The sequence below is a fragment of the Bidens hawaiensis genome, unplaced genomic scaffold, assembly GCF_021521415.1.
Source record: "Bidens hawaiensis isolate Kalapana, Puna unplaced genomic scaffold, B.hawaiensis_p1.1 tig00050464_1, whole genome shotgun sequence".
Taxonomy (NCBI): Eukaryota; Viridiplantae; Streptophyta; class Magnoliopsida; order Asterales; family Asteraceae; genus Bidens; species Bidens hawaiensis.
The window spans coordinates 14,814-86,902 of record NW_027499023.1 but is presented as its reverse complement, the minus strand read 5'-3'; the positions used below and the strand labels follow the sequence as shown (position 1 = coordinate 86,902).

At 38.7% G+C, this 72,089-nt stretch overlaps 1 protein-coding gene and 2 pseudogenes across 1 annotated transcript; 1 reads left to right on the top strand and 2 right to left on the bottom strand.

The window, feature by feature from the left end:
- Window positions 1–7,893: 7,893 nt before the first annotated feature.
- Window positions 7,894–8,391, top strand: LOC143598494 (uncharacterized). The gene has a single exon (XM_077076700.1). It carries the CDS (start codon window positions 7,894–7,896, stop codon window positions 8,389–8,391), a length of 498 nt encoding a protein of 165 aa, XP_076932815.1.
- Window positions 8,392–12,682: 4,291 nt separating this feature from the next.
- On the bottom strand, window positions 12,683–39,399 carry LOC143598493 (F-box/FBD/LRR-repeat protein At1g13570-like; annotated as a pseudogene).
- Window positions 39,400–55,024: 15,625 nt separating this feature from the next.
- On the bottom strand, window positions 55,025–55,766 carry LOC143598492 (F-box/FBD/LRR-repeat protein At1g13570-like; annotated as a pseudogene).
- Between the last annotated feature and the right edge of the window lie 16,323 nt (window positions 55,767–72,089).

Genomic DNA, 72,089 nt, shown 5'->3' with positions numbered 1-72,089 from the left:
GGAATGGAGGTACAAATGGACCACAATTCCTAACTCGTGTTTAATGAGTTTATGGTGTTGAAAGAACATACATGTCTGATTTGGATGACATGACACGTATAAGGAAAAACATGGAAGATAGTTGTAAACTTTTCTATGCTATCTACCAAGTTCTATTGCTGCGACAAGGTCCGATACATGTGCTCGCTCTTCCAATGGATGTAAAAGGCACCTGTTTTGTAACACCCTAACTTAGGGCCTAGAAGTCTGACCAATAGTCGGTACTTGTTTTTTAAATATATCAGAGTTTAAGGTTGTAAAGCGGAAGTCTTGATTAAATATTAATATATTCAAAAAGAGGGGATTAAACACCCGTTAGTTGTTACAAAAGCGTTCGAAGAAGAAAAACCATGATTTACATTATTTTAATAATAAAACTGTGACTGAGCCATCAGATCGTCTAAGGGCTATCCATCATCTCCAATATCTAATCTTTATTAACTATAAAACAGTTTATAAAATACATCAGCAACGCATGCTGGTGAACACGTTGACACAAAATTTTTTAATGCTCAATTATCCCCTCAAGACATAACTTAGGTATCGGGCCAACGTGGCTTAAAAATAATCAAGTTCTGAAATCTTAATAACAATTACAAACTCCAGCTCAACTCGAAACCATTCAGCAAACAACGCAGTGTTATACATAAGATAATCTCCACTTGAACATTACTTAGGTCCGACCAATGATGTGCAAAACGCGGTCTATAAATAAAACTAACCTAACCTAGACACTATAGTTTTAAATTTATAAATCTAGACTCTCCTAATGCTAGACCACTAGACAGACAAGTGTACGTATCAACTGTAGTAAAGCCTAATGAAGTCTGGATGTCGAACCCACAGGACACTAGCGACACCTAAACTAGACTCAAACTAATAACCTAAATAAATAGAATTAATTGATTTTTGGGTTTTTTAATTATTAAATAAAATAAATAATACTTACTCTAAAACTGACACGAACAAATCGGTTTAGAACTCAAATAGGGGGAAATAGCTACCTAGGCAAGAAATCCTACTATTCAACTCATAAACTCTCGAAATTGGATTTATGATCGGTAACCGAATTCTAAAAATATGAAACTAAAGAAATAACTAAAGTATGCTAGATCTCCTCCCGGTCTCACCAACAATACCTAAGAACCCTAAATAACATGTAAGCTCAATGGTTTAATGGTTCGGATCTCCTCCCGGTCTCACCTTACCTAAATATGCTAAAGTACCCGTATACTATCAACTTCGTTACTTTATCAATAATCATGGTCCATTCTAGCATCCTACCAATTTTCATACAAATCCGTACACGAAAAGTAAATCTTTTTAACAAAAACGTACCTTTGAGGTTTATGCTCGAAATCACTCGAATAGACCAAAACCACATGAAACAAACTCGGAATTCAGTGATTCAAGCGGCCACGGAACCGTCTCGCCACGATCTAAAGACCCATCAAATCTCCTTCGTCGGAAAACACCTCTGCAGTTGCCGGAAAAGCTGAACAGTGGCCCGAAAAACTCCATTTTTAGCTGTTACGGTTTTGCTAATAAAAACCGGACTTTCCGACCTCTGATCGAAGATCTGATCAGTGGGAATCTTCATTTATGTGTCATGAACACTCAGTTAAAATTTAATACCGATCTGACGGTTAGATCTCCGGGAATCGTCGTGTATTTGTGGGTTATTTTCTAAAAAACGGGAATTGAAAAAGTGTGTGTTTTTTAAGGTGTAGGCTATGGTGTAGAAATGGATGTAAATGGAAAGGATTAGGGTTTAAGGGGTATTTATACTCCCTTAAGCCCATGGACCTTAGCTCTATCTTTTCTTTTTAGTTTATATTTAATTCCATCTTTAAAGCCTACTTAACCTTCCATCTTTATTATTTTATTATTTCTTCTACAACCTAAGTAAACTTTTCCATCCTAAATAAATAATATATTAAATATCATTTTTAGAAATTTCAGGATATTACACTAAATCTTGTGAAAAATGTGAGGAGTACAAAAAGTTAATGTATGACACCGACTCGTTGTTGAATGAGCTTAATCGAGTTGAAGAAGCTTATGATCAACTTCCATAACACGAAAATCAAAATATGAAAACAATAAATATATTCATTGTCGAGAATGCTGCACTCAAATAGGAATCATAAACTGTTAAGCGTGAGTGAGTTAATAAAATTGCATTTGTTCATGGTAGGACATCTGAGGAGCAAGAAAGAAATCCAATACCGAAATCAACTCAATAAGGATTTCTTTGTTCAAAAAGACAAACGTAAAAGAACTAAAAAATCTTCTAGGTACAAGAATAGTTTTAAGTTTGTTTACATTCCAAAATCAGATGTGGGCAACCAAGATGTTCAGAAAACAGAAAAACAAAATATTCAAACTTCAAATTCAAAATCCAAAAATACAAGCTCAAACGTCCAATCAAATATTTCAAAGGGTCCTCCGAAAAAAACATTCAGCAGAAAAGAAGATACCGTTAAAGATGTTTCGACGAAGCCAAATGTTGAGAAAGTTTATTTGAAAGATTGTGATGGGAAAAAGGTTTGAAAGAGTGAAATTTTATGTGAAAAGATCCACTTCAAAGTTATATCATTGGATTGTTAAGAAAAAGGACTCATCCAATTAAGTTGATGTTGAAAAATACATATCAGTTAAATCCGAAAGTTCAGAAACTTAAACAGTTATACATTTCGATTCTGAAAGCTTAAGGAGGAGTGTGTTAGACTATCAAAACGATAGGGGGAGATGACTTGAAGATCGACTTTGTTAGTCTAAGCAATATCTGAGGGGGAGTCTGTTGGAGCATAAACGTCTACTACTTAGACTCCAAGACCAAACAATATCAAGGGGGAGACTGTTAGAGCATTTTTGTCTATCGTTAGGTCTTGGATTAGTTAAACGAGATTTTAATGTTAGATATTGTTAGTGGAGTATAAGTTGAAGTTCAGCGTATAAGACTTATACGGGCGTATAAGCTTATACGCCACACCCAGCTTATACGGCCTATAGAGTTTTAGTATAAATAGGAACTTTCATGTCATATCTTGAAACAATCTTTAGAGAGTGATCTTGAGAGGAGAGAGAAAAGCACTTGTACTTATATTTCATATGAATATTAGTGGGTTTGTGTGTGAATTTCCATGTGATTATCCCTTTGATTAGTGTTACCGCCATTGATCATCGTATAGTAAACATAACATAATTACGATCCTTCTCATGAACTTTTAGATGAAATGAGTTTAGATAAGCCTTTGTTTCCTAGTTACTTTAGAAGTAGTTCGACTAAAAGGAAGTCTAAGGGTGTTGGCAAAAAATGTTCAACCATAAGAAAAGCTACATCTTTCGAGAACAAACTAGATGTTGTATTGGATGCCTTATCAACAAAACGCACACAAACTTTTCTACCAAATGAACCCTTCCCAATAATTGAAGATTGCATGAACATTGTCAGCACGTTTCCCGGTTTCGAAGAAGGTTCCAAAGAGTATTCACACACATTGCATGCTTTCATCAAATGCAAAATCTTAAAGCTTTTATGAATCCAACGACTCGCGAAGCAAAGATGGAGCTCCTTATGTTACTCTTGGAAGAATGATATGTCATTTCACATTATATCTTATCGTTTGATTCTATGTGTTGTATTTCTATTTTTTATATTTTTATGATCGTTTGACATTATATGTTATTTCTACATGTGTTATCGTTTGACATTAATGTGTTATTGTTTGACATTATGTGTTATTTCTTTTTTAAGTATATTGTATTATTGTTTTAATCTTAGATGGAGCCCCCTGTTCTCGTTTTTTTCAAGTATAATGAGTCCCCCTTTCTTTTAGTTTTATATTGGACATATGCAACTTTATTTTTGTTTTGCAAAGATGCCTACCGTATCACCATGAAGAAAATTGTTATTGTTTTGTTTCTTATTTTTGAGTCTTAAATCATTAATGTGTTATTTCTACTTTTTATATCGCATGGATAGCGACGAATCTAAATTGTATGATGACGATGGAGAATATTGGGTGTACGGGGATATAGAATTCAAAAGGTTAGGTGGAATAGATGTCAAAGAGTTTATAACAGGCCGTGACTTGCATAACAGACGAACGCCATGTCACACGTCGGATCGCATCGGGCACATTTTTATTAATGAAATATTAACTGGCCATCCTAGACGGTGTTATGAAATATTTACATTGGAGGTACCCGTTTTTAGACAGTTATGCACAGATCTTGTTAATAATTACGGTTTGGAGAAAACACGTAATATGTTTGTTGAGGAGTCGGTCAGAATCTTCTTGATGATTTTGACTCATGGGTGTATGAAATACTAAAGGGTATATTTTTAGCAATGCATGTTTTATGTTTTTAATACTTGTTTGAAACGACTAACAACTGCTTGTTTTATTTGTAGATAAATGATATGTTGTTGATGTCGGATACCCAAATACTAAAGGACATCTTGTTCCATACAAAGGTGCGAACATTCGTTGTCATATACCGGATTTTCAACATGGACAGACTATGCTTGCTCCTCGCTAATCAAAATAGACATTTAGTTATCACCACTCATCATTACGAAATATTATTGAACAGACATTTGGAGTGTGGAAAGCTAGGTGGGCATTATTGAGAGATATGCATGTGAATTACACATACGAGCACCAAGTGAGTATTGTGTTAGCATCGATGGTGATTCATAATTATATTAGAAAGGTCGGTGGGTTTGATGAAACATTTAACACGGCACAACTAGAATCTTACAATCCCACAGAAGGTAGTACTCAAGATGAAGTTAATGAAGAAGTTCCGACTGCAAATTGTACGGGTGATGGTGTTATGCATATGACATCGAGATGAGATACTATTGCGCAAGAATGATGGAATCACGGATAAGAATGTAGTATGGATTATTTTGTTATTATTGTGCATTTTGGTGTTTTTTTAACATAACGCAATATTATTATGGTCTAATCGAGAAATTATAAATAAGTTAATGGATTTATGTTATATATTTAATAAAAATAAATTTCAATATGTTAGAGAGGACAAAAGGTATTAATAGCATAAATAAAAAATCCTAAACATTGTTTAAAAACAACTTAAAAAATGTCATTTTTTTATCATTTTACATTAATAAGTTAATTCAAACATTTTTCTAAACAAGTCCTTTTAAACTTTTCTTATAAGTTAATCCAAACACTTTTCTTACAAACTCTTTCTCAATAAAGTCATATATTATAAGACACTTTTACAAAAAGTCATTTTGTACTTAGAAAAGCAAACCCAAGCACACCCTAAGAGTGTCATTCTTGATCCTGGAATCTTTTCATCATGAGAAACATCAGCATTCTCATCCATTCACTAAATCCAAAATTACATTAAAAAAACACTACATCTTCTCTCTTATTTTCAATTAAATAATATTCTTTTAGATTTTTATCATTACATTTTCCATATCCTTCACTCACAACCACTTTCAACAAATATTAAAAATTTATAAGGGGTGAACATAACTTTTCAAATTTACAGAAAAATCACTATACTTCTCTCTCATCCACCCACAACACCCTAAACTACTCTATACATAATAAAAACGCCATGGTGGATTGATGTGAATGCTCTAATGACTTTCTCATTTCATCACTAAAATTAAGAATTTTAATTCTTACTGGCCAATTTCTTTTGAATTAAAAGAGTAAACTGCGGTTTTCGTTCAGTGATTTGTTCAAATCTGCGATTTTAGTCCAATAGTTTCAAATTTGTGATTTCTGTCTCTATGGTTTCATTTCACTTCCAATTAAACCCAAATTCATTAAACTCGTTAAGTCTAATCGTTAAACACATCAGTGTGCCCCTCATGTAAGGGGCAGTTTTGTCATTTTTCTCCCCAAATAGACCCCGATCCTAATTCGCAAGTCCCCATCATGTGAGGGGTTGGGGTGCATTTGGGGAAAAAAAGACAAAATTGCCCCTCATGTGTATATGAGAAGCAAAAGAACAAAACTGATGGTTTTAATGACCATGCTTAACGGGGTTAATAAATTAGGGTTTAATTGTAACTGAAATATAACCACATGGACGAAAATCACAAATTTGAAACTATTGGACTAAAACCGCAGATTTAGACAAACCATAAGTACGAAAACCGCAGTTCACTTGGGTTAAAATGATCAAATAATACAAATAATACAGGAGTCTTAAATTGATCTTGTGTTCTTCAGGGTTTGAGCAATTTGTTTGACTCACTTATGAGACTAGTTTGAATTTTGTGATATCTTTCAAATTGAAAAAATAATCTAGGAGTGTTAGTATTATTTGTCAATTTTGTATTGAATTAATAAAAGGTCTAACCTATTAAAAGATAGCATTTGAATAATTCAATATATTTCTTAAACTTACATATTAGCAAGTTTAATGACTTCTGTCACATTTTGATGGAGGGTTGATATTATTATTATTATTATTATTATTATTATTATTATTATTATTATCATCATCATCTTAGATTCTTACTTATTTGAATTCTGAGTTTTCAAACATAAAAATGCTAAAGCTTAAAAAATAAAAATGCTATGAACTTTTAATTTTTGAATACTATCAAATTATTAATTTTTTTAAATAATGGTAAAATAATCATATCCCAAATTGTGTTTCCTTTAATTATTAGAAAATGGTGTTTGATAATTTAAAATTTGAATCGGTACAAAACACTCCATATATTTAAGTTATAGGAATACTGAAATATAAATGCAGTTTGAGTTATATTATTTCAATTTAAGTATCCTCTTTTGTCTTTACTTTTTTAACAGGTTAAACGTTTTTAGAAAATATTGGGTTTAGACTTGAGTAAAAGAAATGCATCTTCTTTAGACACTATATATGTAACATATAAAATGATTAATTCATCTAAACTTGTTCCACAAAGGATGGATCCACCCCTGGCTGTTGCAATATACAGTTAAGTTGTGAGCATATATGTACATTGAGCGTGTATGTACAAATACGACGTTAAGTCATTATAAGGGCGTATATGTACATATACGCTCATGTACTATACGTCGTGTAAGTGTGTATATATATATAGAGAGAGAGTTTGTTTGTTTAGATCATTTTGTAATATCGATTATGATAATAAAATTTCTCTCTTCTTGCCTTTTCTTTCTTCATATGTTTATCATTCTTTGAACGCTTACATGGTATCAGAGCATGATTTCTAGTCCTGTTATTTGTTTCTCGCCTATTTTATTCGCTTTTTCTCAGATTCTTTGATCTTTTGTGATCAATTTCTGTTTGTTTGGTCATTATTTGATCAAATTCTTCTGTTCTCATCCTAATTTATAGGATTTCATTGTCTATTCTTATCTTTTCATTATTTCCTTATCTTTCTAGCCGTTTTTTTCCAGATCTGTTTTAGCGTATAAGTCATTTTCTAGTGTATATGTGTGTTCTAGCTGTATATATCTATTCTCCGTATAATTCATTTTGACTTTTACTTTGTTCTTGTTTGATTGTTTCTTTCTCCATATAAGTCTTTCTAACTTACACGTCCGTATAAGTCTTTTGTGACTTATACGCCGTATATCTGTTTCTTTGCGTATATGTTTCTTTGTACTTATACGCTCTCACTTTCTTTGTCTTGTGATCTATGGATAACACGAACACTTTAGCTCCTCCAAACATGACCATTGATTCTTCTAACCCTTTCTATCTTCATCCATCAGATCATCCTGGTAGGATTATGGTCTCAAAACTTTTTGATGGAACCGGGTTTGGAGCTTGGAAGATATCTATGACCATTGCTCTCTTAGCAAAGAATAAGCTTTGCTTTATTTATATAATTTGGAGATGCCAAGTGAGGAGCAACAGATGATTGTTTGGAAAAGATGCAACGATATGGTTATCTCGTGGATTCTCAATATTATTACCCGAGATATAAGCGACAACGTGTTGTATGCTAAGACTGCCCAAGTTTTATGGAATGAGCTTAATGCTCATTATGGTCAAGCAAACGGGGCAAAATTTTATCAGTTGCAAAAGAATCTTTGTCAAATCACCCAACGAAACAATGACATTCCTACTTATTCTGCAAAGATGAAGTCTAAGTGGGATGAGTTAAATGTAATCAATACTCTACCTTTATGCACTTGCGGGGCAGCTCATGCGTTTGCTAAAAGAGACGAGGATCAAAGACTGATTCAATTTCTTATTGGTCTTAATCCATCTTATGATACAATCAGAAATAACATTCTTATGATGGAACCTTTTCCCTCCATCAACCGAGCCTATGGAATCTTAATACAAGATGAAAAGCAGAAAGAGATTCACACCACCACTATTGTTTGAGGAACTGGAGAAAATCGTCGATCATTGGTGTGTACACACTGCAAAAGTATTGGGCATTCGGTTAACAAGTGTTATAAGTTGATTGGTTTTCCCAAGGATTTTAAATTTAACAAAGGAATAAGATCTGCTAACCTTGCTGAAGAATAGGGAGATAATATACAACAGCAAGGGATTTTACAGCAGCAGTATCATGATTTGATGAGTCTGTTGCAACAAACTAAAGTTCAACCTGTTGCTAACAATGCTTCTACCATAAATCAGCAAACATTTAGAGGTATAATGTCTTGCAATTTTGCAAAATCAAATGGATCATTGACACTGGAGCCAATGATCATATGTGTTATGATCAAACTTTGTTTTCACACATATATTTTCTCAAAACTCATATTTTTATTAATCTTTCCAATAGGACTTCTGTCTCAGTTCATCAATCTGGAATTGTTCTTTTAACAGAGAAAATTTCTTCGTCAAAAGTTCTTTTTGTGCCACATTTTAAAAACAATCTTCTTTCTGTATCTCGTTTATGTTTGGATACTGATGGTGTTGTTCTTTTCTATAAACATACATGTGTTTTGCATGCCCCTTTTCTGAATACGCCTTAGGTTCTTGGTGATTTTCTAAATGGTCTTTATCTTTAGAGGCCACCAAGCAGTTATCTATCAATTTCCTTCATTCGAATAAATTTTGTAATCTTGTTGTTACTGTTGATAGTTGGCACAATCGCCATGGTCATCTTCCAAGTTACAAGTTAAAGAAGTTACCTTTCATGTCTAGTATATCTTTGACTAATATTGATCATTGTTCTATATGCCCAAAGGCAAGACAAAACAAATTGCCTTTTCCATCAAGTGTTTCTTCGACTATCAAAATTTTTTATTTAGTCCATATAGATGTTTGGGGTCCATATCATACATCCACTTACAATGGTTTTCGATATTTTTTTAACCATTGTGGATGACTATTGTAGAACCACTTGGACACATTTGCTTTCTACCAAATGTATTCGTTTTGATAATGCTTTTGAACTAGGATCTGGTAATACTCAGTGTGCTTACTTTTTAAGTAAAGGCATTATACATCAAACTACTTGTCGAGTTGTGCCATAACAAAATGGTGTTATTGAGAGGAAACATAAACATTTACTTGAGACTTTAAGGGCTCTTATGTTTCAGTCTAAGCTCCCAGTTGAATTTTGGGGTGACTTTGTTCTTACAGCAACGCATTTAATCAATCGCTTCCCTACTGAAATTTTGGACAATAAAACTCCTTATGAAGTTTTAACAGGGAAGCCTCCATCCTATGAGCACATGAAATATTTTGGTTGCCTTTCCTATACTTCAAATTTGTCTCATGGATGGGATATTTGCACCTCGTGCTGTGCCTTGTGTTTTTCTGGGATATCCTTTCGGTAAAAAGGCTTATCGTTTATTCGATCTTTATGCCAACAAGATTATCATCTCAAGAGATGGTGTTTTCTTTGAGGCTTTGTTTCCCTCGATTACCAAATCGAAAGACAATTTCTTAAATCCTTCTATTGACCTCAACAATCAAATTTTTGTGGAACCCACTCCCTCACATGTTCCTACTCCTTCCGCTGTTCCTACTCCTTCCGTTGTTCCTACTCCTTCCGCTGTTCCTACTTCTTCCACCATTCCTACTTCTTTGGAACCTATTCGAAGATCTTCAAGATCTTAGATTCCACCTTCTTATCTGAATAATTTTGTCTGCAATCATTCTGATTCTTCATGTTTTCACAGTCAATAATTCTTGTTCTCCTTCTACCTTATTTTCTTATTCTAATATTCTTTTGTCTAGCAAAACTTTCACTACGGTGATATCTGGGTTACGAGAGCCTATTTTTTACAAAGAGGCTGTTATTATTACTGAATGGCAGGGTGCCATGAAAACTGAATTGCAGGCTCTTGAGAAAACTAATACTTGGGCTTTGGTTGATCTTCCTCCCGGCAAAAAGGCCATAAAATGTAAATGAGTTTTTAAACTCAAACACAAAGCTGATGGCTCTGTTGAACGGTGTAAAGAACGGTTGGTTGTCACAGGTGATACTCATACTGAAGAATTGATTATAACTAGACATTTTCTCTTGTCGTCTAGATGACTACCATTCGTGGTCTGATTACAGTTGCTACTAAAAGAGATTGGCCTCGTTTTCAACTTGAGGTCCACAATGCTTTTCTTCATGGTGATTTGGATGAGGAGATTTATATGTCCCCACCACCTGGAATGCAGCTTCCACATAACCATGTTCTTAAACTTCAAAAGTTCTTGTGTGGTTTAAAATAAGCTTCTCTTCAGTGGTATGGGAAGTTATCTTCTGCCTTGAAATCTCGGGGTTAAGTTGGTTCCCAAAATGATCATTCTTTGTTCTCAAAGTATATGGGATCTTCAGTGGTATACGTTGCCGTATACGTTGATGATATTTTGGTCACTGATAACAATATGGAAGATATCAACAGCTTAAAGAGTTTTTTAGATACATCTTTTAAAATCAAGGATTTAGGATCTCTTAACTATTTTATGGGGATGGAAGTTCTTTACACTACAGAAGGTGTTATCATGTGTCAACGAAAGTTTGTTACGGATATGCTTTCAGTATTTGACACTTCAATTATTCCCGTAACCAACTCTCATTTACCTCATCACTTACAGCTCAAAATTCATGAAGGAATCCCTATTACAGATCCTTTACTTTACCGAAAGCTTGTTGGTAAACTCAATTATCTTATCCACACAAGACCATATATTGCTTTCGCAGTTTAGTTTTTGAGTCAATTCATGCAAGATCCATGGTTGCCTCATTGGAATGCTGCTATGCATACTCTTTCTTATGTCAAAGGCACCTTGTCTCAATGATGATTTTTCAAAAATAAATCCTCTTTTGAATTACAAGCCTTCTGCGATTCTGACTGGGCAACTTGTCCCAATACACTACGATTCGTAAGTAGGTTTTATATTTCACTTGGTGGATCTCCAATTTCTTGGAAATCCAAGAAACAGCCTAATGTTTCTTTAAGTTCTGCAGAGACTGAGTATCGATCGCTTCGTCGTGTCATTGCCGAACTTGCTTGGCTAACGCGACTCCTCACAGAATTTAATTTTTCGGATCATGTTCCTGTCACTCTCAAACGAAACATATCGAGATTGATTGTCATTTTGTTCGCGAAAAGCTCTAAGAAGGTCTCGTAACTTTGGTGCATACAAACTCGAAGGATCAGCTTGCTGATATTTTTATGAAAAGTCTCCCAGGACCTCAATTTCACAAGCTATTATGCAAGTTGTGGTTTTCTCAACCTCCAACTTGGGGGGGGGGGGGGCGTATATGTACATTGAGCGTGTATGTACATATACGCTTTGTAAGTGTGTGTATATATAGAGAGAGTTTGTTTGTTTTGATCATTTTGTAATTTTGATTCTGATATGAAATTCTCTCTTCTTGCGTTTTCTTTCTTCACATGTTTATCGTTATTTGAATGTTTACATAAGTCAAATTGACGTCAAAATAGGAAACTAGGGGAGATCACTTCATGGTCTTAGAACCGAACCTATGGAGTATGGATACTTGGACCCTACCCTTATTGTTTTAGTGCTTCGGTTTCGGTTATTGAATTCCATCCCATATCGGTTTTGGGGGCTCTACACTTATGATCGCCATCTTTAGATTTCATTTACAGTGTTAGCAAGCAACAACAAAGGCAAAACCGTGAGAACCGAACCAAACCAAACCAAACCCAAATTGTGAACGTTTCAGATTCTGCCATGGTGGCTAGTCGGTCTTGGTTTTGGGTTGGTGTTGGCAGTGTCCAAACCAATAGTCACCCCTAGTAAATTCTGAAAAAGGAATCAGGGGTGGTGTTCATGTTCTCCCGATCCCTTTCATCGCGATGGGCGATCCCACTCTTCACAAAAGCCACCCGATCGGTATAATCCATCGTCATCCCGGTCCCGATCCCACTCCAATTACCACTAGGGTGGCTGATGAATGGGAAAATACTACCGAGGAACTGGCCTTCGACACAATAAGATCAATACTTGACAAGTTTATTTGACCCATCTAGCGCCTAAAAGATAGACAATAGTAATACCACCCACCTTTATTAACCATAACTCGTACCTCAATATTACCTTATCTTAAAAAAGGATATACGAAGATCATATCTATTGTTGCACCATGCAATAATATTTCTAAAGTAAACAGAAAAACAAGCAGTAATACAAGATTATCATCATAAACCTCAACATTAGTTCTTAATAAACTTGAGTGATCTAGTTGTAATCATAAGTGTTTCAAGCTATTCTCAATAATGATTTTCACCAGTGATGCAGGTGGGGTACGTAAGAGACTTCTTAACATCTCCAACTGCTCATTCATGTTAACTCTATAGGTTCCCAATTTCACCTTCTTCAGATTGCGTGACCTAGCTAAGATAAACTTCACAAACTCAAACTCAGACTTAAAGTTACCGAATTCTTCAGTCTTCACTTCATTTAGATGCTCCAACCAAACATCTGAATATCCTTCCAACGCATCGGAATATCCTTCCAACTCATCATAATAATCTTCACAACTCTTAGTATTAATCTACAGCAAGAGTTTTGTGTTAGGGAACTTTGGCATAAGAATCAAAACAATAAGATACAATTGATACAATTATACTATTTACCTCTAGCTTAATTTTCTCCAAGTTTGGGGAGCATTTGATTAAATCAAAAAGAAAAGGCAATACATGGCCGTCAACAAAACACACATCTTTGATAGTACAGTATTTGAGGTGATTTACTGAGATTCGAAGCTCTTTTGGAACCGAGTCTTGAACTAACAACTTCAAACCGTAGATAATAAAAAAACAACGATTAACAAATAAAAGTTTTAATCTTTTTTCTTTTAATTATATACATTGTGGATAAATATTACCTGAATAAAACAATCCAATGTGGTTAGATGTTCAATCATAGGTAAACACTTGAATAGCTCCACAATGTTGGGACTCTTATCACCGAGAATATCATCAATTATATGCTGCATTGACTTAAGGTAGTGAGATACGATTTTGAAATGCCCATGCGAATATACAAGTATGAACTTACCAGGTACAAGCTCTTAAGTGAAGGACATTTGGATAAAAGATGTAGAACAAATTTTGTTGAGCTCGATAAGCATTTTATGGATAAGCTTGTAAGGCTACCAAATCCATTGAATACATGCTTATGGTTGATAGCACAAATTTTAAGATATAACTCCGTTAAGTGAAAGACAGATGAGGGTAAATCATACAAATGATAACCATAAAAGGTAAGTGTTAACTTTTTGATAATATGGTTCCTTGACAAATTAAGCATTATTTGATCAATTTCAAAACAGGTGTCATGTACATCCATCTCAAGGGTGAACTCATGTATTGGACCCTGGCGTAGTTAGTAGCGGAGTCAGGAACCTTTTCCTATGAGTTAAGGATTTTTCGGTGCTCGATATTTTTCTGGCGTCAAAATTTTTCAGGCCCAACTTGGTCGGAGCGGGTCGTTCATTTAGTAAGATAAATAAAATGTAATATCAGTATTATAACAAAAGTACATCGTCAACATTCAATAAAATACAAAGTCATTTTTAATAAAAAAGAAAGAGTCGGCCGATCATTGTCTATTTGAAGTCCAACAGGTGAGGGTTGAGGCCATGAAGCGTTTGTTGAAGCCTTTAGTCAAACTGGCAAAGACGATGAGATGATGCGAGTGTTGTACTCATCTGTTAGATAGATACATAAAATGATCCGTCTTTTTGTATTTTTTATGTTTTATTTTTAAGAATCTTAATTGGGTTGGGCTTATGACTCGTTCTATGAATAAGTTTTGGCTTTTTTTTATAATTCTGTATATATGTTATTGGCCCGTTTATAATAATAGTAATTTTTATAGTTTTTTTAAAAGTTTTTTATATTTTATAAAAGAAATATTCATTACTATAATCTTTTTTAACTAAATTTATAACAATCAATGGGTTTGATTATATGATTTTGAAAAGATATTGGGTTCGCTCGCCGAAAAAGAATTGGTTCGCTTGTTAATTCGATAATATAAGTTATATATAAAACCAAAAAAAGGGCCGAACACGATTGACTATATGTGGCTCTGCCACTGGGCGTGGTAAAAAACTTTGTTTATAGCACAAAGATATTCACGCCTAATCTCCTTGTTCCTTGCACGTTCTAAGTCATGCATTTTCCCCCAACCAGAAGAAGACAGTATCTTCTCTTTAGTTAACCTTTTGAACACATAAAACCCGTCAAACACGAGCTTAGGAATGGTGGTTCATTTGTATCTCCAATCGCTTGAGAGGATACTTGTCATGGCTGCCTCTTCAGTTGGAAAAAAGACATTGGATGCTTTCTATTTGAAGAAACGTGGATCTACTCACTGGTAGCAGATCTACTTTCCTCGGGTTTTGATTGTACTATTTCACCGATGGTTCTTCTGGATCTGTGTTCTTCCACCTACAAAATGAACAACGCCGTTAACTTACCCCTCAGAAAGGGACAGAGGGGTCCTCTTCGGGGTAACCCTCCGGCGTGAGAATAAGTATGTGTAGGAGAAGATAATAATGTCAGAGTAAGGGAATCTGGAGAGTATTGCTTAATAGCTGAATACTGTATGATTGTGTGACTGTGTGTTTGTATGTAACTGACTGTGAGTGAATGTAATTCAATATGATTGAATGTGATATCACTGCCTGTAACTGTCAATGATTGAGTATGAATGTCCATCAAAGTGGAGTTGATGCTGTATTTATAGTGCTAGGGTTTCCACTGATTGGGCTCAGCCTCGTTGGCCTCCTCCAATCGCACTACGCCACGTGTCCTCTGGGACACCTGGCGCTTTCTCGTTGGTTGTAATCACGTGGTTGCACATGTGTCATGCTGAGTTGTCGACCTTTCATTTGGCAGCTGTCAACATCAGCATATTCTTATTCCTTAAAAAGATACCTTCTGGAAGGTTGTCTGACGTGCACAATCAAGGTTGCCCTAATCCTGATAAGGACGAGGTCGATTATGTGCATGTGTGATATGCGCCAATCCTGAGGATGCGCGAGGTCTTCTCTTTATTCTCACGCGCAGATGTTTCATGCGCAGATGTGATATGCACAAGCATGTGATATGCGCCGTGCGCATATGTGATGCGCGAGCATATGTGGTGCCTGGGCGTATGATGCATGAGCATGTTTTGTATGCTCCATGCGCATAGGTTTTGGCTTTGTGCCTTTATAATGTCTTTATCTTGTGGGTTGACCCGCCTTGCTCGGTGTTGAGGCGGGTACATACCTCTTCAAGCCCCCCCAGTCTAATGTGTGTCTTATCTCGCGCTAGCGCGGTAAGATAGATATTAGACTTACTGATTTGGTCTTTTTAATGGGGTTTTGTCGTTTTCTTGGTTGTTTCCATCGTTGCGCGAAGTTCTATCCATTTGGTTGAAACGAAGGGTCCAAACACGTGGTTGGTTGGTGGTGACGTGCGCCGGAAACGTGTCAGACGTTTCGTGTGCTCGAGGTGCTACAGTTGCCTTTCATGTCCCCTCGCACAGCTGTCTGGAACACGTGTCGCGCTCTCATTGGTTTGCACCTGCGAGTGGGGGCGCGTCTCTGCTCCGTGGCAGTTCCGTTACGTTTTTATGTCCCCTCAACAGTGTTAGGGACACGTGCCGCGCCCTCGTTGGCTTACACCTGCGAGTGGGGGCGCGTGAAATCCGATCAGTTGCCACTTTTCTCTCTCCTGGGCCTATAAAAGCAGGCCCTTAGAAAAAATTTTTATCTTCATCTTCATTGTTGTGTACTCCAAAGCTTCTATCTTTCCGATTTTCTAGTTATTGCTTACAAATACCCTGTTATCTGTTGCTGTTGTTATTGTATGTCTGATAGCTCAGACTCCTCTAACCCCTCAATCACCTCTATTGCCTCTCGAAGACGTCGTGTGAAATCTGTGGTGATGTCGACATTGAAGCAAAAGGGCAAGGGGAAGAGGGTTGTTGAGACCACATCGGAGGAAGTAGGGAGGACCAAGTCCACGAGAAGGTGGAATGAAATCCCCTGCAAACTGAGGCAGGCCGATCTCGACAGCCTCATCTCGTCACAGGGTTTTCTCCCTGTGTTTGGCTGCATGTTGCCTGTGGCCGGGCAAACGGCGGCGGACCCGCCTCCCTGGTATATTTCACTGTACACCCATTTTTTCACCCACTGCAACCTTCGTCTTCCGATGACAAGGTTTGTAGGCGCGGTGTTACGGTTTTTCGGGATACATATATCCCAAGTCCATCCATTTGGACTTGTGCGCATGACTCATTTCGAGTTCATGTGCAAATCACAGCGCGAGGAGCCCACCCCTCGTCGCTTTCAATTTTTTTACAAGCCCAAGATCCAAGATTCTTGGATCTCCTTTATTCCTCGCAGTCAGAAGGTTAAGTGCAGCACCGTGTCATTCAAGAGCCTTCATGACTGGTCTGAGAGGTTCTTCTACATCAGGGCTGGTGTAATCCCCATCCGCATGACGATGCGCGCGATCGATTCTGCGCCCGCGGATGCGGATGTTATTAAGAACCCAACCGGCGCCTGGGTTAAGAAACTGACCGCCGAACCATCCCCCGCCAAGAAAATTCGCGAGGAGGCGCTGGTGGGGGTCGGCATGAGTAAGCTGTGGGCCGACAGCGCGGCGGAGCCTGTCATCCAAGTGGACGGCTTGCGTAAGTTATCGCATTGCTTTATTTCCGCGCTAATAAAATTTGCCTTTGCTGATATTATTTGTCTTGTTTTTGCGCAGTAACCAAGGAGTATTTCCACGCCGCCTACGACGATCAAGTGGAGGGTGGCTCCGTCCCGCTGGGCGCTGGGGAGGTGGGCTTCCCAGATCGCTTCGATGACATGTTCATCCCTGTGGATCTGGAATTTGACTTTGATAGCGACGCGCCTGGTAAGCCTTCGCACTTATGCTTATTCCTTTAGAATACCAAAGTTTATTAACAGTTCTGTTGCTTGTATTTGCAGATGCGCTCGAAAACTACGAGCTGGAGCTCGCGGAAGAGGAGGAGGAGGAAGAGGAGGCGCCCCTACTAAAGCGCAAAGCTAAGGGGAAATCTGGCGCAGGGGCCAGTAAGAAACGGAAGAAAGATGACACCCCTGTCGCTCATCCCCATGCTCAAACGAAGGGACCTGAGGAAACCCAGGTGTTTACCACCAAGGTTTCTTTAGCTTCCCTGCCTGTGAAAGTGGGCAGACCTCCTGTCCACTTGAGGCATGGTGGAGTGACCTCCTCCCTTCGCGCGACTGAAGAGAGAAGCAGTGTCGCGCCTGCGAAAGGTATACTTTGCTTACCCATAATAGTTATTTGAGGGCGATTCTGATTGAATTATTGTTAAATCTTTTCGCATTTGAATGTTTGCAGGACCGGTGACGGTAGCAGATCAGCCTCAGGCGCAACAAGGTGCTGAGGCTGCGCCGGGGGCTGCTTCGAAGTCCCCTGTTCTACCCTCAGAAAAGGGTAGAATGAACTTTATGGCGATGTTCGCCGCGCGAACAGAATTGCACGAAGGTATGTTTTGGCCATTGTCTTCTGAATTTTTTGTTTTGATCAAATCATAAACCCTTTTTTGTTGTTGATTTGTTCATAGGAGTTGTAGCTGGCGTAGAAGCTGCTGGTGACACTCCTGGCGCCGTTGCCGGCGCCGCTGGTTCTGCTCCTGCTCCTGCTAGTGCTGAGTCTCCCCTTATTGGGATTACAAAGGAGCGGGAAGCCGTATTGCGCGCCGAACTGGCGGCGTCGAGACCTCCCTCGCCTCCTCCTACGCGCAGCCCTCTCCGCGAGACTGGTTTGGAGCCCTCCAGGTCGCAGGAGAAGAGGCCGATTGAAGAAGATGAGGAGGATGAGGGAGCTCAAGCTGAAGACTCCTTCGGAGTCCGTGCCAGCCCTGCGATGCCACAAGCCTTCGCAGCGCAGACTTCTGGTGAGGCTGGCGCTGAGTTTTTTGCTTCATCCCCGCAGGTATGTTTAAATTTGTTGCTCCGCTGCACGTACTTCCATATAAGTATGTTTTTATGACTTAGAACATGTCTTGTGTTTTGCAGGAAGGTGACCACGTTTACCGCCCGAGATGGAATATTAACGAAGACAGTTCCTTCCAATCCATGGGTGTATGCGAGGACTTCTGGGCTCATGCCGTGCCTCCTACTGAAAGGAGGTATCAGGAGGGGCGCACCCGCGCTGACTTGCTCAACGATCACATTTTCGCTGGGTCGGCTTTCTTTGCTGCCTCCCAAGAGCTTCATCGTGATTATATTAAAGTACGCGATGCTCTTGTGGGAGCCCAGCAAGAGGCTAAGGTGGCTGCCTGGAACCTTTCTGATGCTCGCGCACGAGCTGAGAAACTCCAGGCGGAGCTCAGCGAAAACCGAGCAAGTTCCAACACCGCCTTTATTAAGCGCGGGCATGAGCTCCAAGCTGCGCGGGAGAAGCAGCAGGTGGCGGAGGCCGAAGTTGCCAAGTACGCGCGGAGAGTGCGTGACTTGGAACTGGAGGCGGAGGCGCGTGACCAAGCTATCGTCCAGAATATCACTGAGAAATCATCACTGGAGAGTGAGGTTGCGCGCCTGAAGAAGTATTTGGCGGCCGCGCAGGCCGATAGAGATGAGGCCTTGGCGACGGCAGCGTCTAGCCAGGAAGCACTTGATGCTGCGCAGGCGAAGAAAGAAAAAATTTTGGCGGCAGCAGCGTCTGATAGAGAGGAGCTAAAAAAGACCAAGGAAACTGTAGAGTTATTAAACTCCCAGGTTCCTGCCCTCGAGACGTCTGTTGCTGGCCTCGCGCAGGATCGCCAATGGCTGGTGTCACAGGGCATGACTCGTTGCGCTTTGGCGATGAAATATTCTGGCGAGTTTCAGGCCCTTGTGATGGACTGCAATGCTGCCGCGCGCTTGGTGGGTCGAGCTGAAGGGTTTACGGATGGGTATGAATATGGCATGTTGAAGAAGAACCCATCCGAGTACCCTTACAAGAGCGACGCGGCCTGCGCGGACATGGCCGCGGTGGGGGAGAAGTATATGAGTACTCCCATCCCCATCCTTGTGCAGGTACCTTGACCTTAATGAGTTTTTCTTGATTAATTTTCCAAGTGTTTTGTACTCAATACTTTTCTATTGATTTGCAGATTGCTGCGCTTGCTGACCAGCCCGACCTCGGCGCGCTAAAGAAGTTGCTCGATGAATGCGAGGGGGCTGGTGGCGATGATGGTGGCGCGGGGGATGTTGCCCCTGCCAGCGGCTCTGGCGCGGCGAAAGAATATGCTCCTGAGACCGTCGTGATAGAAGACTCCATTGAGGAGGAAGAACTTGACTATGGTCAGTTTGGAGATGAGGAGCGGGCCGCGCCAGATGCTGCGGGAGATGATGAGGGTGATGAAGTGGCTGACGTCGACGTGGAGACTTGAGAAGCCCTTCATCTTTCTAAATTTTTTTTTTGTTTTTTGTTATACTTGTAATTTGTAACTCATCATACTTGTAAATTTCAATGCTATGGAATGAAATTTGTTTTCCCTTTTTCACATCTTGCGCATTTCTATCCATCTCTTCATGTTTGCTTGTATAGATATAAGATATGCTTGCACGTTAAAATAAGAACAAGGTTGTAAGGAAATTATTTACTTAACCATAGTCCTATTTTGTAAGTGGTTTCGCAGTATCTTGTTTATGCTGACACGCGCGATGACTTTTCACTATTCCTTTTTTGCGCGTCGTTGTCGCGCCTTTTTTATATGGAATTGTGAGTTTTAGTCATTACATGTCAGCATGTGTTACTCATATATCCACTATGATTCCGCGCGCGACCTCGACCTGAGACCTTAACAACTATGATTTGGCATGTACTTTGCCTTAGTTGTGTTTAGGGATTTTTATGATCAGGCTGCGCGGGATGTAAGATGGATGTTTGTGAGTGTTTTGAGCTAAGGCTCCTTGTTTTGGGCTAAGGCCCTGACGTTTTTAGAGTTAAGACTCGTTAACGTGTTTGAGCTAAGGCTCGTAGGTTTGGGCTAAGGCCCTGACGTTTTAGAGTTAAGACTCGTTAACGCGTTTGAGCTAAGGCTCGCGCATGTATGTTTTACTCCGTTTTATTTTGTTTTGAAGTCAATATAGTGTTGTCATATTGCTCCAAATTAATAAAGGAAGTGTGAAACATGTATGCAAAGGTAATAGAACAAATATTGAAAGATAGCGCGAATCATCATTCATGATGGCTTAAAAGCCTTGATTACATATTTGAATTTTTACATGAAGCATTTTCTAAGCTGTGCCGCGTTCCACGCGCGCGGTATCTTTTTTCCATTCAAATCTTTTAAAGTGTACGCGCCTTTCCCCAATTCTTCTGAGATTTGATAAGGTCTTTCCCAATTGGGGGACATTTTTCCTGGGGCTATTGCGCGGCTAGCTTCATTGTTTCGAAGGACAAAATCATTTTTCTTGAAGTGGCATTCTTTAACGCGCTGATTATAATATTTTTCCAGCTTTTTCTTGTATTTGGCTTCATTGATGATAGCCGCTTCTCTGCGCCCTTCAAGCAAGTTGAGGTCCAATCTTCTTTCGCGCTCGTTATCAGTCTTGCTCATCATGAGTACCCTATGGGATGGGCATCCAATTTCTGCTGGGATCATAGCCTCTGTCCCATAGGTTAGGCTGAACGGGGATTCGCCATTGCTAGTTTTGCTTAATGTCCTGTGCGCCCACAGGACATTAGGTAACTCTTCGACCCAAGAATGTGATTCTCCCTCCAACCTTTTCTTCAGCCCATTTAACAAACTTTGATTCGCGCGCTCCACTTGGCCATTCCCCTGAGGGTGGTAGACCGAAGTGAAGATTTGGTTGATGTGCAATTCTTTGAGCTAGCTGGATATCTTCCTGTCAGTGAATTGTTTGCCATTGTCGCTCACAATTTCCATAGGAAGGCCAAAACGGCAAATGATGTGGCTCCAGATAAATTGCTTCATCGCCTCAGCTGTGATTTTTGCTAGTGGCTTGGCCTCAACCCATTTTGTGAAATAGTCTACCGCCACTACCAAAAATTTCACTCGCCCTTGCGCTTGCGGCAGGGGCCCCACAATATCAATGGCCCATTTGTGGAAAGGCCATGCGGAGGTCACTGGAATCAAGTTGTTCTTTGGCCGCGTGGTGTTTGGCGCGTAGCTCTGACATGCCTTGCATTTTTGGATTTCTTTTAGCGCATCCAAGTACATGCCTGGCCAATAGTAGCCTGAGCTCATTGCCTTGGCAACCACCATGCGCGGGCCAGCGTGTATTCCGCAGATTCCTTCGTGAATCTCCCTGATCACATAGCTTGCTTCATCAGCATCCAGGCATTTCATGAGCGGTCCAAGATAAGAGCGTCGATATAATGTACCATCAAGTAGTTCATAGTTCTGCGCCTTGTGTCTTATCTTTCTCGCCTGTGCGCGATCGTCCGGTAACTTCCCCTCCTTCAGGAATTCCATTATTGGAGTTATCCAGGATGATGGGGTTGTATGAATTACAAGGACAGATTGCGTTTGCACTGACGGGTTGCTCATCACTTCCACCCTGACATCTTTGCCAAAGTGATCAAAATTAGTTGATGCCATCTTACTCAGCGCGTCAGCGGACTTGTTTTCGCTGCGCGGGATGTGTATGATTTTGAAGAAGTCAAACTGCTCAACGAGCTTTTTTACCTGCTCTAGATATAGAGGCATGGTGTTCTCCTTGGCATCATAAAAGCCATTGACCTGTGCAGCTACCAAGTAAGAATCAACATGGGCCTCTAGCCTTTTAACTCCAAACTTGCGCGCAATGCGCAGACCAGCCAGCAGGGCTTCATACTCAGCCTCATTGGTGGTACTCTTGAAGTCCAACTTAATAGCATAAGTATATTCATGATTATCAGGGTCCACCAGTTTGAGGCCTGCGCCGGACCCTTCGCTGTTGGAGGCTCCATCAGTGAATAGCCTCCAAACATCTTCTTTATCATTTGCTCGCGGAGGGTCTACCTCGCGCTGAGCTTCTTCAATCTTTCCCTCTGGGATTTCCGTGATGAAATCCGCTAAAACTTGACCCTTTATTGCTGGACGGGGCTTATAGGTGATCGTGTGTTCACCTAATTCCAGCGCCCACTTTGTCAGCCTTCCGGAGAGCGCGGGGCGTCGCAAGACTTGCTGGATGTTGTAACCTGTCAGAACTTCAATAGGATGACCATTGAAGTATCTATGAAGCTTGCGCGACGCGTGTGTTAGTGACAAAACTAACTTTTCCATGATGGAATAGCGCGTCTCAGGGTCTGTCAGCACCCGACTCACATAGTATATTGGCGTTTGGATCCCCTTGCGATCCACCAATAATACTGCGCCGATGGCGCGGTCTCCAGCTGACAAGTACAATGTAAGGGTTTCGCCAGGAAGTGGAGCTGTGAGCGCGGGCAGCTTTATGAGACATTCTTTTATCTCACTGAAAGCTTGCTCAGCCTCAGGCGTCCACTTGAATTGGCTCTTCTTCAAGCAGTTCCTCAAAGTGTTAACGAATGGAGTAGATTTGCTGGCGTGGTTCGCTAGGAACCTGTTGATTGACACCAATCTACCATTCAGCTTCTGAACCTCTTTCATGGTGGATGGTGAAGGCATGTCAATGATGGCTTCCACCTTTTCAGGTTTCACCTTGAAACCATCCTTAGTGACCATTACACCAAGAAATTTCCCCTCTTCCGCGCCGAAAGTACATTTGCTCGGGTTGAGCTTCATGTTGACTTCCGTTAAGCGCTGAAGAGTTTCCTCGATGTCTTTGAGCATTTGTCTCTCCTCCCTGCTCTTGATCACCAAATCATCAACGTAGACTTCTAGATTTCTTCCGAGTTATTCACTGAAAACCGAATCCATAAGTCTCTGATAAGTGGCGCCCGCATTCTTTAAACCAAAGGGCATTTTTGTGTAACAAAAAACACCCTTGTCGGTTCTGAAGGCAGTCTTGTCTTCGTCTTGTGGTGCCATTTGAATCTGGTGATAGCCTTTGTAGGCATCCAGGAAACATTTGAGCTTGAATGGCGCCACGGAGTCCACCTTTGCGTCGATGTTTGGGAGGGGGTAACAGTCTTTCGGACATGCTTTGTTGAGGTCCTTGAAGTCAATACACATCCTCCATGACCCGTTGCTTTTCTTTACCATCACAGGATTGGCTACCCACGTCTGGTATCGGATCGGGCGGATGATGTTTGCGCGCAACAGGTCCTCAACTTGCTCATTCATGGCCTTCGCCTTTTCATCCCCCATGATTCTCTTTTTCTGAGCAATTGGCTCCACCGACTTGAACGTGTTAAGAGAATGTTGCGCCAAGTCTCGCGGGACCCCAGTCATATCGGAGTGTTGCCACGCGAAGACCGACGTGTATTTTGTGAGCAACCTTTTCATTCTCAATCTCGTTTCGTCTGAAATGGTAGCGCCAATTGTGACCGTTTGCTCTGGGAATTTTGGGTTTAAAATCCACTTCTCTGGTGCATTGTCCGCCATTGGAAGTTTCATTCTCCCTTCCCGCGGCGTACTTGTCACTGCGCACAAATGATCGCGGTAAACAAATGTTACGCCTGTTGGTGTAGGGAACCCCAATGCGCCGTGCGCTGGCGACGGTATAGCATTAAATTGGGCAATCGTTCCCCTACCCAGGATCATATTGTGGCATGACGTGGTGGGCAAGACCAAGAAGTTGACAACTTCGGCTCGCTTGTGCTCATCATCCCCCATAGTTAGTTCAAACTGAATTTGACCTAGGGGATGGATGATTTCATTTGAAACACCACAGATTGGTGCGTTCACCATCTCGAGCCGCGCTTGGTCTGCCGGGTCTAACTTTCTGAAACATTGCTCATACATAATGTCAGATTCGCTTCCAGTGTCCACCAGGACCTTTGACACTTCGTAATGAGCAATGTGTGTGGTGATGACGAGAGGGCTGCTGATTGAAGGGCCTCCCCTGATTCGTGGGAAGATAACTTGCTGCTCGCGCCAATCTCCGCTGATTTGCGCGCTTCTCTTTTTTGACGTCTGCCCTTGTCGTCCCCCCTCAGCCACACAGATTCTTTTGTATTTCTTGCTGGCAGAGGCTCCTTCCGGTTGCTCATCTTCTATTCTTGGGTTTTTCACCAAGTGAGCCAGCCTGCCTGATTTTACATCCTTCTCGATCGCATCCTTTAAATGATGGCATGCGTCGGTGTTGTGGCCCGGGGACCTGTGAAATTCACAATATTTGCCACTGTTTTGCGGTCCCTTGTAGTGTAGTTGCTTGGGGGGCTTGAATTGGACATTCTCAGTACTTAACACCTGTGCAGGTGTTTTAGTGAGGGGAGTCCATATTCTTGGCAGAGGTCTGCTAGGATCTCTGCCGCCCTCCCTCTTGTCACCCTCCCCGCGATTACGAACATCTTTTTGGGGCTGGGGTGAGCTTGGTTGCGTTTGCTTTTCTGCGGAAGAAAAACTTGTTGGTTGCAACCTGGACCATACAGAGTTCTGTTTGGTCCTCTTCTCTTTGCTGCGCGGTGATTCAGCCTGATGCGCTCTTTCTCTTGCCCTATCTTGGGCAATCTGTTTTTCATTTCTCGCGAAGACTCGCGATGCTTCCATTAGTTTTGCCCAAGTGGTGGGCATACCATCTCTGCTTACGAGAGCTCGGCGTAGTTGATCACTGCGCGCGCCTTGTATAAAAGCCACGCGCAGGAGTTGCTCAGTTATACCCCCGATTGCCAGAGACTCCTGATTGAAACGAGTGATGTAGTCCTCAATCGTTTCATCATTCCTGCGCACGCAGTGCATGATGTCATCAGGATCGCGCGTGTGTCTGCGCTGCTGTACGAAGTGGGCTTGGAACTTTTCCAATAGTTCCTCGAACCCATCAATTTGCCCAGTCGGCAAGCTCTCGAACCAGACACGCGCCGCGCCCGTAAGGCAGCGGGCAAACATGTGACACCATGTTGGCATCGTCCAGCTCTCTAGGTTTCCCGTGTTATAGAAACCTTGCAAAAAGTCATCTGGATCTGTTGTGCCATCATATTTGCCCAGACCACTTGGCATCTTGGTCTTGTGCTGGATGGGGGCCTTAGCGATGCGCTCAGTAAATTTTGAGTGCTTCACTAGGATGGCCGGCCTGTACGGCGTGGTTACGTCCACTTGCCCCTCACTGGCGGGCTGTACGGCATGTGTAGATCCAGATCTGCTCTGGCTCCAGGCGCCATGTTCACAGGCGCGCGGAGTTGTGAGCCTCCTGCATGAGTATCTCGCGTCTTCCTCATACTATGCACTTCTTCATCACTGAACTCAGTTTGTGCAGTGTGAACAGAATGTCCGTCTTCCGGCGCGCGCGGCCTTTTTGTAGTCTGCTTATCAAACGCTTGCCTTTGTGTTTGGTCGGCTGGCTTTTTCTGTTTGACCATTTCATTGTACTTTTCCATTAGACGCCGCTGCTCGTTTATGAGCCATTCATTCGGATCATTTGTTTCTCCTTCTGGACCCATTGGTCCTTTCAGTTTCGCGCCGGCAAGATTTTGTAACGTGAGATCGTCTGGAGGAGTTTCAGTCTGGCCGTGAGGGGTTGTGATGAAGGGACGGTTACTGGTGGTGCGCGTAGAATCACACGGCACGCTCAGAAACTGATGTCCCTCATTGACACCCTCACGTTCAATATCCTCCAGAGCTTGATCAGCGTTACGAACGCCAGAAACCATGGTGATTGATTTTTTTTTATGTAGATCTGATGAGATCTGATTGCCGTTTGTAACAGTGGATGGCGCCAATGAAGAAACGTGGATCTACTCACTGGTAGCAGATCTACTTTCCTCGAGTTTTGATTGTACTATTTCACCGATGGTTCTTCTGGATCTGTGTTCTTCCACCTACAAAATGAACAACGCCGTTAACTTACCCCTCAGAAAGGGACAGAGGGGTCCTCTTTGGGGTAACCCTCCGGCGTGAGAATAAGTATGTGTAGGAGAAGATAATAATGTCAGAGTAAGGGAATCTGGAGAGTATTGCTTAATAGCTGAATACTGTATGATTGTGTGACTGTGTGTTTGTATGTAACTGACTGTGAGTGAATGTAATTCAATATGATTGAATGTGATATCACTGCCTGTAACTGTCAATGATTGAGTATGAATGTCCATCAAAGTGGAGTTGATGCTGTATTTATAGTGCTAGGGTTTCCACTGATTGGGCTCAGCCTCGTTGGCCTCCTCCAATCGCACTGCGCCACGTGTCCTCTGGGACACCTGGCGCTTTCTCGTTGGTTGTAATCACGTGGTAGCACATGTGTCATGCTGAGTTGTCGACCTTTCATTTGGCAGCTGTCAACATCAGCATATTCTTATTCCTTAAAAAGATACATTCTGGAAGGTTGTCTGACGTGCACAATCAAGGTTGCCCTAATCCTGATAAGGAAGAGGTCGATTATGTGCATGTGTGATATGCGCCAATCCTGAGGATGCGCGAGGTCTTCTCTTTATTCTCACGCGCAGATGTTTCATGCGCAGATGTGATATGCACGAGCATGTGATATGCGCCGCGCGCTGATGCGCCGCGCGCATATGTGATGCGCGAGCATATGTGGTGCCTGGGCGTATGATGCCTGAGCATGTTTTGTATGCGCCATGCGCATAGGTTTTGGCTTTCTGCCTTTATAATGTCTTTATCTTGTGGGTTGACCCGCCTTGCTCGGTGTTGAGGCGGGTACATACCTCTTCACTATTATAGCTTGAGAAAGTGTGGTCAAAGACAGTCGTTGAACTTCAGACATACTTTGTTTACTACTCACAGAGAGAATATAGACCAAATAAACTAGGTAACACACCGCCGCGTTGCGACGACGCATCGACGCAAATTCGGTTTGCATCGGTTAGGTTCGCAACAGTAATGATAATAAACCCAAAAAAAGTTAAAGCACATACGTGTATTGGCAGTATTCACATAACTTAAGATAAGAAAACATTATAAAGCAACTTGAAGTCAGCCGGTAAAACCTGCACGGTATGACTGCGAGTTGACACGAATTCGATATGTATCGGGTTAATGCATTGGAACTAAACCAAAAAATAAATAAATTTGTTAACATTCACACACAACAAATTAACTTAAAAAAAAAAAAGAAAACAAAACCTACGCGTTGAGGCAACAAATCAACGTGAATTCGGCCGGTATCTCGTTACGGCGCCTAAGCTAAATAAGAAAATAATTCGTTAGCACCCAAACACAACAAACTAACATGTTTAAAACAAATAAAAAGCCTATGCCTTTACAACGATAAACCAATACGAATTTGGTCGGTATTGTGTTATGACACTGAATAATGATCAAAAATTAATAAGCTACCAAAAAAATAATATAGAAGATATGAATCTGGTTGTAGGAGTTAGGACCAATATGCTGATGTATACAAATAAATGGAAAGAAAATAAAATGGCACCAACCATGGAAGAGTCTCATACCTGCGAGAGAGAAATCAAAATAAAAAAAGCGCTTAATACATATACCACACCTGACCTAGCCATCAGAGCAACATACATAAATTGTTGGCAGTTGGAAATAATTGTATTTAAAGGCTAGGTGAATTTCAAAGAGAAAAACTTATTGCACCGACAATCCACTATTTATCTATTATATATAATAGAAAAACACACAATCAAAAACCCTCAATTATGCCAACACAAACCCCTTTTAGAAAACACAATCTCTGCATCTGGTAAAAAAAGAAAGGCATGATTAAGCATTTTCAACGATTTCAGCCTTTTAGCGTGAATATTATAAACGGTCATTTAGTTTCAAAACAGTTTTAACTTCTAAGAATCATCCTAGTCCCTTACACAAAGACCTATGGTTTAAATAGCAAATAATGTCTCCACCTTAGACACAAAGTTATCCCTTTTCACTTTTCATTAAAAACATAGCAAACAACAAAAACTTCCATTGTGTTTATGGTTAACACAACCAACACATCACCAACTACCCACCAAAATTGTTAAAACACTGAAGACAAGCATAGCAATAGACCTAATAAGGTAAAACACTCAAACTCGGTTCCCTAAAAATTCAACAAAGGAACAACAAAGACCCTAAAATTAAAACTCTGCCCCAAAACAACATCAAGCAAACCCGGGCGGCTAGGCCCACCTAAATATTGACATAAAAAACCAGCATCACTTAAACATCTAAAGACTCCAACTCTGGTTTCTAACTGGCATCTACAACATCACTTAAACAATCCACCGAAGCCATAAGGAAGAAGAAGTTATTGTTTGGACACAAAACTATATTAATATATATAAACATCAGCTAAAACATAAAAACACTATTTGCGTCACCAACTTTCTCAATTATACTAATTAATAATTAATAACAAGTGACCATTAATATAAAAATAGTTCATGCATTGGTGTGGCTATGATTCTTAATTGGGTGTCTGGATGCGTGCGTTATATGATGAACACCATATCAGTTTATAGTGTTTATTAGAGTGATTTACCTCTGCTTATGATTAACTTATAAACATTCATATAATCAGCATAGTAAAATTTTCTACATAAACTTATTTCACCTACCCTTGTTTTTATTTAATCTATGACTCCTTTAAATGATTATACCATGAAAATGATAAACCATCTCTTTTAAGGGTGCGGAATTTTTTTAAAGGACTTTGAATTGGAATTTGAATTGGAATGGAATGTTTGATAATTTCATTATGCATTCAGTTGGTAAACTTGTTGATGAATTGAAATTTCTCTATTTTAATCGTCTCAATAATTAGCTAGAAGATACTAGTCAAGATAAACACATATACAGATTATGATTTAAAGCAAGTGAAGCTATCAACTAATCAGATTTGGGTTTAGGAAATGAGAAAAAGAAAAAAACAGAGATCAGACATTTCAAGCGGTGGATGAGCACGACGGTGGAGGAGACTGACTGTGGTGGAGCACGGCGGCAGAGCTGAACGCCGATGGACTTGACGGTGGTGGAGGTTAAGTGGGAGGATGAAGCGTGAAGTGAAGTTGACGTTAGGGTTTTAATTTTAAATGAGTTGTTTTATGAGATTCTTAAATAGGTGAGATTTTGAAATCCCATGAATCATGTGATTTGATGGGATTTACTTTCTAATTCCAATTCCATCCAATTTCATTTAATCCCGCAAAACGAACACGACCTAAGTTCCCATTTATAACCCAGATAGAGACATGTTTGGCATTCACAGATGGGTAACAAAAATCTCTTCGCGTTCGTTTCACATAATGGAATTGGAATTGGCATTGTATTTGGAATTTGAAAGAATCAGATTTGGAATTTGAACATTGGAAGGAATTGGAATCGGAAGGAATTGAAATCCAATTCCATTCTTGATGTGTTCGTTTGACCAATGAATTGGAATCTATCACCACAAATGAATTAAAATCGTTCATTTAACGAGAATAACGGTGAATACATTTTAGTTTTTTTAGATTTTTTGTCTTTATTTATATTTTGCGTTATAATTTTTTTATTATTTTATTTGAATTATTTTTTATGGGTTTTCTATTAAGATCAAAAATCCCTCATGGCGTGTTCGTTTCACAGAATTCGTGGGAATTCAAAGGAATTGGAATTAAAATCCCATGACATGGCGTGTTCGTTTCGTTGAAATTGGAATCTTAATTCCATTTTGTTGTGTTCGGTTCAAAGAATTGGAATTGGAATTCATTTCCTTCAAATTTCTTTAAATTAAGGAATTCCAAATCCCTCCAAAATGTGAAGGAATTCAAGGAAATTCATTGGAATATTTTCTTGAGGTTTTTATTTGTTTTATTTTATTATTTTTTTAATGAGGACATCGAATAAAACATTTTGGCTTTTTTACCTTTTTACTTTTTTTATTTTTAATTTATATTTTGAGTTATGAATTTTTTGTTATGATTTTTGAATATTTTTGAGAGGTTTTTAATCTTAATAGAAAACCAATAAAAAATAATAAGAAAATTATAACGCAAAATATATATATATAAAAAACAAAAAATCTAAAATGTTTTTGCCATTAAACGTTAAAAAACAACGATTCCTATTCATTTTTGGTGATAGATTACAATTCATTTGTTAAACGAACACATTAAGAATGTAATTGGATTTTTAATTCCTTCTTATTCAGAATTCCTATTGGAATGTTCAGAAACCGCTGAATCCCACATTAGTCATTTATTTAACTAACCCGTAGTTTAATAGTTTAAATTTAATTTAATCACATGTATTTCATCTACATTCGGACATGGGCTTGTTTATCAAATTTCTGAACCGGAACGACTTTTTCGTTTACGAGCACGCAAATGGACTGCAAAAACCGCTGAAACAATCAAAGACGAGTCAGTAAACGCCACCGCATTAGGAGAAAATCAAACCAAAGAAATGATGGAAGCACAAAACAATGAACCAAACATGAGCCAATATGCCAAGCCAACTCTCGAAGACTATGGCAATGGAATGGCTCCACCCGATATCACTGAACGTTTCAAAATAAAATCAAGCACTATTCATATGGTGGAAATTTCTCATATATCTCAATTCTTAAGAATCTGTAGAACCTTTATGAATCTACAGAACCTTCAAAATTCAAAACTGTTCAGAAGATCAGATCAAATTCAAACTCTTTCCTTTCTCTCTAAGGGGACAAGCCTTAGAATGGATAGAATCTCTTTCTTCTGGCTCCATAACCAATTGGGACCAGATGGTTGAACAGTGTCTCCTCAAATATTTTCTGCCTAATAAAACTGCCAAATATCGAGCCAGCATTACTGGATTCCGGACCGATGACGATGAGTTGTTACACGCAGCATGGGAGAGATACAAAAGTCTTCTGAAAAGATGACAACATCATGGACTAAGCATATGGTTACAAGTACAAACTTTCTTTGACGCACAATCCAGTAAAAAAAAGGCCATCGACCAAATCGCCAGTGGAGACTTAGGATCCAAATCACCTAACGAAACATTTGAAATCATGGAGAAGGCAACAAAGAAAAGTTTCACTTATAACCCACCAAGATCTACACCAAAACATAAAGTAATGAACCATGTCGATTCCAACACTTTTGTCACCGCACGGCTTGAAGCCCTCTTTAAAAATTTTGAACAACTTCTAGCCGAACTATCAAAAACCAAGATCACCTGTGACACCTGTGGAGGAACTCATAAGACAAGTGACTGCGAACAAGTCATTATGGTCATGGAAAAAGTTGACTTCATCGCCCGACAAAACAATGCTTTCAGCAACAACTACAATCCAGGTTGGAGAAATCACCCGAATTTCAGCTGGAAGGACGGAGGTAACACTCAAACCCTACCCGAATTTCAGCGAACAAGTCATTATGGCCGATGAATAAATCATTCCAAACAAAACCTCAATTCCAAGAACAAAGTTCCAATAGCCATCAGAATCCGAGCTACTAAAAAATTGAAGAAATGTTGATCCAAATCATGACCAAAAGAAATGAATCAGTAAAGAAGGCCGACTCAAGAGCCGTTGATATCAGCGGAGTATTGTTAAAGCATGAAACTGACCTAAAAAGTTAACAAGCATCATTTAAGAATCTAGAAACTCAGATCGAACAAATTGCCCAACAATTGTCTGAAAGACCACCTGGCGCTCTTCCAAGCAAAACAGTAACAAACCCAAATGCGATAGCCAATGCTGTTACATTGAGAAGTGGCACGACCATTGTTGCCTCACCTACTTTAGAACCAGTTATGGAGAAGGAAGTCTGTGATAAGACGCAGGAGGTACTTACTCCAACAGGCACCGTAAATCTAAGGAAATAGTCCGAACTTATGTTCCACCTATTCCATACCCTGTACAGATAAAAAAGGAGAGTTTGGAAGCTCATTACGGGAAGTTTTTAGAACTTTTCAAAAAACTCCACATCAACATGCCTTTCGTCGAAGCCATTGATCAAATGCCGAAATATGAAAAGTTTCTCAAAGAAGTGCTGGCCAACAAAAGGAAGCTGGAGGAAATCTCGCATGTTATCTTGAGTAAAGAATGTTCAGTTGTCCTCCAAAGCAAGCTGCCACCGAAAATGACCGATCCCGGGAGCTTTACTATCCATATTCTCATAGGAAACTTGTCTGTTAGCATTGCCCTAGCCGACCTAGGAGCTAGTATTAACTTAATGACTTATACGATTTTTCAAAAGTAGGGATAAGAGAACCAAAGCCCACCCGCATGAGCATTTAGTTAGCATTCAGTTGTTGAAAACATGCTTGTCAAAATTGACAAATTTGTTTTCCCAATAGATTTTATAATTCTAGACATGGAGGAAGACAAAAGTGTACCTCTGATTTTAGGAAGACCCTTTTAGCCACTACAAAGGCTATCATCGATGTTTAGACCGGAAAACTCGCTCTCAGGGTCAATGACGAGGCTATCACTTTTGACATAAGAAAATCTATGCAACATCCGCAACATCACGATGACACATTATTCTATGTTGGCATCATCGATTCTATCGTGAGTTGCTATGTGCGAAAATCGTCCATCAATAACACACTAGAAACACAAGTCTTAACCGAAACTGTCACCAAACCCGTTTTAGAAAACGAAAATCTCAACTATCAAGAAGTATAAGAAGTAGTATGTGAGATCACCGAATGTAATGAAGAATCAAAACCATCAATCGAAGAACCACCAACCTTAGAGTTAAAAGAACTTCCAAACCATCTAGAATACGCCTTTCTAGAGAAAGACTCTCAACTCCCAGTAATTATTTCATCTCACCTTTCAAAAGAAGAGAAAACCAACTTCTTAAGGTTCTTAAAAACCATAAGAAAGCAATAGCATGGAAAATCATGGATATCAAGGGCATCAGTCCTTCCTTTTGTACTCATAAAATCCATATGGAGGAAGAATACAAACCCGTGGTCCAACATCAAAGACTTCTCAATCCCAACATGCAAGATGTGGCGAAGAAGGAAGTAATCAAACTCCTTGATTCCAGATTAATCTACCCAATCTAAGATTCACCTTTGGTTAGTCCAGTTCAAGTAGTTCCAAAGAAAAGAGGAATGACAGTTATAATGAACGAGAAGGACAAGCTAATACCAATGAGGACCATCACAAGCTGGCGAGTCTGCATTGCCTACCGGAAGCTTAATGACGCCACAAGAAAAGATCATTTCCACTTCCTTTTATCGATCAAATGCTTGAGCTTTTATCTGGAAAAATGTTCTACTATTTTCTTGATGGATTCTCCGGATATTTTTAGATTCTCATTGCTCCTGAAGATCATGAGAAAACCACCTTTACATGTCCGTATGGCACCTTTGCCTACCAAAGAATGCCATTTGGACTATGTAATGGTCCAACCACCTTCCAACGTTGCATGGTGGCCATATTTCATGAAATGATAGAACACTCTGTGTAAGTTTTTATTGATGACTTCTCAGTCTTCGGAGACTCCTTCGATCATTGTATGAAAAACCTAGACAAAATGTTATCTAGGTGTGAGGAAGTAAACTTAGTACTCAACTTGGAAAAATGCCACTTTTGGTCAAGGAATTAAGTCATTGTTCTTAGTCACAAGATATCCCAAGTAGGAATAGAAGTTGATAGAGCTAAAATATAAACCATATCCAAACTTTTGCCACCAATTTCATTTAATGCCATTAGAAGTTTTCTAGGTCACGCAAGATTCTATCGCCGCTTCATAAAAGACTTTTCGAAAATTGCTAGACCTATTATAAAACTTCTGGAGAAAGATGCATCATTCGTCTTTTCTGAAGAATGTGTTGAATCATTCAACATATTAAAAGACAAACTTATCAACGCACCAATCATGACTACACCCGATTGGACCTTTCGTTTCGAAATCATGTGAAATGCAAGTGACTTTGCAGTTGGAGCCGTACTCGGACAACCGCAAAAAAACATTTTCACCCAATTTACTATGCTAGTAAAACTCTTAATGATGCACAAGAAAATTACACCACAACCGAAAAAGAGTTATAGTTTTTGCCTTTGAAAAATTTAGATCCTACCTAGTTCTTTCCATAACCATAGTTTACACCGACCATGCCGCCATACGATACCTCTTCAACAAGCAAGATGCAAAACCTAGACTTATCTAATGGATTCTACTACTCTAAGAATTCGACATAGAAGTCAAGGACAAGAAATGAGCAGAAAATGTAGCCGCAGACCATATTTCACGCTTAGAATGCCCAGCTTCAAAAGAACATCACGAGGAAATTATCGATGATAATTTTCCACATGAAGTTCTCATGCATATCCAAGCATTCATGAAAGAGGAGGACGAAAGTCCTTGGTTTGCCGATTTCACGAACTATTTAGGTTGCAAAATCCTAAGAAAAGGGCTAACTCATCAAAAAAGGAAGAAATTCTTCTCCGACCTTAAGTTATACTTCTGGGAAGACCCTTACTTGTTCAGGATAGGTGCGGATCAGGTTGTTCATAGGTGTGTGTTAGGAAAGGAAGCCTTAGATATTCTCAAACACTGTTATGAATGACCAAATGGTGGACACCACAGTACCGCAACCACATTCAGGAAAGTGTTTGACACAGTATTCTATTGGCCCACTATATATAAATATACACATGCTTTGATCCAAGCATGCGATGCTTTTCAAAGAGCCGGAAACATCTCAGCCAAAATTGAGATGGCTGAAAAGGGCATTCAAATTTGTGATGTCTTTGATGTATGGGGAATAAAATTCATGGGACCATTTCCTAAATCATTCGAAAATAATTACATCCTTGTAGCAGTCGACTACGTGTCTAAATGGGTAGAAGCTCAGGCTCTTCCCATTAACGATGCTCGAGTAGTTGTACGATTTTTGAAAATGTTATTTTCACGATTCGGTACTGCAAAAGCCCTAATCAGTGAAAGAGGTACTCACTTCTGCAATTCCTTGATGGACAAAGTCTTTGCACGATATGGAGTTCACCACCATTTATCAACACCATATCACCCTCAGACTAGTGGGTAAGCAGAAGTCTCGAATCGGGGAATAAAGAGGATCCTCTAAAGAACTATTCGAATAAATCACAAAAATTGGGGTGAAAAATTAGATGAGGCTTTGTGGGACCTTAGGACATCCTACAAAACCCCCATAGGAACAACACCCTTCAAACTTTTTTATGGTAAAGCATGTCATATACTCGTAGAACTAAAGCACAAAGCTTACTGGGCTCTTAAAGCAGTAAAATTTTATCTAATTTTCGCCAGTAAAAATCAGGAAGATCAAATTCATGAGCTCGAAGAACTAAGAGCACTGGCCTATGAAAAATCCTGGTCTTACAACGAAAAGACTAAACGTTTGCACGACGCCCATTTAAAAGGAAACAAGAAATTTCAAGTTGGCGATCGTGTACTGTTATATAACACACGTTTACGTCTTTTCCCAGAAAAATTGAAGTCTCGTTGGACATGTCCGTAAATATTTGAATCATTTTTCGACTATGAGACAGTCAAGATTTCAAATTCTGACGGCCACATGTTTAAAGTTAATGGGCATCGATTAAAACCAAACATCGATGGACCATTCGAAGATGTCTCGGAGGTCGTAATTCTCCACCAAAACCAATGAACATACTGAAAGTAGGGTCTAGCCAAGACCCTTATTAAACTAGGCCTTGTATATATGTTCTTTTGTTTAACAAAAAAAGTTAGTTGTCTCAAAACAAAGGGGCATGCCTCAGTAGGCACGGTCCCGTGCCACAAAGTGCGGGTCGGAATCTTCGCTGCAAAAATCTCAGTCAGTCTGGTTTGTAACAGAATTGTTAGACCAAAAGCACAGGGCCATGTTTCCTTCTACACGTGGTCGTGCCTGACATCTATTTGGCTATAAATTACACCTCTTTTCAATGCATTTCTTGCACCGCACCAAACCAAACACAAATTCTCACCCCTGAGAAATCAAAATGCCAACTGAGATGAACAATGAAATTCGCGTTCCTCGCCAACGGAGAAACGAAACCCGACACATTTCAAAAACCGAGCTACTCATCAAACTTCAAGAGCTCGTAAAGGAAATCACGTAAATGAATCTCCTTGCAGAGATGCATCTCATTCAACTCACCGAGTCGGTGGAAAGCATAAAAATGGAACTATGGGACATCAATGAACAACTTCAGTTTCAAGTCCTTGGTTTCACTTACTTTTCTCCACCCGTGCCGTTCGATGGAGAAGATCCGTTCGATGGAATTTAGAGTCATTCATCATTATACTTTTCATGTGTAATCAAGTGCAATAGGCACAAAGTTTAGTACTTTTGGGTTTAACATGATTTAATTTCATTTTCTAGGAAAACTGGGCTTACCCCGAAACTGTGTTTAGGACCTTTTTATTAATGAAAAGTAATTTTAGGACATTCAAAATGTTCAATTAACATCTTAAACATTATCCCGAAATTCTTGTTCTCGCGTTTTGCTGAAAAATCAAAGAAAACATCTCAGTGACAGAAAGCACGGGCCATGCTTCATATTACATGGGGCCGTGGTCACCCTAGAATTTTCAGCATGATATGCGCTGACTCCGTACAATTCTCTAAATCAGAAATATTTATTCTCTCAAAAACATGGGGCTGTGCCTCTTGAGATACGGGGCCGTTCTCGACGCTTCAGTCTCTATATAATGCATGCCATCCTCACTATTCCATTCATACCAAACTAAAATTTACTGAAATGGAAAACAAAAGAATGGAGTGGAAACCAGTGAGGAAATTCAAAAATGGTGATTATTCCTCACACCTTGAGCAAGAAATCATAAGGCTTCAAAGCATAATTAGAGACCAAGTCGAAAGTAACATCCAAACAGAAGCTCGCTTAATCTAGTTGACAAACAAGGTTGAACTGCTAAGGTTTGAGAATTTCCACGTTGTTGATAGCCACAACAAAGACGTGGACTACAAGCTCAATTTCCTTAACCGAGAAATCGGAAATCTCGACAAAAACCTTTCCGAGCTCTTGGAAGCCAAGAGAGCCCCACCACACATTCAGGATTTGTTCGGGAATGGTGGTTGTTAGTATAATAAGCCTTGCCTTGTCTTGGTTCATGTTGTTCATGCTAGTTTTGTGTTTCTCGGTTCATGTTGTTTAAATTTTCTTTATAATGTTTAAGAGTTAATGAAATTTATTAGGACTTTTTATTTTATTTTACCCTTAATCCTCAAAGAAATCAGTTAAAAACAAACCAGCTAGTTAAATAAACAATTAAAAAAAAAGAACCTGACTGTTACATGCAGCACGGGGTCGTCTCCCGACCTACAGAACAGTTACGGAATTTTTAATAAAACTAACAACAACCTCATAAATTAACCCTAAAATACACTCCGCCTACATCCGAAAACCGACAACCTTTAACCATTCATTCAATTCTTTGCTTCAAATCTTCGATTTCCAACAAGAGGTATGTTAATTTGGTGATTCTATAATTCAAATTAATCATGTTAGGTCTATAATGAACCCCAAATGTGAATTTCATAACCAATTCTTTATGAATCGGGTCAAAACCCAGAAAATAGAAGGACTAATTTTTTAAATATAGGGTTTTGATTTGATAAATAGATTTGTTGGGGAAATCGTTTGGGTTCGGGTCTTGGATGATCCATTCCATAAAAATCAAACCTGGATGATGTTTCTTAAAGAACCGGGTTGAATCTCAAGTTCGAATCTTGACATTTTTACAATTTGGATTAAAAACACGGGCTGTGTTTTTGAAAAACACGCCCCGTGGTCAACCATAGGTCAAACAAAATTCAAAATCAGTCAAAATGGCCAAAGCTGCCAAAACCAGAGCAGCATGGGGCCGTGCCTCATGAGGCACGGGCCGTGCTCAGGCTTCTGATCCACCATTTTAGTAAAATGTTGAAATTAATTGACTCATCTTGTTCAAAAATTGCACTTGGCTGAATACGGGGACGATGACCATGTTTTCTTAGTTTTTCATGAGAACACGGAACGAGATGAGCGCGCCCGGCAAAGAATGGGCTACCAAAACAACCGACTTCCAGAGTCGAACTTTAATGCTGCAAAGAAACTCTGAAGGAAGTAAACCAATGGAGAAGGTACAATGGACTTGTTAAGGGACTTTGGACACGTGTTCTCAATCAGAAGGGCAAGGCAGTGACTGAACTGACTAAAGAATTCTTGGATTCATTCTCTATAAAAACAAAAGACTTGTATATGTTGGACGAATAGGCTGTTGAGTTCAAATTTGGGGGAGTATGGTACAAAACTTCGGTCACACAGCTCGGGATTGATTTGGGCATTTATACGAGCGATGAGACCTATACTCCCATATGGTATGATTCTATGACAACTTTTGCAGACGAGGATGCTGATGAATCGAGCAAGCCGGGAATCCCCAGGATACAAGCATGGGAGTAGTTAATTTTGGGAGGTGAAAGATACCATCCAAGCAGCACAAAGAGCACCGCCTTACGCGAGCCACTTATGAGATACATTCACCACTTGCTGTGCCACACAATCACTCAGCGTGGCCAGAGTGAGGGGGTCATGGGGTTAAGGGATTTGTGGGCCCTTTATTACATCAAGGACGAGGTACCTTGCAATACCACGTACCTGTTCTGTCAACTGTTTAGAACCAATGCAAATGCAAGGAGCCCAAATACCCCGATCTTTGGTGGTGCATGGAGTTAGAAAAATTTACAAAGCTTATGGTGCAGACAGAGAATGAACACGAAGTCCGAACCAAATTGCACTTGATCTCAACTTCTGTATCAGTATACAGATGGTCCAGCAAATAGTCAGAAACCCAGATCAGGGGAGGTTTCAGGATGCCTTCAACCAAGTTTAGGATCTTGAGGACCCCGCTGATATGACCATTTAGGATATACCTGAGAGGAGGGCATGATCACCTCCGTGACAGACCCTCCGCCGTACTTACTCTCAGCTGGGCGGCCCATCATCATCAAGGGCGACCCCATCTCGTCATACCATAGCCAGTACTCTTTCTAGGGGCTATACGGGCTCATTGACCAGTTCCAGACTCACACCACCGCTTCTTTTGACACGTTATCAGGGAAGATTGCTGATTCTAACACACAGGGAGCCGCATAATACGTAGAGATGAGACGGGAGATTCATTAGTTGAGTGAGCGCATGGACCGACAGTGGGGAACCTTGGACCCGGATCACCCGGGTAACTGACGAGCAGCGACGATGGTCGGTCTAGTAAGGATATGGGTATGGGCGGTAGTACTTATCTGACATTATTATTATGTTTGTTTGAAACAATTTCCATTTGGTTGTTGTTGGCATGTTCGCTACTTATTATAGTCGTGGGTGCCAAGACATTTGACTAGGAACTTATTTAGCCCTTGTGGGGAGGGTATGGATGATTTCATACCCAATTTTCAGTAGTATTATGCTTTGGTTGTTTGTTGGTTGTGTGCAGTCTTTATTATTCAGGTACACTACAGGAAAACGAATGAAAAACAGGGGCGCTCTGGCGAAATTTCGTTAGCCCGTATGGAAGTTCCTTTATATTTTACCCACCATACTTCATATAAATCTTATCATGAATCGTTTTTTGAATCTTTTCACATTGAGGACAATGTGAGATTCAAGTGTGGGGAGGGGAATTACTTGCTCAGTTAATTATAAGATTCTCTATTAAACAAAAATTTTTATAGCAAACAAAGACTATTTTTGTGACAAAACCAAAAGAAAATCTAAGAATATGTTTTGCAAATAACCAACTAAAAATCTACTATAACCAAAAAAGTAGAAAAATAAAAAGAAGTTTTGTAATATTGAGAATAAATTTATGCAAAATATGGCATTCATACCAGATTCCTCCGTTACTGTGAGATAAACCTCATGCCAAATAAATATTTTTTTCGGAAGCTTTAAGTAAGCCAGATGTTTCGTGTGAATTAGAAAATGTCGCAATTATGCATTTCAAGACCGTACGAAACATTGTATAAAGAAGAAGGTATTATTGCAACCATTCCCTCAAGCTATTCTTCAAATCACAAAACCCAAAAATCTTATCCAAAAATCTTACCACTTTATCCCTCTCACAGGTAAAATACAACACTGGTCTTTTACCGGTAGACCCTAAAGAACTGGAAATGCATTCTTTCGATTTCAATTTCCTTTGCTGCATACATTTTTCAAAACCTAGGTTGCCTCCAGAACTTAGGGAGATAATCTTTCTCTTTAGCAATGAGGTGAGGAAAAAGTGGCGCAAAGAAGAACAAATGCCACCATTTTGTGGAGTTTCCAAAAGTGCAACGAAAAGAAGAGTAAAAAGATACGAACGATGTTAGGATGCAGAAACTGGTCCCACGAAGGAAGATGTAGAAAAATTCAAACTTAGTCTCAACATGAATATACCGAACTAATGAGGGTGGGGGCTATTTGGGTCAAAGCCGAACGATCCATTAGAGTTGGGAGTTATGTTCAGAGCAGGATTGAGGAAGAATTGATCCACATCCTCGACAAAACTAGTCTTGACGATCTGACCTTAAAAGAGTCACTAGGTTTGTTTAAAAAAAAACACAGCAATCGGGAGAAAAGGAGCTAACCATTGAAGACATCTTAAGACTCCCAACGAACAGAAGAAGTTGTATTTACCATCCTCATCCTCATTTAACCTAAACCCTTGAACCGCCAAAAAATACCAAACCCCTACTCAACCAAAATCAACCCGTATTGCATTTTGATCTGTGCAACCCTTCACAAAGGTGGAGATTTGAACCTGTTACAAGCTTATTCATCACATGTCACATTTTGGCTAATAGCGTTCACATAAATGCATCACATGTATGATCAGATATTGAGTGTGAGTGAACATCGTGAGAACGTGACGTTTTGCATAAACAGAAGCTCATAAAAGCAAATCGCCTTTTTATATATCACTACATACATTCCTATGATTTAAGGTAGGTTTTATTGTTCCCATTTTCTTGAAACTCTTTTGGGGATGTTTAAGCTATTGTCCTGACTTGCTATTCTTAGAGAATATTTATAAATAGCTTGCTTGCTTGAGGCAAGCAAGGTTCAAGTGTGGGGATTTTTGATGTATATAAAAATATACATCTCTAAAAGCTGCAACTTTCATGAAATAATATAAAAATATACATCTTTTTAGCATCAAATAATCTCTAAAAACTGCAACTTCCATTAAATAATATAGCTCAAATAGCTACTTATCATATTAAAATGTATTTTTAGGTAAACCCAAGCCTTAAATGAAGAAACAAGGGAAAAGCCGATAAAAAATAAAAGAAAACCCAAGAAAACACTCTAACACGCCCCCATGCCCCCCTAGACATGTCCCCATGTTTTCCTATGCAAGAAAAGACAAAAATATACAAGAAAATACAACATACTGGACACGTGGACATGGGGCCGTTCCTTAGAAGCCATGGGGCAGTGGTCACCTATCGGAAAAGACAAAAGAAATATAACAAAGAACCAAAACCACGGGGCCGTGCCTCCGGAAGCACGCCCCCGTGCTTAGTCAGCATGTATGATCTTAAAGCGCATTTAATGCGACTGGACATAGGGGCGTGCCTCATGGACACATGGTCGTGCGTGAGTGCCCAGACAACCTATAAATATAGGATCATGTTGTACTCATTTGGTGTGCTTGAAGAAAACTTCTATACGAGTTTCTATTATAAAAACACCCACATTCCACTCATACTGAAGATCTTGTGGAGAGTTTGAAGGCTTGGAGGCTATCATCATCAACATCCATCATCATCATCATCCATCACCATTAAAGAAGGAAGATTCATCCAACATTTGGTTACATTATTCTAGTTTGATCATGTGTTTGTTATCTTTATTTCTTTTGATGTTCATAACCATGCTCATTATGAGCTAAACTCCATTTACCATCTAAAATTTGTGAAGAAGATTCGATTTACTTGATGATTATGTTATACATGTGATTTAGTTTGGTAAAGTACATTGTTATTTTGCAATTATCCTTTTATGAAGAAATGTTTTATCACTTTAACTCAATACATCAAGGTTGATGATTAATAATCATTCATAATTCACTCATGTTCTTGGAGACTAGAAATGGTAAAAAGAATACCTTGATAACTTATTCAAGATAAAACATGGATCCTTATATTGTACTTAGAAATGATGAGATATAAGTTATGATCTATTTCTCTACTTGATAATTCTAAAATAACATTGTTAACACGATTGCTTAGGTTTTCATGCTAGTTAAATAAATCATATGTTAATGTAATGTGTAATATAACCTAATTAAATCAACCAAGGGGAGGTTGTGTGAGTTAACTACAGTCACCCGAAGTTGTTAGAATTGGTATTTGAGAAATCGAAGTCAATCCTAATCTTTCTACTTTACCAAACTACTTGTCTACTTAAATTGGAATTCTCTTGGTAGTATGAGATTAAGCAAGGATGGACATGAAAATACGCATGCTACTTTCTTTTATGTCATAGAATATGTTCACTTAGAAATGAGGGAGTATTCTATTATATATTATTGAGGCAAGTTTATCACATGTTTATTTAATAATCATCAAGGAAGGATGGAGTGGATTCTTGATCATAGATGGTAACCTTTATATAATTGAATTACTCATTTAGAATTTCTCTTCTTGTCACCTATATATTATATATATATAAGTATTTCTATTTTGTAAAACGTTTGAAAATCAACCCCAAAATGATTAAACCCTCCGATTAAAGTAAAACGAAGATTCATTATTAGAAACATTTGTGTCCACGGATCAATACTTAGATCTTACCAATACTATTCTACGTATACGATAGGTACACAGCCTATTTTGTGTGTGTTTTGTCTTAGTAGAAATCACTTTTATAAATTTAAAAGACGATGTTGTGCTAAAGCTAAATCCCATCCATTATACCTCAACATACACCCAGTAGTCCAAGGTTTATGATACAAAACCGATATTTGGCTCATTGTGTGATCTTTGTAGGTTACTTTTAATTAGAGTATATAATTATTAGTCAAATACCTAAAATTCGATTGATGATTTTTGAGTATCCATATATAGAAAAATTTAACCTATGGATAAAGATTCACCAAACCAATAATATGCATAAACGGGCTTCAACGGACGGCCTGGTCAAGAAGCCCCAAAGAAGGTCGAATCAAACAACTTAGATTTATCAACAATGCCAGTTATAGTAGCTGCTCTGAAAAGCATGTTGTATGAGAACCAAAGAGACAAGACAAGCATGTTGTCTACAAGTTGTAAGTCGTAGTTGTAAAACGTTTATTTGGTTCCCTTGAAATATCTAACGCAGTGGCTCACTAAATTAGCAAGTTTTGGCCCATGACAAGCTAGAGGTTCCATAGCTCGTCATTGCACCGGGCTAAGGGGCGGTTGAGCAACTTAAGCGAATCACCGTTTTTTTTGCCCTTTTGCCTCTTCCTTGATACAGGTGCTCCTTTTGTTCTTAAATCCACAGGTAACGCTCTTTTAGATGGTAGTTATAAGTCAAATTAATTTGATTTATTCAAGTTCTTAACCAATTGTTTTTGCTTTGAATTTTCAATTGTGTTTGTTGTTTGATCCATTAATCAAACATAATGCACGACTATAAAAGAGCCAAAAAAAATCCAACTTGAAATGAAATTGAAATTGAAATTGAAATCGAAAGCCGAAATATACATTCAAAAAGAATTCGAAGTATCCATGTGATATGGAGTGTGCTAAAAGAGGCATGTCAAGAAATAGGTAGCTTGAAAAGGCTAAAATAGCGTGGCACCCAAATTTGTTATATATGAATTATGAATCGAAAGCTAAAGTATACCTTTAGAATTTTTATAAATGAATTTTGAATTGAAATCTAATTGGCACCTAATTAAGTCACATAAGAAAATGGCTAATGTCCTATTTGTTTTGCTTTATTACATTTAAGAAAGTAAAAAAGATTTATTTAATTAAAATCTTTTGTACCTGTAATAATTATTTTGTTACTTATAACTTTGCACCTTTTTAATGTTTACTTCAAAGTGTACAAGGTTTTAATGATGGAGATACTTTTATATATTGGGTTTTAAGTATACTTTGGCGAGTAAGGAATGGAAAAAATGATCAATTGAGCCAAAATTCACTGTTTTTTTGTAAATTTACTTTGGATTGAGTTGGATTCTCAAATTTATATGGATTTGACTCATGTGGTCAAAATTGCAGTCTTTGAGGATTTTGCAGCTATCACTGATATCAATGGATGGCTTTGTATTTCATTTGCCAATGTAAGGTTCTAATTAACCTGTTTTTAATTGTTTAATGTATAATGTGTATCTCGTTGGTTTAGATTTGTGTCCACTGTCATGGTTACTGGCATTTAGAATGTGAAGTAAACATAAAGTATCAATTTTTATCATCTTTTTCACCTTTTAAACTCAAGATTTAAACATTATATTTTGTTGTAACTTTGAACATAGATGAGAAGTTTCAGTATGAGATTATAATGATAATGGGCTAGGTGGAGGACTGTGTTAAACAATTCCCAGGTTCAAGAACGAAGCCACAACTTACACAAATAAATTATGTACATTTTTTATACATATGTGTTCTTTATCTATTTTTTTAAGAATAAAAAATCTTGTATGCATAGTACTATAAACTTGAACTTATTATAGTTTATTTTGGGTATTTTTTTTTGTTGACAAAAAGTGTGATACTATAATATAAACAAGTGGAAGGAAAATAGTATTTTGACTAAATGTGATGCTTCTGTTAAGATTGACTCCTAAATGGGTCAACTTTGACTTCTTGATATACTAGGAATCTCAAACGATTGGTTACTCATAAGGGGTAGTTTGAGCATAATTGAAATTATGAAAAACAGAACTATTTTTTGTCAAGTTTGGCTTTTTGAATGATTTGATTCCATGATGGTCAAAATTAATTTGGGGCAATGGCTGCTTGACTTTCTGAGGGTCAATTATGACTTTTCGAGGAACTGGGATGGTCAAACATTAACGTTGATGAGGCCAATTCGGTTAATTTTTGAAAATCTGCAATATGGAAATAATTTGGTTACCTAACTTAATTATTTTTCTCCATTTTAAACGGACAATTTTATATACGATCTCAATATTTTATTGTTAACATGAACCTGCACACTAAACTCAATATTTGGTTTCTAACAATGGTAAATTAACAATTGAGATTGCTACATTGTTCTTTACACCCACCACCCCATCTTCCGTATTCTTTTTTTCCTTTTCAATTACTTTTTTATATTTATATCTGCCGCAATACGCGGGCCTCTTGCTAGTTTTTATTTATTAGTATATGTAGATATGTAGATGTAGATGTAGATTAGGGGAAATTATAAATCTTACAACATTTAGAGACTAAAATTTAATTAATCCCTAAAATCCGCAAATGTGTAAGAATGAAAATAATTAAAATCAAAACAAAGAATCTTATTAGAAGTGAAAACAGAGCGCATAAAACAGTTCATTAATCAATATATTAAGTACAAACCCTAACCAAAGGAGGTGATACCTTAGTTGAGTTGAAGAGGGTGAGTGGAAAATATGTGTAAACTAACTTTATTAACTTTTACATTTATATGGATTATGAAAAAAAAGGAGAAAGTTAACGTACAAATGAAATTAACGTGTTAATTGTGAGAATCAAGTAGAGTAATTATATACAAGTAGATTAATTATGTAAATATATCATAGAGTAATTATGTAATTACTCTATGATGTAATTACATAAGTACCCTACTTGATTCTCACGATTAACACGTTAATTTTATTTGAATTTGATTCAACCCCATAAAAGAATAATTTTAAATGCATAATAGTAAAATAAATAAAATAACACATTTAAGTTATATAACATTTTTTATTATTTTTTAACATTTAAAAAAAAGGAAAATTGGTTTTAAATAATCCCAAATATGTGATATTGGCAAATAACAGTCTCAACTTAACATTTGGCTGATGACAGTCCTAACTAAAAGTGTATTTGTTTTCAACGGTCCGCGACTAACGAGATGTTATCTCCGTTAGTCTGATTCCTATGTGGCACACATGCAACATCTTGTTTCCCGTTTTGGTTAATAAAATAATAATATGAGTTATTATGACTTGGGCTTGTGTTGGGTTAAATAAATGTGGGTAATGCACTTTGATTAATAAGGAAGAAAGAAAGACTATGGGCTTAAGCCCATGACCCATAATAGATAAATTACAATTATTCTCTAATCCATTCATTTCATCCATTCCATACACTATCCAAAACACATACTTAAGCGCTCTCTCTCTCTATCTGTAACACCCCGTGACCGCAGCGGAAACGTAAACGGGATGCGACAGACACCTCTGATATCAACCACATTGTTTATAAAGAAAATCGAATGTATTAATATACTTCAAAATTACATTGTCTCGTCTTTCATTATTGTCTAGGTGATACACACTTCATACAATACGATTCATAATTCTATCTGTTATAATGTATTCTAACGTCCAGCACGCAAAACTTACACACATCAAGCACTTAGCACGTAATCAATCACTTTATCTTAGTTGTACCTGAAAAGCATGTGAGAAAACGGGTCAACTACGAATAGTTGGTGAGTTTCACAATTTTAGTAAACCATGATAAATCCATGTCATAACATAATATCATCTGGGGACACTGTCAACCCATAAATACATTTAATAACCTCTGGGAACTCTGTTACCCCAGAAACATACTTCCAATAACCTCTGGGAACTCTGTTACCCCAGAAACACATTTAATAACCTCTGGGAACTCTGTTACCCCAGAAACATACTTCCAATAACCTCTGGGAACTCTGTTACCCCATAAACACATTTAATAACCTCTGGGAACTCTGTTACCCCAGAAACATACTTCCAATAACCTCTGGGAACTCTGTTACCCCAGAAACTGTTGCGGGACCTTACAATATTAACAACTCAAACAATTACCATTTCGATACATTACCGTACGATTCCCGTACATTAAACATTATATAAATACATTCATTTCCATGCGTTCAGCACGTACTTAATCATTTGATAAAAAACATGCTTTCCGCCCCGGGAAAATATTTAAAACAGTTAAGTAAAAGGGGCTCGTGAAAACTCACCTTAGCACATGCAAGCAGGTAACAACAATCATTTTCAATTAACACGTCCAATCTGTAATATGATCCCTACGATCGTTATTATACAATTATTGTTTATATAAACTTTAACCTTATCAATCGGTACATCTGGGGACTCTGTTACCCAGTACTGTACCTGTTCCGGGGGCAATGTTAACCCAGAAATACTTCTCCGGACTCAGATTGTGATGTCGTTTAGAGTTCCAAGGTCACAGTTTCTATTAATCGTTTTCTCGTTTTGCGTGTCTAGCACGAATATCCGTTTTATGTTTCAAAAATGAGTTTGGTCACACACGACCCGAAAATAGTGGTTGTCTGATAATTTAATTTAAAATGTGAAATTATAGCTCGGTTTAGACGTCCCGATTGGCCGCGGGACCCGTTTCCGTCTTTGGCGTACCGGAAACTGTTAAAATAGATTAAAATTACTCAAATCATCCGAATTATTTTCGGATGATTTATTTTTACTTGTTTAGCTCATTTACATGAAAATAGTTCATTTTTAGGGTTTTTGTACACCAGTCAGCTCGCTTAAGCGAACTTTACCGGTTTACGCGTTTTACTTTAAAAGTTTGATAATTAGCACAAATAATTATCCGTTTACTCTCGGATCTTGAAATTTTGCACAAATCACTTTTTAACAGTGGGGAATTTTATAAAAATATTTCCAGAATTAATTCTTATATTTAACATTTACTTATCTATTTTTAAACACCATTTAAACACTAAATATGTCGTAATTACCAAACGATCTTAGAAAAATCCCAAATTTCTCCTGGATGTCCCCTGCCATCCACATAGTCCCCTGTAATTTTTCCAAAACCAAAATCTTCTTTTAAATGCCATTTTTACTAAAACCGAGCTAGAAATCCCTAGAACTCGTTTAACCGAAAAGCCTACTTAGACTTCTCCAACGGACCTCAAATTTTGTGTGTGACTTATACATAATATGAAAAGCTTATCCACAATTTTCCAGAATTTTTCATGATATTTAACTATTTTTCATCATTTTTGGCCAAAACCGAGCATTAAATTCACCAAATATTCATCCTTCATCCAAAAATTACCAAAAATTCACAGAACTCATATTTCCATGTGTTTAACACCTCTGTAAAATTTCGTGACCTAACTCTAAACGACCAACAATCTGTCCAAAAACACATACACCGACAAAAACCGAATATACCTTTCGTTTTCCGCCACTACAAGCTACAAACTCATCTTTCCGCCTTATCTACCACTAAATACAGAGCCTACAAACAACATACCACAATACCTAGCAAGTTACACTCACGATCAAGCCATTTCTTTCATGGTTACGGTTATGATACTAAAACAAAGATTTAACCGTAAAAATTCGTTTTTGACTCGTTTAACTCATTTCTTGGACCAAGATCCCTTGTATAACTTGTATACATCACTTGATCATGCAAGAATCGGTTTCATCTCGGGTTTTCACCCATTTTTCATTTGAAACCTCATTTTCTTGAAAGAAAACCTAAGAAAGGAAGATAAACACGATTACAACTCGGTTTTTACCTTGTGTTCTTGCTTGAAAACTCGGGTTTTGGTTCAAGAACTTGAGAGAATTCATGGTTTGTGGGATTGTGTTTGTAAAAAAAGAAAATGAAGGGTGTTTGGGGGTATTGGGTTGCGACCGGGGTTAGTGAGGGGGTGGGGTGGGACCCACCTCTTCATTCTTGACCACTCATTTGGATATCGGATATCCGGATAATGTTTTGGATAATCTGGTTCAGTTCGTTTTTCGGTTAAACGTTTAATTCGGCTTAAAACGAGGCTAAAACGGTCTTTTTCGTCTTAAAAATGAAATTTATATAAAACCGATTTAAAAACTTAAACCATGACATTTATTAACTTAAAACGTCATATTATTAGTTATTACGCATATTTTTCGGCTTGATCGATCGTCTCTTGCTCGGTTTGGTATTAAAGGTTTCGTGTAACGTACCGACGTACTATTAAATCGAAATCCTTTTTCTGTGCTATAATCCACTTATCCCGAAGCTTTAATACTTCGTAACATCACTAAATATCATATATCTCGTCTATAATTGAACCCTCGATTCATTCGGGTTTCAATAACTATCGATCGTTTGATCGCATAATCAATACGGTGAATTATATATTCACGTACAATCAATACTATGAACCATGTATTCTCGTATAGTTACCATGGTAACCCGTGTACTCGACATTGAATATGACGTAACTAACGTCTACCGGTTAGGGTATACCTGGTTTCGTCGGAATCGTTACACTATCTCTCTCTCTTCTCTAACCAAAACCAAGAAGAAAAATCAATTTCTACCCGAGGTAATGATAGTATGAACTCTTATGGATCCAAACCGGCTAGATTTAGTCACGAAACGATGAACCGACACCCTCAATCGTTAAAGTCACGATATCTGGATGGAATCGGGTATAAACCGATCGAAAGATGAGCTTCGGGGTCACCCTAGCTCGGATCCTGATCGAACAAGACGAGAAATAGTGAAAAACGGTGAAAAAACAACCGAGATCTCGCTCTTCCGGCGAGATCCCGGTTTGTCGGTGATGACGGCGCCAAAAAGGTGGCGCCGAAGGTAGGAGAGTGTTTAGGGAATGTCAGAGAATGTTCTGACATTCTCAGACATAACCCTAGGCGCGTGTAACGAATTCACTATGCCAATTCGTTAAGAAGGAATACCGAATGAGCTTCATTCGTTAAGTAATTCATTACGGAAAACTAACAAATGAGCCCTTATTCGTTATGATTGTTCGTTAAGGAAGAATAAAGAAGGAGCCCAATTCGTTAAGCAATTCATTACGGAGAGATAACGAATGAACCCTCATTCGTTATAAAGGTTCATTCGTTATAAAGTTCAATTCGTTATAGAGTTCATTCGTTAGCCAGACCAAACGAATGAGTCATTTGTTAGGAAGGTCAATTCGTTATAAAATTCAATTCGTTATAAAAGTCAATTCGTTATAAAGGTCAATTCGCTATGAAGGTCCATAAGTGGCCATTCGTTATGAAGTAACGAATGAGTCCATTCGTTATGAGCCCTCATTCGTTAAAGAACTGGATAACGAATTAAACTTTGAAAGAACGAGAGAAAGGTCCCTTGACTGATAATAAAATGGATTAATTACAATCGACCCCAGCCAGTGGCTCTGCCCCTTGGACCCTGCCAGGGGCTACCGCCCCTAGAACCCCGCTGCCAGGGGCGCTGCCCCCGGACCCCCGCTCGTTGAGGGATATAATTAAAAGAGAAACATGATATGGGTAGTGATAGTTAATTGATATGTGTAATTCTTATACAGTTAGTCATGCACAGCTAAAAAAAGGAATAACCATTAACGGTGAACGTAACCGCATTCAGGTGAGTTTCTAGCCCCATTTACTTGCTGTGTGCATACTCAATGTGAAAGTTAATACACTTACCTTAAAGTGGTAAGTGTATGCTCTGATGATATATGTGATAGTTATATTTATGTTATGAATGTATGATTGTCGGTACGTGAATGATCTTCGAATATTGAACGTATCGCCTGGAAAGGTGTCTCTTAAATAAGATGCATGAATGTTATATGAATGAGTAAGGATATATATATATATATATATATATATATATATGAATGTGTATCATAGAATGTACGTAAAGTAGTGTATGCATATTTGTTATAGAGAAGAAAAAGAGTGGACCCTAATAGTATCTGAGATAGAGATATAAGGGACCAGACCCTAATAATATCTGAGATAGAGAAGGAAGGGACCAGACCCTAATAATATCTGAGATAGAGAAGAAAAGGGACCAGACCCTACTAATATCTAAGATGGTAAAGATAGTTGCATATGTACTATGAAAGTATGAAGGTGTGATGGTATGAAAGAATGTATGAATGATTGTACGAAAGTAAGAAAGAAAGAAAGTATATATGTATGAATGAAAGAAAGGTAACATGCTAAGTATGTAATATGTGTCTTCGGATACGTACATATGTAAGTATGTGAATGTATTGTATGTTTCGTGATTAACTAGAACTCACTCAGTGTAGCTGACTTTTAGTATGCACGCAAGCTTGAGGAGGGCACATGGCAGAAGAATAAGAAGCTGGCAATCGAAGAATTTTGATATATTCATGAATGATTTTTTAACATGAAAGACATGGATGTTTGTTAAACACAAGTTTTGGAAATGTTATGAAATGTTTATTGAAATCTTTTATATTCCGCGAAAGTTTTAATTAACTATGATATTTAGAACTGTGTTTATGAGTAAATCCAACGCTAATGTAGGACACCGGGAATGGGGACTTGCAATACATAGCTGTCAAAACTTGATTATGTGGCAGCTTACATTGCATGTGTATCTTTTTAAATTATTTAAAAGATAATCCAACCACCACTTCATCTCCCTTACACCTTTTTAACACACAACCACCACGATCTTCATCTCATCACCACCATTGCTTAATTCTCTGGCCGCTGCGAACCTCATGGAAAACCTAAGGTGGTGGTCACCTATCTGACTCTTCCCCATAACTACCATCATCGTGAAGCCACTAGACGTGGGGCAGAACCCTAGCCTCTTTGCCCCCCCCCCCCTCTCCCCCTCTCACACACTCTCTCTCTCTCGTAAGATCTACAATCAATAACCGTATTTTTGAATCTGTGTCACCGGAAAATCGAATTGCAGGTTTTCGTCATCGATCTGAGGTCTAAATTTCGTTTGTAAATCCGGAGAGCTTCGATTACTTGCAGTATTTATGTGAAATGCGAATGTATAGGCTTCAATGTTCTAAAATACTTATGCCTCATCTTCGATGAACCAGTGGCAAAACCGTTTTGGGTTTAGGAAACCAAACCTGATGAAAGGTTAAACCACTTTTTGGGCTTAGTTTAATGTTTAATTTATAGATTAAACTCAGTATAACTTTTATGTAGAAAATATGTTTTATAACGAAGGTGGTGATGGTGGCTCGCCGGACTGTCGGAGTCCGAAGATAAAGTTGGTGGTAGAAGGGGAGATTGGAGGCTAGGTAAGGGTTAAATAATTTTGTAATGTATTATACTATTATACAATATATTTATTATTAATATATAATATAAAAAGAAAAATGCCGCATAATATGCCATATAAGCAATTTTTTGACAACTACGACTATCACGTAAGCATAAGGCTAATGGAGTTAATATTTATAGTTAGTCTCAGACCGTTGGAAATAAATACACCATTAGTTGGGACCACTACCGGCCAATTCTTAAAGTTGAGACTATTATTTGCCAATAGGGCGTAGTTAGGATTATTTAAAACAAATTTTCAAAAAAGAATGCTAAACAGGCCTAAGTTCGGCTCTCACTCGTTTAGTACCTTCAAAGAGTCATAACTCAATCGAGTCGTTTGTGCAGTGTGAAATTAATATATAAAAGTCCAAAATACACAAGGTAACAAGCTTTATTTGAGGCATGGGCTTGATAAGGCTCGGCATGTTTCAAGTTTTTGATCGAACATTTCTCAAATAGCTCGCGAGCAGCTCAACACGTCTCGTTAGCACCCCTAGTACAAGCAAACGAATCGTGGGTTCGTGAGAAAAAATTTAAGGTAAGTATCACGCACCCACGTTGGTAAATTATTTTGTTGGAATACGAGCTTGAAGATATGATTAGCCATCCATTGTTCAAATGAGCGTGTAATTTGTTATAAATGTTATTGTACAACGTACACAAATTTGAGAATTATGTACCGTAAATGGTGTTATGTTTGATCATTTGTAGGCAATGGGTTAAGGTATAAAGATAGAGAAAGGGTATGATTAACTAATTAGGAAAAACCATGCATGTGTATTTGGATGTTTTTAAATTAGTTTAAAAAGTTTTATAAATGACAATTGTTATTGGTTTAATGTGTAAGATGTGCCTTTCGAGTTACGAATAATCAACAAGTTTTGGGTAAGTCGGTTTTGATACTATAATGTATGTCTCCTGAACTTTTTTCGCGAAGGGTGAGTTTGCCTCTAATGGCTACAACATTCGCACCAATAAATGAAAAAAATAATAGGGTAATTAAGTTAGCGCAACCTCATAAAAGTGAATTAGCCTATAGATATTCCACTAGTTGTTAAAACTTATGTCTCACATTTTGTAATTAAACTGAATGTAGTAAAAAGTAAAACATAACACATGAGTAGGTTTGAATGTTTTTTAAATGTGATGAACATGCCTATCATAACAACTTAACCCAATATACATTACCATAGTTAGTTCTTCTTCTTTCTTATGAAGCTTATTTTCTTCACATTTCATATAAAGCACAATTTTACAGGCGCGCGTCAAGATATAGCTCCCACCCTCATATAATCATCGTTGTCAACTGGAAAATTATGTATGGTACTTATAATAAGGCTAGCTACATAGAGACAAAATAATTGGTCTCTTAAAACCAAGACCAAAATTTGACGAGAATATTTGACCTTTACAGTGCCTAAAATATTTGACCTTATTAACGATATCTCGTATGACCAAATTACCAAACCTAAAATAAGGGATATATGAGAATATTATCTATTGTTGCAGCAACCAATTGAGTCCTGGAAAATCTTTATGAACTAACCAGAACACGAGTAGAAATACAAGATTATCATCATAACTCTCAACATTAGTTCTTAAGAAACATAAGTGATCTAACTTTAAACATAAACACGTTTTGACATAATCTCAACAACGATTTCAGCTGGTGATATGTGCAGGAGACGTAAAAGAATTTTTCACATCTCCAACTCTTAATTTTTTGAACTCCATAGGTTCGCAACATCACATTCGTTAGACCGGGTGACCTAGCTAAGATAAACTTCACAAACTCCAACTCAGGCTTAAAGTTACCAAAAAATTTAATCTCCAGTTCATTCAGACGCTCCAACCAAATATTTGAATATTCCTTCAACTTAGCGGAATATTCTTCCAACTGCGCGGAAAGTTCTTCAAACTTAACTGAAGAGTGTTCTACAAACTTAACGCGCTTTATGTCATAGAAACAATTAGTATGAATCTACAGTGGGAGTTTTGTGTTAGTGAACTTTGACATGAAAATCAAAACAACAGGATGCAAATACACTTATACGATTTACCTCTAGCTTAATTTTCTTCAAGTTTGGGGAGCATTTGATCAAAACACAAAGAAAAGGCAATCCATGGCTGTCAACATAACACATATCTTCGATATTAAAATATTTGAGGTGATTTAGTGAGATTTGACTCTCTTTTGTAATCGAGTCTTGATCTAACAACTTAAACCGTAGGAAAAAAACAACGATTAACAACCAAAGTTTAAATTTTTTTTCTTTAAATTGTATATAATATGAATTGCCCGAATGAAATAACCTGGAGTCATCAGATGCTCAATTGTAGGTAAACACTTAAATAGCTCCATAATAATGGGGGTACTCATGACCGAGAGGATCACCATCAAATGCATGTTGCATTGACTTATACTATTCAGATAAGTTTGAAAGCCCACAAGAATAGATATGCAAGAATCAGCATACCAGATACACGATCTTAAGTGAAGGACAATTGGATAAAAGTTGTAGAAAATTTTCTTTAGATATCATTATGTACTTTAAGGATAATATTGTAAGGCTACCAAATCCATTGAATATGGGTATATGGTTGATATTACAAGTATTAAGATGTAAGTCCATAAGTGACGCAACGAAAAAACAGATAATGCTAAAGCATACGAATCGAAACCATCAAAGTTAAGTGTTAATTTCTTGAGAGTGTGGTTCCTTGACAAATCAAGTATTATTTAACCATTTCAAAACATGTATCATCAGCATCCATCGAAATGTTGAATTCATGTATCGGACCTTGGCGCTGTAACAAAACTTGGTGTATAGCATGTGAAAGTTTACGCAGAATATCCTCGTATATCCGCTCACGTTTTAAGTCAGATATATCCCACCGATTACACAAATTACTCTCTGTAGTTGATATGTTCACGGAAAACTGAGAAAACTTGAGTATAGGAACTGGGGTCCATTTGTACCTCCAATCCTTTGAGAGGATACTTGTCATTGCTGCTTCTTCAATTGGTAAAAGACATAGAATGGTTTCTATTATGGGTTGAGGGAGTGTGGTCATAAGATCCAATCGCTGAGCTTTAGACGAGCTTTTAGGTTTCATCTAGACCAAATACAACATAACAAACACACGATTGAAGAAAACGTTCATACTCACTTACTCACAAAGTAACTTTTAAACACACATCCAGAAAAGATAAAATCATTTTCTTATGCTCATTCAAATTTACAGGTGGGGTGCTTGGTTGTGCGTTTTGGAAGTTATTTATCATATGAACCCTATATCCATTTATAGTGTTACTTTGAGTGATCTACCTTCGCTTATGATTAAGTTATAAACATTCAATATATTCAGCAACATAAATGAAGAGTTAAATTATGTATATATGTAAAGCCCCGTCACCGGTGCCCTACGTTGGACGTTGGATTTACTCATAAACACAATTCTTACAAATCAGAGTTAATTAAAACTTTTGTGGAAACGTTAACTTCAATTATTACATATAAAGCATTCGATCTTTTCTTTAAAAATAACATACAACATCATATTTAAAACGTCATTTCTTCCATCTTAAGATGCCAGCCGTTCAATCCATGACATGTGTCATCCTCATGCCAGCTCATTAAACATATTTACCTGCGTGCATACTAAAAGTCAGCTACGCTGAGTGAGTTCTAGTTAATCAGGAAACATACAATACATTCTCATACTTTCACGAATACGTATCTGAAGATACACATTCATACTTAAACCAAACTACATTCCCGACATTTTATAATTATCCGTAAGGGGACCGTTGCATAATATCTATTAGAAGAACAATTACTATCATTCATAGAAGTAACAACCTGTATCATCCATAGAATGATCTATATAAACTATCCATAAAAGGATCCCGAGATATTATCCATAGAAGGATCCTAAAACGTTACCCATAGAAGGGACCCTATATGCTTTCCATAAAAGGACCACTATACTTTATCCATTGAAGGAAGTCTATACCTGATCCATAGAATGAACCATATACATTGTCCATAGAAGGTATTCCATAGAAGGAACACATACTCAATTATATAATATCCGTACAAGGAACGCAAATAAGGTTCACAGTCCTTACTTACGCTATCACATATCGAGTCAAGGTCCCATAGTAGTTTAGAGGGATTTGCCATCCTAACTTACTAAGCCGGACGTAGATCTCACATACCATTCATGTACATGCTTACACATAGCTCACATATACGATAATTACATCGTAGCATACGAACACTCTAGGCGTTCTTCACATCATTCATCTAGCAACCATACTCCCTGACGATACATGCAATATCCGAAGATCATTCATGCACCGACAAGCATTCACTCATAACATTCATACTATCACATAATTCATCATAGCATACACTTACCATTTAAGGTAAGTGTATCAACGTTCACATAGACTATTCACACAGCCCCAAAAACATAACAAGTAAGTGGGGATAGAAACTCACCTGGATTCTGTTACGTTCTCCGTTAATTGTTATTCCTCTCTTTATCTGTGCTCGGCTAACTGTGCATTAATTAGATGTATCAATACTTGTTCTAATCACGTATTTCAGGTTTCACCAGAAATGGTTAAGTCTAGTCTATTCTAACAACATTGTATTTGAATACTTTGTATTCAAACGGTATTAGAATATATTTGTGTTAGCATAAATTTGTATTCTAATGGCACTTGATTAGAATTCATTTGAATTCTATTGGCATGTGATTAGAATACATTTGTGTTAGCATACATTTGTATTCTAATGGGCATATTGTATTGTAATGATCTTATTGAATTCTAATGATCATATTGTATTCTAATCTTTCAATGTATTCTAATGATTCCATTCAAATCTTTCAATATATTCTAATTAGTCCATTTTAATTTTATGATTCATTATAATCTAATTCATGAATTGTAATTGAATGATAAATTGTAATCTAATTCATGAATTGTAAATGAATAGGGCATTGTAATCTAATTCATGAATTGTAATTGAATGATACATTGTAATCTAATTTATGAATTGTAATTGAATGGTACATTGTAATCTAATACATGATTTGTTATTGGATGATACATTGTAATCTAATTCATGAATTGTAATTGAATGATATATTGTAATCAAATTCATGAATTGTAATTGAACGATACATTGTAATCTAATACATGAATTATAATTGAATGATACATTGTAATCTAATTCATGAATTGTCATTGAATGATACATTGTAATCTAATTCATGAATTGTAATTGAATGATACATTGTAATCTAATTTTTAATTTGTAATTGTATGATTCATTACAATCTAATTCATGAATAATAATTGAATGATACATTGTAATCTAATTCATGAATTGTAATTGAACGATACATTGTAATCCAATTCATGAATTGTAATTGAATGATACATTGTAATCTAATTCCTGAATTGTAATGGAATGATAAATTTTAATGTAATTCATGAATTGTAATTGAATGATACATTGTAATCTAATTCATGAATTCTAATTGAATTATACATTGTAATCTAATACATGAATTATAAATGAATGACACATTGTAATCTAATTCATGAATTGTAATTGAACATTGTAATCTAATTCAAGAATTGTAATTGAATGATACATTGTAATATAATTCATGAATTGTAATTGAATGGGGCATTTGTAATCGAGTTATGTATTGTAATCGAAATAGGACATTGTAATCGAATTTTCCCATTATATTCGAAATGGGTATTGTAATCGAATTTGCCCATTGTATTTGAAATGCTACAATGTAATCGAGTCCATGATTGTATTCGAACTTACACATTGTATGCGAGGCTATCATTTTAATCGAATGATATAATGTAATCGAGTTACACTATATAATACAACATATCATTGTAATCGAATGATATCATTGTAATCGAATTACACTATGAAATTGAATATATCATTGTAATCGAACATCATTATGTAATCGAAAAAATCATTGTAATCGAATGATATCATTGTATTTGAATATACGGGTTCTATTCGAAGGAGCTATAATGTATTCGAATGAGTTGTAACTTTTTGGTCTCTTTTTGTCATTATCTTACCCGTTTTAACCTTTCTACCCTTGTTATGATGTCACATCATCCTTAACCTGTTTCCATTCCCACATTTGGCCAAGACTTGACCCGTGCAACCATAAAGCTGGACCTTTATGGCTTAAAACATTAAAAGGTAGATCTAGGGTCTCTTTATGAGCCGTATATGACCATGATTTCGTTAAGTTCATTTCAAACATCAAGTTTGTAACTTTATGGTTCATTTAGACCCGATCTACTCTAGGGTTAAGGTTCATGACAAACCGTTCATAAAAATGAAATCTTTAACATAAAGAACATACCTTTAATTGTTTGTTAGGCTGCAGGTTAGCTTCGGTTATGAACGATAATCTTGTATCTTGCTTGTATACTCAAGATATACCAATATTTAGCTTGGTTTTGGTCTTGAATCCTTCTTTTAGGTCACGACCGTAAGAGAGGAGGTGTATGTGTGTGTTTTAGAGTGTGTAGGGAGGCTATGGTGTATAGATGGATAAAAATGGAAAGGATTAGGGTTTAAGGGGTATTTATACTCTCTTAAGCCCATGGACCTAAGGCCCATCTTTCCTTTTTAGTCCATTTTTATTCCTTTTAATTTGCCTACTTAGCTTTCCATCTTTATTATTTTATTTATTCTTTATTACTTCAAGTAAACTTTTCCATCATAAATAATAATATTATATAAAATATTATCTTTGGAAATTCCGGGATGTTACAAGTCTACCCCCTTAAAAGAGGTTTTGTCCCCGAAACTTAGATTATTCCATGTAAAAAGAACACTTCCTATATTCACACACCTTATCGAAACGTCTTTGCTCTCTTGATCATCCTTCTTAATCCTGACTTTGTAGTCACCGAGTGGTTTTCATGTGTTTTAGCTATTAAGGTAGCTTGTCCACGAGGCCCTCGATGTACTAAGTCTCGTCTCGTCTTCCCAAGGGACTCTGTTTTATATCATATTAACGCTAATTCCTAAGACGACGCTTTATCACAACACAAATATTCATCATAACCAACATGCATTCAAGACAATTCATATCCTAATTAATTCCAACAGTCACCAGTCTAAACTTTAATATAAAATAACACGTGTCATTTTTCCTGCCTTCAGATTCAAAAACTTCATCTTAGCTCTCTCAACCTCAACATCAACACAGAATCTCTTCATCACCAACTCCTTCAGGTCATCCCACTTCATAACTTTAATCTCTTCTCGGGTCTTCCTTTGTTCCACTGTCTCCTACCAGAACAAAGCATCATCACCAAATGATTGGGTATCATAAGCCACAGCTTGATCAGAACGGCACTCGCAAATTCGAATAACCTTGTCTATTTCGGTAATCCACTGAAGAGTAGCTGTCGCGTCTTCCAAGCCAGTTAACTTCGGTGGGTTACATCCCTTGAATGATTTGTAGTTACACCCACCTCTTCCCCTTTTCCTTGCATCCATCTTCATAGATCAAACTTCACTCGAGTCGCCTTCCTTATCATCAACTATCTTACCATCATTCCCTACCCTCTCAACGGTCCTTGCATGGCTTTCTGCAGACTTTTCAGGATTCAAGTTTTTCACGGCAGCTGCTACAGCTTGAGCAATGGTAGCTTGAACATCAGGGTCAAGTTGATACCCTTCATTCTGGTTTGGCCCTCGTAGAGTTTCATTTGGCCCTTCTCCAAAGTTAACAACTGGTTCTCCAGATGGTTCTCGGACAATGTGTGGCCTACCACGGCGTCCAGTACAACCCCCTTGATCAGCGATCTTTCTTTCTCCAGCCATTCGTATTCTATAAGGAAACACAAACATCATCACTCAAGGAACTATTTAGTACAAGGATAGTAAGGATAATAGGTAATAACAGTGGCCAGCTGTGATTAGCTTATCACGTTACTTTCCATGTCCTATACACTTCCCTTTGTGAGTTCACTTGTGCTAGTTCTACTTCTAATAATCAGACAATCAAACATTTCATATCATCATATACTCCTATCCCTAGAAACTAAGCTAGAATTCATTCATCATTCTACTTTACATGTGAAATTAATCACGTACTTTACCTTTACTTAGCTTTCTTGAGTGACATATGACCCTTTTGAACTGACATTTTCTTTCTTTTCTTACCTAAATCCCATTCTCTGTTTGAGTCTAAGCATGTAGGATGCTTAATTATCTCGAACTTTTGCTCTGATACCAACTAGTAAGGCGCTGTCATCGGTGCCCTACGTTGGACGTTTGATTAACTTATAAATTACAAATCAGAGTTAATTAAAACTTTCGCGGAAACGTTAACTTCAATCATTCCATATAAAACACTAGTTCTTTTCTTTAAAATATAACATACAACATCATATTTAAAACGTCATTTCCTCCATCTTCAGATGCCATCCGTTCAATCCATTCCATGTGCCATCCTCATGCCAGCTTGTTAAACATATTTACCTATGTGCATACTAAAAGTCAGCTACGCTCAGTGAGTTCTAGTTAATCATGTAACATACAATACAATCTCATACTTTCACGAATACGTATCCGAAGATACATATTAATACTTAAACCGAACTTACTTCCCGGCATTTTATAATTATTCGTAAGAGGACCATTGCATAATATCTATTAGAAGATCAATTACTATCATTGATAGAAGTAACAACCTGTATCATCCATAGAATGATCTATATAAACTATCCATAAAAGGATCCCTAGATATTGTCCATAGAAGGATCCTTAAACGTTACCCATAGAAGGGACACTATATACTTTCCATAAAAGGACAACTATACTTTATCCATAGAAGGAACTCTATACCTGATCCATACAAGGAACCATATACATTGTCCATAAAAGGTACTCCATAGAAGGAACACATGCTCAGTTATATAATATCCGTATATGTAACGCTAATGATGTGGTTTAAAATATACATATTATTGTATAAATATTTCTTACACTTTTAAGTATTTTTGAGCCAGGTTTTATTTAATATTATTATTAGTTGGCTCGTTTGTTGAATTTCAATGTTCTAAAAGATAATGAGCTACAATTAAGTACTTATTTTAAATTGTGACAACGAACTAATATGAAGCATTTATAATAAGTTCATGAAGTGAATATTCAAATAGATATTATTATTACTATTATTATTATAAGTTATAAAGTAAATAATTTACTAGCATTACGTAACAAGTTGTAATGGGCATTTAAAAAGGCTTTTGATTAGTTTGGTTTAAACTTAATAAATGAGTGTTCACATTGTTCAGGGACATAAAGAGGGACGTGGTGTTTTATTATAGAAATTTGAATACGGTCATCGTAGTAAAGAAAAGAAAAAAAGATGTTGGCTTTTTGGTGTTATTCTTGGGTTTGCAATTAGGTTGATAACAAATGGAGTTAAAATAGATTTGGCCCATAAGTGTTTGTAATAGCCCTATGTTGAAGTCGGTTAATGTAAGGCCCCGAACCCGGTGACCCTACTTTAGCGTCGGATTTACTCATAAACACAGTTCTTCAAATCAGAGTTTTTTTTTTAAAACTTTTCGCGGAATATAAAACATCAATCATTTGTTACAAAACATTAAATCTTTTCTTTGATACCATAACACAAAACTTTATTTTTAAAACATCTTTACTTCTTTCTTCAGATGCCAGCCGTTCAATCCATGCCGTGTGTCATCCTCATGCTAACTCTATAATCAGCTCACCTGCGTGCATATTAAAAGTCAGCTACGCTGAGTGAGTTCTAGTTAATCAGGCAACATACAATTTATTCCCATATATTTCTTCCCGTATCCGAAGACACATATTACTACCTTACCCTCGTATAAATATCCATAGGAGGATCGTCACGTAATATCTATTAAAAGAACCATTACCATTACCATACTATATATAATTTCCATAGGAGGAACACTCTGTATACTTTCCATAGAAGGAACACTATACTTTCCATAGAAGGAACACTATACTTTCCATAGAAGGAACACTATCTATAAGTTATTATTTAATATCCATGTAAGGAGCTATTCACTTCCCTTGACGATACGTGCAATATCCGAAGATCGTTCACGTACCGACAAGCTTTCATTCATAATGTTCATACATCATCCTTACATTACATACAATATTAATATCTTTACTTATATCCCGACAGTACGTGCAATATCCGAAGATCGTTCGGTTCCCTAGTTCTCGAATATTAGTAGGGTTCGATTCCCTCTTCGTTACCATACAACCATACATCATAACTCGAGTATTAGTAGGGCTCGGTACCCTTTTTGTAACCATACAGCCATACATCATACCTCGAGTATTATTAGGGCTCGGTACCCTTTTCGTAACCATACAACCATACATTATCATTTCTTTCTTCTATTATCTCTATCATGTTCATACACATAAACATACATAACATACTTACCTTATACATAGCGTTACAACCTGACAGTACGTGCAATATCCGAAGATCGTTCACGTACCATCAAGCAATCATTCATACATTTCACATTATCCACATATGTCACACCCGGCCCTGAGCGGCGGAAACAGCCGGGCGCGCGCGAGTGGGAATTGATACTTAAGCACGGGCCATTGCAAACATTCAAAGTAAGATTTTCATTGCGCATGAAAAGTTTAATACAAATACATTACATTGTTTAAAAATTTCATAAAAACATCCAAGTATAAAAATTGTTGAAGATTTCCACGCCATATCCCCATGCGCGGCGGGAACAACCACGCGCACCGAAGGGATAGAACTAAAATCTTCCAAAAAGCTAGTTTAGATGTTCAGCGTGAGGTGCTCTAAGTGTGACTCCATGCGCTACCTAGTTATCTCCTGAAAGACACGTAAAAACATTTGAATCAGTATAAACTGAGTGAGTTCACAAGTCTTAGTAACTTGATAAATCGTATTGCATCATAATCTTGATACAAATCATTCTGAAACATAATTCTGATAGCATCATTAAAACACATGCTTGGTAAACCATAGTTCTATCAAGATATTCTGATAAAATCGTTCCGCGGGTTACGCGCGAACATTTCTGGGAACTGTGCTCGTCTATGCAAAGTGGCGCTGCCACTACGAGCTAAAATAAGTAATACCGTCCCGCGGGTTACGCGCGAACGTTTCAAGAACATGTGCTCGTCCATGCAAAGTGGCGCTGCCACTACGAGCTAAAATAATAATTCCGTCCCGCGGGTTACGCGCGGACGTTGTGCCGGAAAACAAGGCGCTCGTCCATGCAAAGAGGCGCGACCCCTACGAGCGGGCTCAAACCCATAGTACTGCCCCATGACCATACTAGGCACTCGTCCATGCAAAGAGGTGCGACCCCTACGAGTGGGTGGATCAAACCAGCAGTCCCTACCCTTAGAGTTCCAATGGTAAAGTGATCACTTACTCGAGTTCTAGCGCACATACATCGAAAACCTTAGATAACCGTTCGCATTGCTCATTATGAAATATAATTTAAACACATAATCGCTTGCATAGCTTGTAAGTATACCATGATAAAACATTATTTAAGTACGTGTCCCTCGCCCCGAAAACAGTTTAAAAACAGTGAAAACAGCGAGAATAGGGGCTGTGAGACTCACCTGTGGTTCTTGTTAAGGGATTAATCGAGATTCGGGTTTTCTTGGTGTTGGCCCCGGAATCGAAGGTCTAGAATACGATTAAATAACAAGAAGTATATATATTAAGATCAAGAAATAGGAGAATATAAGGTTTGGAAAGTAGATCTCAAGTTTATAACCTCGGCTTACCTAGTAACTGGGACGGAATCGAAAATAACGGATGCTCGGGAGATGATTAGTGCAAGTTTGCAGTTCTTTGGAGTGTGTTTTGAGTGATAGTTTAGGTTACATATTTATAGGCAAACTCAAGGGAACACAATCCCTTGCTTTAGGGGATTGAAATCTTTTCATATCTAGGTGTAATGATGATAAAGTATGGAAATTATTATTGTTTATTGTTTATTTAAAAGTGGAGGAGTGGACAAAAGATCTTGATTTGATTTGGATAGGACATGCAGGTCTGGGGTTGGTGAGAATAGGGTGGCTGACAGTTGACCTTTCATGTTACAGTGTGCTTTTTCAGGTACTTTTGTCAGTGTACAGTAAAAAGTGGAAAATCTCTGAAACACGCTACTGTTTCCTTTCGGGCGGGAGTAATCTCCTTATGTCTGGAGAATAGACTAAGTGTTCTGTGCGCATCACTTTGTGCGCATAGCTTTCTGCGTGAAGGACATTTCTTTGCTGCGGGTAGGTGCGTAACCTTCTCGCAGTTGGGGATATTGAGTTTCATTTGTAGATTCTCCAGGTGGTCTTGGTATTTCAACATAGTGATCAGTCATGTTGAAGTCAATTCCATCTTGGAGCTTCAGACAAACTGGCTCTCAATGTTCCCGCCATGCGGGGAGGTTAGTTCCCTTCCGCACGCGCATAAACGATTTAGGATGCACCCGCCTTAGCATCATGCGGGATGGTCAACCCATAGACAACATAACGTTAAGTTACATGAAAACATAAAGCCAAAACATTCGCGCATGGCGCATATAACATATGCTCACGCTGGTTCTAACATGGTGCGCTCGCGCAGGTTGCACATAACAAATGCACGCGCTGACTAACATGGCGCGCTTGCGCAGGGCGCACATAACAGATGCACGCGCTGACTAACATGGCGCGCATAATATTTACAATCACCTAATTATTAGGTTGATTACTTAGTTTAAGGGATTGGGAATTTACCGAGTGTCACATTCTCCCCTCGTTAAACGAATTTCGTCCCGAAATTTAGGAGACGTTGCTGGCAGAAGTCATGCTCTGAAAGAGGTGTGGGTATTTCTTGCGTATTTGGTCTTCTCTTTCCCAATTGAATTCAGGCCCACGCCTCGAGTTCCATTGAACCTTTACTAACTTGATTTTGCTCCTGCGTAACTTTTGTTCTTTCCAATCGGTTACTGCTATAGGTTCTTCTACGAAGTGCAGCTGTTTGTCGATGTGAATCTCTTCCATCGGCAAAATCAACGTTTCGTCAGATAAGCACTTTTTGAGGTTGGACACATGAAACGTATCATGAACTCCACTGAGTTCGGCGGGTAAATGGAGTTTATAAGCAACCGGACCGATCCTTTCCAGGATCTCGAATGGTCCAATGAAGCGCGGATTCAACTTTCCTCGCTTGCCGAAACGGGGGACTCCTTTCCATGGAGAGACTTTCAAAAGTACTTTATCCCCTACTTGAAATTCCAATGGTTTCCTTCGCACATCTGCGTAGCTCTTCTGTCTGTCGCGCGCTGTCTTAAGGCGATCCCTTATCTGAAAAATCTTGTCTGTTGTTTCTTGGATCAATTCTGGACCAGTCATTTGCTTGTCACCTACTTCAGCCCAGCACAGTGGGGATCTACACTTGCGCCCATACAAAGCTTCGAACGGCGCAGCCTTAATGCTTGTGTGATAGCTGTTGTTGTAAGAAAATTCAACCAATGGGAGATGAGTATCCCAGCTACCTTCGAAATCGATTGCGCACGCGCGTAGCATATCTTCCAATGTCTGGATTGTTCGCTCGCTTTGCCCATCCGTTTGAGGATGATATGCCGTACTCATGTCAAGACGAGTACCTAAAGCCCCTTGTAACGATCTCCAAAACCTTGATGTGAACCGACTATCTCTATCAGAAATGATGGACACTGGGACTCCATGTTTTGAAACTACTTCTCGAATATACAGTCGGGCTAACTTTTCCATCTTATCGGTTTCCTTGATCGGCAGGAAGTGCGCTGACTTAGTTAGCCGATCCACAATAACCCATATTGTGTCATAACCCCCAGGTGTCCTTGGCAGTTTGGTGATGAAGTCCATAGAGATTTGTTCCCACTTCCACATGGGAATTTCTGGCTGCTGAAGCAACCCTGATGGTTTCTGGTATTCAGCCTTCACCTTCGAACACGTCAGGCACTTACTGACATACGTCGTGATGGCGCCTTTAAGATTGGGCCACCAATACAGCGTTTTAACATCTTGGTACATCTTGTCTGCGCCAGGATGTACGGAATACCGCGTCTTGTGAGCTTCGTTCAATACCTGCTCGCGCAATCCTCCCTTGAGAGGGACCCATATGCGGTTAGCGAAATATAGATTGCCGTTCTCTTTAAGTTCCAAATTCTTAACCATACCCCCAAGGCATTCGTTTTTAACAAACTCTGGTTTCAAGGCTTCTTGCTGAGCGTCTCGGATGCGGGTAGAGAGATCTGCGTGAATGGTCAACCTTAGAGCCTTGACTCGTAGCGTTTTTATTCGCTCCTTCCTACTTAGCGCGTCTGCTACCACATTCGCCTTTCCAGGGTGGTACTTAATTTCACAATCATAATCGTTCAACAACTCCACCCATCTTCGTTGCCTCATGTTTAAATCCTTTTGATCAAATATATGTTGAAGGCTCTTGTGATCCGTAAAGATTATACACTTTGTACCATAGAGGTAATGGCGCCAAATCTTTAGCGCGAAGACAACCGCTCCAAGTTCTAAATCATGCGTTGTGTAGTTCTTTTCATTGGTCTTGAGTTGGCGTGAGGCATACGCTATGACTTTGTCTCGCTGCATAAGGACACATCCAAGTCCCTGATGTGAAGCGTCGCAGTAAACAACAATGTCATCCATCCCCTCGGGCAAAGACAAAATTGGCGCACTACATAACTTCTGTTTCAACATTTGAAATGCTGTTTCCTGATTTTCGCCCCAAACAAACTTCTTGTCTTTCTGAGTTAGCGCGGTCAGAGGTAGAGCTATTTTGGAGAAGTTCTCAATGAAGCGTCGATAGTAGCCAGCTAGTCCTAGGAATTGCCTCACCTCAGTTGGGGTTTTTGGCGCTTCCCAGTTTTCGATGGCCTTGACTTTGGAAGGATCAACGTGAATTCCTTTCTCGTTTACAACGTGACCGAGAAAGTGAACTTCTCTAAGCCAAAACTCGCACTTGGAAAACTTCGCATACAACTTTTCTTTCCTCAACAATTCCAAAATCAATCTCAGGTGTTGCTCATGCTCGGCCTTGGTCCGTGAGTAAATCAGAATATCATCTATAAACACAATCACAAACTTGTCCAAGTATGGTTTGCACACGCGGTTCATCAGATCCATGAACACAGCCGGCGCATTAGTTAGCCCGAAAGGCATCACTAAGAACTCATAATGGCCGTATCTAGTTCGGAAGGCTGTTTTAGGCACATCTTCCTCATGGACCCTAAGTTGGTGGTATCCTGACCGTAGATCTATCTTCGAATAATAACTGGATCCCTGCAACTGGTCAAATAAGTCGTCAATCCTCGGTAAGGGGTACCGATTCTTGACTGTCAGCTTGTTCAGCTCCCTGTAGTCAATACACATTCTGAACGAACCATCCTTCTTCTTAACAAACAGTACTGGAGCTCCCCAAGGTGAAAAGCTTGGGCGTATGAAACCCTTATCCAATAGTTCCTGTAACTGATTGGATAGCTCTTGCATCTCAGATGGAGCTAATCGATAAGGCGCTCGAGCTACTGGCGCAGCTCCTGGGACTAAATCAATACGAAACTCGACTTGTCGCGGCGGCGGTAATCCGGGCAAATCTTCAGGAAAAACTTCTGGAAATTCGCGCACTACTGGTAAGTCTTCAATTCTTCGCTCATCTCCTTTCTTCTCTACGACATGCGCCAGGAAGGCGTAGCACCCTTTCCTTAGGCACTTTCGCGCCTTTAGGCACGAAATCAGTTTCGTCGCAACTCCCCTTCTTTCCCCTTGAATTACCAAGGTTTCTCCGTTCAACAGTGGGATCCGAACCTGCTTCTCATGGCAAATAACTTCCGCGCGGTTCTCGACTAACCAATCCATACCTACCACAATGTCAAAACTTCCCAAGTCTATTGGCAACAAGTTAATATTGAACCCGTGACCTCCCATGACTATAACACATTGTTCAGTTCTTTCGCTCGCGCATAACTGCCTACCATTGGCTAGTTCTATAGTATAAGGCGTGTCTAGTCTACTGGTTGCTAGGCCTAGGGAGTCTTTAAACTCAGCGGATATAAAACTTAGGTCAGCGCCAGTATCAAATAAGACAGATGCAAAATGTCCGTTAAGCAAAAACGTACCGGTTACCACATTCGGCTCTTCTTTAGCTTCGCCTGCGCCGATCACAAAAGCTCTCCCGCGAGCTTGGTTCCCCTTTTGCGGGCAATCCCGACTAAAATGCCCTGGCTTCCCGCATGCGTAGCAGTTGTCGCTTGCTCCAGCTTCTCTGACACGGCAATTCATCGTCTTGTGCCCTGGTCTGCCACATTTGGCACATTCGATTCTTGCGCATTCACCCTCGTGGTGATACTTGCATTTGCTGCACCATGGGCGAGGCCCGCTGTATCCTTTTCGTGGTGGCTCCGCGGCCTGAATCGCGTAAACCCTTGCGCTTTCCTGCTTCTTGAACGGTGGCTGCTTGGAGTCGGACCCTCGGTGGTGAGAGTTCCATTTCCTCTTGGGATCAGAGGTTCGCTGCTCGATTCCGCGCGTAGTCAACATACCCGCACGGATCGTATCCCTTGTAAGGGTGATGGCCCGCGCTACCGCCTCATCAAAGGTTGGAGGCGCTGCGGCGTTGAGCGGAACCCTAACAACAGGAGGTAACCCAAAAATATACCTCTCGATCTTCTTTTCCTCCGTGTTTGCCATGTCTGGCACCAACTGGCAAAGTTCGTTGAACCGGTTGTTGTAGGCGTCGATATCCGTTCCTACCATGGTGTGGTTCCAGAATTCCTGTTGTAGACTCTGGATTTCTGCGCGAGAGCAGAACTTTCTCATCATCATCTCCTTCAGTTCCTCCCAGGTCTTGTGGAGAGCAACTTCTCGCCCCAATGTTTTCGTTTGAAGCTTCCACCAAGACGAAGCTGCCTCTTGGAACATGCAGGTCGCGTAAAGGACCTTCTGGTTCTCACTACATCCGCTAATGGAGAGAACTGTCTCCATCTTGTCAATCCAGTTGTAGAGCCCAATGGCCCCTTCGGTTCCCTTGAATGGCCAAGGCTTACAGGCCATGAATGTCTTATAGGAGCATCCTTTGTCCAAGGCTCCTGATTCGGGTTCTGGGGTCTCATTCTGACGACCCTGACTTGATTCGGCCTTGCTGGCCTCATGTGTCACAATCGCTTGCGCGATTATTTCCGCGAGTTCCTCGGGTGTCATGGTAATTCCTTTGGCTTTAGTTGGAGGCATTCTTGCTTTAAAAGAGTGAAAATATATCAGACTTAGCGCATGTACTCTGAGCACATAATGTTATCATTATTTACTAGACAGTGTGACCCGTGTTCCTAAGTGTGTGTATAGTTTCTTTTGAAAATATTTTCTTTGAAAAATATTTCATGCGATTCCCCAACGGTTATAGTCTGGGTTAAAACTTCTTTTCCTAGTTCGCTATAACCAGTGCTCTGATACCAATCTGTCACACCCGGCCCTGAGCGGCGGAAACAGCCGGGCGCGCGCGAGTGGGAATTGATACTTAAGCACGGGCCATTGCAAACATTCAAAGTAAGATTTTCATTGCGCATGAAAAGTTTAATACAAATACATTACATTGTTTAAAAATTTCATAAAAACATCCAAGTATAAAAATTGTTGAAGATTTCCACGCCATATCCCCAGGCGCGGCGGGAACAACCACGCGCACCGAAGGGATAGAACTAAAATCTTCCAAAAAGCTAGTTTAGATGTTCAGCGTGAGGTGCTCTAAGTGTGACTCCATGCGCTACCTAGTTATCTCCTGAAAGACACGTAAAAACATTTGAATCAGTATAAACTGAGTGAGTTCACAAGTCTTAGTAACTTGATAAATCGTATTGCATCATAATCTTGATACAAATCATTCTGAAACATAATTCTGATAGCATCATTAAAACACATGCTTGGTAAACCATAGTTCTATCAAGATATTCTGATAAAATCGTTCCGCGGGTTACGCGCGAACATTTCTGGGAACTGTGCTCGTCTATGCAAAGTGGCGCTGCCACTACGAGCTAAAATAAGTAATACCGTCCCGCGGGTTACGCGCGAACGTTTCAGGAACATGTGCTCGTCCATGCAAAGTGGCGCTGCCACTACGAGCTAAAATAATAATTCCGTCCCGCGGGTTACGCGCGGACGTTGTGCCGGAAAACAAGGCGCTCGTCCATGCAAAGAGGCGCGACCCCTACGAGCGGGCTCAAACCCATAGTACTGCCCCATGACCATACTAGGCACTCGTCCATGCAAAGAGGTGCGACCCCTACGAGTGGGTGGATCAAACCAGCAGTCCCTACCCTTAGAGTTCCAATGGTAAAGTGATCACTTACTCGAGTTCTAGCGCACATACATCGAAAACCTTAGATAACCGTTCGCATTGCTAATTATGAAATATAATTTAAACACATAATCGCTTGCATAGCTTGTAAGTATACCATGATAAAACATTATTTAAGTACGTGTCCCTCGCCCCGAAAACAGTTTAAAAACAGTGAAAACAGCGAGAATAGGGGCTGTGAGACTCACCTGTGGTTCTTGTTAAGGGATTAATCGAGATTCGGGTTTTCTTGGTGTTGGCCCCGGAATCGAAGGTCTAGAATACGATTAAATAACAAGAAGTATATATATTAAGATCAAGAAATAGGAGAATATAAGGTTTGGAAAGTAGATCTCAAGTTTATAACCTCGGCTTACCTAGTAACTGGGACGGAATCGAAAATAACGGATGCTCGGGAGATGATTAGTGCAAGTTTGCAGTTCTTTGGAGTGTGTTTTGAGTGATAGTTTAGGTTACATATTTATAGGCAAACTCAAGGGAACACAATCCCTTGCTTTAGGGGATTGAAATCTTTTCATATCTAGGTGTAATGATGATAAAGTATGGAAATTATTATTGTTTATTGTTTATTTAAAAGTGGAGGAGTGGACAAAAGATCTTGATTTGATTTGGATAGGACATGCAGGTCTGGGGTTGGTGAGAATAGGGTGGCTGACAGTTGACCTTTCATGTTACAGTGTGCTTTTTCAGGTACTTTTGTCAGTGTACAGTAAAAAGTGGAAAATCTCTGAAACACGCTACTGTTTCCTTTCGGGCGGGAGTAATCTCCTTATGTCTGGAGAATAGACTAAGTGTTCTGTGCGCATCACTTTGTGCGCATAGCTTTCTGCGTGAAGGACATTTCTTTGCTGCGGGTAGGTGCGTAACCTTCTCGCAGTTGGGGATATTGAGTTTCATTTGTAGATTCTCCAGGTGGTCTTGGTATTTCAACATAGTGATCAGTCATGTTGAAGTCAATTC

What these genes read in the sequence shown, in the direction of transcription:
- LOC143598494 (XM_077076700.1), top strand. Translation starts at nt 7,894, where the DNA reads ATGCCAAGTGAGGAGCAACAGATGATTGTTTGGAAAAGATGCAACGAT.